Source organism: Chaetodon trifascialis, chromosome 3 (genome assembly GCF_039877785.1).
Source record: "Chaetodon trifascialis isolate fChaTrf1 chromosome 3, fChaTrf1.hap1, whole genome shotgun sequence".
Lineage (NCBI taxonomy): Eukaryota > Metazoa > Chordata > Actinopteri > Chaetodontiformes > Chaetodontidae > Chaetodon > Chaetodon trifascialis.
Genome location: NC_092058.1, coordinates 1,603,075 through 1,660,574, shown reverse-complemented (window position 1 = coordinate 1,660,574; position 57,500 = coordinate 1,603,075). Strand labels below are relative to the sequence as shown.

Here is a 57,500-nt window from a genome sequence, read left to right as displayed (position 1 = left end):
CGTTTGGTGTTAAAAATCCATAAAAACCTTCAAGAAAACCTTAATTTCAGCACGTTCAGAGATAAACTGATGACCAGGACGCAGGCTGCTGCAGCTTTGATTCTTACAGTATGCAAGATATTTCCTCCATGTGCTTTTCCAGTAAAACCAGTTTAATCCATTCAGCCACCTGAAGAACAGCTTTATAGAAACACCTTTAGCAGTTAGTTGTTGTAAATCATACTGAGCCGAGTCGGTCAACAGAAGCTCTGTGACGGCGTGAAAGCAGCAGAGTTGAGTATTATCTGCACGGCCGTCACTCAGGACGCCGCCGCGCTGCGATTGGTTCCTCCCACAGATCGATATGGACAAATTACCACAAGACAAAAGGCAGGAAACTGGCCAGGAAGCTTGAGCTGCTCCGAATAATTAAAACAATAGATATCAGAGGTGACAGGGAGCCGGAGAGGTGGGGTGAAAAACACCACATTAATACACATCAGCCAGCGGGGGGGTGGAGCTGCTGCAGCACTTCACCCCCCCACAAAGACTCCAGACATGGAGGCGGTTTTGTGATTCTGTCAAAGGTTTCAGAGGACACGGTCTTCATGAGGACACCCTCGGTGTGTCTGCTCGGTCTTATAGGCTGTTAGAGGACAGTGAACGCACCACGCAGCTCTGAATACATGTGAGTGGATGAACGTGGTGCTGGAGGAGGAAGTACTCCGGTCCTACTGAAGTAAAAGCAGCAGTACTGCAGTGCAAGTGAAAGGACTGCATTCAAAATATACTTAAAGTACTATAATATTATGATTAATTATATCACCTGATTATAAGTGTCGTATTAATGTGTTCATCACTTTGATGCAGCAGGTAAACTTTACATTCTGCTGGGTAATTTATTAGTTGATTTATTTTGGAATTATTAATCTAAATCTGCAGCAACTTGTTACTCAGTTATTAAATAAATGTCAGAAAAAGGCAGAAAGTAGCATAAAATAGAAGCACTCAAAGTACAAGTACCTCAAAACTGTACTTCAGTGCAGTACTTGGTTACATTCCCCCAAGCTGATGTGTTTAAATGCGTGACAGTGCATCATCATCATCATCATCATCATCATCGTCATCGTCATCGTCGTCGTCGTCGTCGTCGTCGTCGTCGTCGTCGTCGTCGTCGTCATCACTGAGGGTCCAGCAGCTGATCTGAGGTCTGATGTTACTGCAGTAAAACTCCATTTCTTCAGTCTCTCGCCCGCCCACTCGCTCTCTCTCGCTCTCTCTCTCTCTGGTCGACTGCTCATCCTTTCAGTTACATAAATTACAGCAAACATCAGGAGCAAACAAACGCGCCTCCTCCAGCTCCGCTCTCTACCTGTTGCTCCTGGAAACAACATGAAACCTTCAGAAACACTGAAGGTTTCGTCTGCTTCAGTGTCTCAAACCAAAGCGGTCTTCATCTTTTTGTCCGACACATGAAACAAGGCGCCTTTTTCAGGCCACTTCTTCCAAACCGCTGGAGGAGCTCCAGAAATCGTCCAGCATGGATCAGAGGCAGGCAGAGCTGGAGAGCACAGAGCAGCTCCAGCCACAGAAGGACGCTTCAAAGATGGATTCATCAGCAAACATCGTGGAAGCCGCTGGGATCGTCCCGCTAACCTTTCAGAGATCTGCCCTGCATGAAGGAAACAGCTGAAGACGTTCAGCCTGGACGGAAGAGGACAGCTGACTCAGCATTTACACATCCAAGCTTTTAGAGCTGCAGCTAAAGGTCAAAGGTGATAAACTGCTCACTTCCACTGTTTGTTTAGTCCGAAACCGTTTACGTCACACAAGACAAAGAACAACAGCAAATCCTCACAAAAGACCACAGCTGCTGAAACAAATAACTGATTATTAAAAAAAGTTAGAATTAAAGAGTTTATTTGTCAATTGATCGATTCAGCTCTACAAGTTGGTGTCATACATATCAGTTTCCAACGTTTCCAAAGCAGGAATTAAGAGTGACGTAGTTCAGTGCATGAGCTCAGCAGGAGGAGGAGGAGGAGGAGGAGGAGGAGGAGGAGGAGGAGGAGGAGGAGGTGGTGCTGTGGGCTGTTTGTGCTGAATAAAACAGATATTTTAAGCCAAGGAGTTTAACCACAGCGCTGTCACAAAATGAACCTGGACAGTTTGAACGAATCTGTATTTTGCAGAAACGCACATCTGTCCACATCTGTCCAAATCTGTCCAAATCTGTCCCGCTGATTTTGAAATATTCTAATGTTTTAAACAACATTCGTCCTTTAAGAGGCAAAATGTGCAGCGAGGGCTGAAATTCTTCTCGCTCAGTGGAAAAGTTTTGTAGCTGCAGCCATTTTTCTGTCTGCAGTCTGTCCGTTTGCATCTGCGTCCACCTGTCCGTCTGTCCACCTGCCTTGCCGTCTCTGCCCGTCTGTCTCTCTGATGCTTCAACCCGTGTGTCCGCCTGCCGCTGCGTCTCCTCCGTCTGTCTGCTCTGATAAAAATAGACCTCATCTCCTCCTGCTAAACTATTTACCGTCTCTCAGCGTGAGTGCAGCGGGTGCAGCCCGCCGGGCGCGTCCCGCCGGGCGCGTCCCCGTCCAAACGCTGCGCTCGGCCTGATAACTGGGCTGTTTATCTCTGAATGTTTCCTCACATCACTTTGTGAAAACACCTCAAGCTGCTGGTTTCTATTGAGAAGATACAGAAAAAACTGACCCAGAAGCAGAGAACAGTAAAAACTGAGCACAGCACAAACCAGAAATGGATGTTCATCTTACTCATTTCCATAATACTGATATTTGTTGGTTATTTTCTTGATAAATCAGTTCACTTTTTGTCCTATAAGATGTCAAATAACAGTGAAAGATGCCAGTTGAACATTTCCAGAGCTGCAAATGGAAAGTTTGCTTATTTATTTTAATCATGTTTGCTTGAAAAATGTTTGAGATGATTAATCAATGATCAAATTTGATGTTATTTCTGTCGATCGACTACTTTAATTAGCTCATCTTTGAAGAGTAAAAGTACCCATAAAGCACAAAAACGAGTTGTTTCTATAATAAATGATCTCACTGGGTTTTTAGTCACTTGTCAGGTGTAGGGAGCAGCGACCTCTAGTGGTCGCAGTAATTATCACAGGATGAAGTCCAGTGATGTAGAATAAAGAGCAAGAAAGTCCACATGTGGAGGGAGGAGGGCGAGACGTGACGATGAAGATCCGGTACCCCGTCAGTCATTTAGGGATGAGGAGGTGTTGGTGAGGAGTGTTTTACAGTTATACAGTTATACAGTATACTCTATAACACAGTATAATATACTGTGTTATAGAGTATAATATACTGTGTTATAGAGTATATTATACTGCATGTACTGTTGGGTAGTTTATAACAGTGAGTCGTATTTATCTAAATATTTTATATACAAATCTGACACTAAAAGAGTAAGAAAGAATTTGAATTGTAATGAAAGTACAAAGTAACATGAAGTGGAAAGTAGAAATAGTGTCGTATAAAGTCTGAACCTCAGTTCTCGCCTCAGGATAAAAGTCCGATCTGATCCCACAGAAAAGGGAAGTGACTCAATCTCACTCAATAACAAGATTCCACAGAAGATGATAAAACTGTGGAAGCAGAGGCGAAATGCAGCACACTCTTCTTTTCTCTGATGGACTGGACCTCTGATGCTTTATATTCTTTATGACGTCTACACCAAAAACAAACATCTGTATCATTAACCCTGTACTGATTTACATGTTGCTTAAAAATTCAATAAAAATTTAAATGGCAATAAGAAAAAGATTCCACAGAAGAAACCAAAGTGTCTGCTGGGTTTTCCAGCCTGAGTGCGTATGCAGTTATTTCTTTGTGCTCAGAAGTCAAAAGATAAAAAAATCTTTTCAGTCATTTGTATTATTAGAAATGTCCGTGGGTGTCTGAATGAGGTTTTCTTACATCTGGAGCAGAAGCAGGAGGTTTTCTATTGGCTTAACGAGCAGATGAAGCAGTGCAGCAGGTGATCTGTGGGTTTCCTTTCCCTGGCCTTCGTCTGTCAGGCTTCACACAGCTCTACCTTACTGTCAAAGGCAGCTGAACACATCCTCACAGCGTTTTTGACCTGTTTTCCTCCCAGGATGAAGAGCAAAGTCTGCGGTGACCGGAAGCTCAAAGCTCCGTCAACATGCACCTGAACCCACGACCTTCGACCTGAACCGAAGAGCTCAGCCTTCACACACCACATTCTTCATCTTCAGCGACACAACAAGCAGGCCCTCAGCGCCTGGGAAGCATTTGTCACAGATGTTCAGAAAAGCTTCCTCGCGCTCTTCCTCACGCTCTTCCTCGCGCTCACACGCTGCCTCCTCTCATTGTTTCTCAGCTGTCACTTGAATGCGAGTGTTGCGGCTCGGGGGGGGCATCTGAACAGACTGTAAAAGCCCGCCTGGTGGTTTGATTTCTGGCTTCCTGGCATCTCGCTCGGGGCGGCGCGTTGCTTCTGTGAAGCTCTGCAGACATTTTCATTTGATCTGATGGACACAAAAACAGCAAGAACATCTGAAGCGTTTTAAAAACGGCCGTTCATTTTCCACTTAAAACACGGCCTCGTTAGACTTTAGCTGCAGCTGTAATTATCCTCATCAACTTTTCCATTTTTTCCCCGACAGCTGAGCTGAAGACTGCTGATTTGAGACTAAAAGCCGAATGTGAGCAGAGGCTGCAGGAATGCTGACCGTGAACTGTGGTAACAGAGCGCTAACGCACCGAAAGGTGAAGGGTTCAGCTCCCACTGGGCCGATCCAAGCTTCAAATGTATGCAGCCATGTTGCTGTGAGGCACTTTGGATAAAAGCATCTGCCAAATGGCATATTGTTGCCGCGTCTGTCTCGAAAATGTCAAACTTTTCAGAAACCCAAAATAACAGGCCTGTTTTTAACTTGATGACAAAGCAGTTCAGGAGTTTGTCCCGCGGGTTTAAGAGTTTCAGACAGCCTGTGGGTGAGTGTTCACATCCTTCACTTCAGTAAAAGTCCTGCATTCAAAACCCCACAGACAGAATTATCAGCAAAACGTCCTGAAATGATCAGTGAGCTCCTGTTTGAGTAAAGTGTTCCTGTCAGTGTGTTTCATATGGATTCATGCTCCTGCTGCGTTCATGTGTTCATTCATGTTCCTGTGCGTTCATGTGTTCATTCATGTTCCTGTGCATTCATGTGTTCATTCATGTTCCTGTGCATTCATGTGTTCATTCATGTTCCTGTGCATTCATGTGTTCATTCATGTTCCTGCTGCGTTCATGTGTTCATTCATGTTCCCGCTGCATTCATGTGTTCATTCATGTTCCTGCTGCATTCATGTGTTCATTCATGTTCCCGCTGCGTTCATGTGTTCATTCATGTTCCTGTGCATTCATGTGTTCATTCATGTTCCTGTTGTGTTCATGTGTTCATTCATGTTCCCGCTGCATTCATGTGTTCATTCATGTTCCTGCTGCGTTCATGTGTTTATCCATGTGTTCATTCATGTTCCTGCTGCGTTCATGTGTTCATCCATGTGTTCATTCATGTTCCTGCTGCGTTCATGTGTTCATCCATGTGTTCATTCATGTTCCTGCCGCGTTCCTGTGCATTCATGTGTTCATTCATGTTCCCGCTGCGTTCATGTGTTCATTCATGTTCCTGTGCGTTCATGTGTTCATTCATGTTCCTGTGCATTCATGTGTTCATTCATGTTACTGCTGCGTTCATGTGTTCATTCATGTTCCCGCTGCATTCATGTGTTCATTCATGTTCCTGCTGCGTTCATGTGTTCATTCATGTTCCCGCTGCGTTCATGTGTTCATTCATGTTCCTGTGCATTCATGTGTTCATTCATGTTCCCGCTGCGTTCATGTGTTCATTCATGTTCCCGCTGCATTCATGTGTTCATTCATGTTCCTGCTGCGTTCATGTGTTCATCCATGTGTTCATTCATGTTCCTGCTGCGTTCATGTGTTCATCCATGTGTTCATTCATGTTCCTGCTGCGTTCATGTGTTCATCCATGTGTTCATTCATGTTCCTGCCGCGTTCCTGTGCATTCATGTGTTCATTCATGTTCCCGCTGCGTTCACGTGTTCATCCATGTGTTCATTCATGTTCCCGCTGCGTTCATGTGTTCATTCATGTTCCCGCTGCGTTCATTTGTTCATTCATGTGTTCATTCGTGTTCCCGCTGCATTCATGTGTTCATTCATGTTCCTGCTGCGTTCATGTGTTCATTCATGTTCCCGCTGCGTTCATGTGTTCATTCATGTTCCCGCTGCGTTCATGTGTTCATTCATGTTCCCGCTGCGTTCATGTGTTCATTCATGTTCCCGCTGCGTTCATGTGTTCATCCATGTTCCTGCTGCAGATGTTTCAGCTCATTGAACTCCTTCATCTCCTGTTGCTGCTTTAATCTTCATCACTGCTTCAGATTCTAGAAGAGCATCACGTTTGCAGCGCGGCGTCCTGTCAGAACCTCGTATCTCTTCAGCTTTGTGACGAAGCTTTTTCAGCTGATCCAAGAAGCTTTTTAAAGAGTTTATTGAGCTGAAGAAGACATGAAGGAACTCTTTCTCTGTTTGAAATGAGCGTAAATTCAATATCTTTGTTGTGACGGTTGATTGGAAAACGTTTGAAGACGTCACCTCCTGACGGACATTTTCCATATTTTCAGACGTTACAGACGATGTGACTGATCGACTAATCAAGCAGCAGCTGGAGCCTCGGTCGGGTGGAGCAGCACCACGATGCTGGACACAGATGATCTGATCTGTCGAGGATGATGGACGCAGCAGCAGTCATGCAGTCGAAGACGGAGCTGAACAGGAAAACAAAGCTTCTGATTTAACCAGTCCATCTTCGTCCCAACCCTCGTCTTCGGTCACGAGCGTTGGGTTGAAGCTGAAAGGACTCTCCTCTGTCTGGACGCACACTTACGCCACGTTGAATGATAACATGATGCTAATTTTTCACGTGGGGCAAAAACAAAGTCAAAGCAAAGACGTGAACAGACACACGTGTCATTTGGACCAGGCAGTGTGAACTACACACTGCACTACACAACACGGGACACGCTGGACAGACGACTGATGTCCTCTGGTTCAGGGAGGTTTGGGATCCTCCAGGACGAGCTGGAGACAAATGTCTCAGCCTGCAGCCGGATGGATGGATCCTCTCAAATTCTAAAGGACATCAACACACACGCACACACACGCACACACACACACACACGCACACACATTTATGTAACGCGAAACCCTTTTGAAGAATGCTCAGGTGGGACCGATGGGCTCATAGCTATGACCTCATGTCTGTAGTGTCAAATAACACTCCACACATCATTCTGTCTCTCTCACACACACGTACGTATGTACACACACACACACACACACACACACACATGCTGGAAGACACAGCGATCAATGAGTGCCAGGATATAGATGATGTAAGCCTGACAGTTTGATCAGCTGATACTGTCTTTAAACTGATAAACCAACAGACGTAAGAAAGAAAATTGACTCTCATTGACATTTTCGTTCATCGTTCATGAGTAAAAAGCACCAAACCGACCGACAGACCAGACGGTCGATACTGGTTTAATTCCAGTACCAACATCTTTAAAACGCTCGCCCTCTGCAGTGTGTGGACGTGCCTCACGCCTCCTGTGGTTCGGAGTAAATCACAGTTATGGTTCATAAAAAGGCAAATATTTATTGCAGGTCAGTGACGGGAGGTGAACTGTGACGCTCTACAGACCTCCACCCCGACCTTCACACCCTAAAGCTTGATTTATAGTCCCACCCCCACCCCCCCAGCTGTGCTGGCCAGATCATCATGATGGGAGCAGAGGAGGAGGTCAGCTGATGTAGTATAAAAAGCAAGAAAGTCCACATGTGGAGGAAGGTGGACAGAGACAGCTGTCCACGTCCTGTGAGAGCCAGCGTTGGCCTGTTTTACCTCACATCAGTCTGACGGCAGCTGAGAGTGAAGACATACATCCAGCAAAGCCAGAGACAAGTCTGCTGCTGTGTCACAAAGACATGAGAGGACGTGAAGACGGTTACTGGACAACATCATCAAGGCGTGACGCAGCCTGATCACACAGCGATCTGCATCAGGTGACATGGGGGTCAAATCAACCAATGAGATCCAACATGAAGCTATAAATCAAAGCGACGCTGTACGTATTTATGATGGGACGCCTGTTAAGCCCCTGCGCCAAGCGTAAATCTGGTTTTACCTTCTGCCATGTACTCACAGGAGACTCTACTTCCTGCTCTGACACTGAGCGCTGCCATTGGATGTAAATCACGAGGGGCTGAATCGTCCAATCAGGGTGTAACTCTTGGGACAGAGGACTGAAGGAAGAGCATCAGAACGTCTTTTTGTCACAGCAACCAAACATGAAGGGAAACTCAAATTCATAAAAATGTTTATGTGATGTGTTTACGCAAAAAAACAACAAATTCAGGATGTTTTTTACCCCCAAACACTGAAATCTGTGTGAAAACTCAAACACCAGTTTCACTGCAGCTGTACAGGAAAGCACCGGAAACAAGGGAAGACAGTGGTCCAACAACGGGAAAGCTTTACCTTCAGTTCAATAATTCAAACCCCCTCAGGTTCACATGACAGTCTGCAGCGCTCACAACGTGTCGAGTCATTTGATTCAGTTCAAATAAAACTCCTCCTCCACACGGCAGCCTTCACTCGGGGAATTACGATCAATGCGCACAGCGTTTGTCGACAGATGCTGAGCGGTCTTTATGCCGCGTGTCAGCACTGGCCGAGTCATTATGTGCAGCGGCAGCTCGTCTCTGCAGCAGCTCGCCCAAACTACTTTCTCTTCACTTTGTGCTTTTCAGCCAGAAAAGTGTTTTTTCAAGGAGACCGTTCATTCCAGTAAAATTCTTAAAGTCAAATATTTATTCGTTGGCTTATTGATTCTTCACACATTTCGTCCTCCTCTTGCTCGTTGACTAAAATGTGTGGAAAGTGTTGAACTGACCTTTGACTCGCACACATCCTGACAAGGTGTTTTATTCTTAAGCAACTGACTTCTAACTCTTCTTTTTGGTTTTGTTCGTTCATACTTTCATCTCTCTCCGTCACTCGAGCTGCAGATGGAGGGCAGGAAGTGGTTTTCTGCACAGGAAGCACAATAACACACACTCAAAATGCAGATGTTTTGTGTTGTTTACGGTTGCTCAGATCGATCAAACCGAGAAACCACGAGGAGCTTTTACTGAGAACCAAAAGGTGTTGATCGATGTAAGAAACTGACCGAAAAACGCTGCAAAAAAATGTCTGGTGAACCTTCGTCTGCGGTCGGGAGATCTGGCTGACGGTGGAGCTGGTGTAAATTTAACTAGAAATTTAATCTGAACGTAAAAGTACTCTGACTTGTTTTGAGACGATCCACATCTTCAGCGGCGTTTCAGCGGATGTTTGCGAGCCATTAACCGAGCAAACAACCGTAACGTGAACAACAACATTCGGCGCCGCGGGGCTGAACGTTAGCTGTGAAATAACAAAGTACTTTTGTCTGCTTTCATTTGTTTTCTGGAGCAGAACGTCTGAGTGAGCAGCTATTTGTTTTATCTGCCGACTCAACATCAGCAAATCTTTCAGTTCAGCTGAAGAATCGCTCCTCTTCATCACATAAGAGTCACATCCAACATGTGATCTGATGTCCTGTTTGTACCTTTCTCTCATCATTTCATCTAAACCAGCTCAGTAAGAACTTCCCTTCATCTCGTCCTTTGCGGTTTTCATTCCTGCCCTCCGTCTGAATTTAACGTCACCTGACTGCAAACAAGCTGTAATTAACACACGTCACTGCAGAGCTAATGGGCAGAAATCCCCCGACATCACAGCACCACTGCTGGATTGACAGCTGACCTCTGCAGAACGAGCAGAGACATCAGAGCGACGGCGCGGCACCGGAGACGCCGCCGGATCGTCGCAGCATCGCTTCAAAGGGAAACTTCTCAGGATGCAACGAAGGCTCGATTGCAGCGGCTCGGCGTGGAGCGACGGACAGATGGATGAGCAGATTTATCAACAGATCGATGGAGATGTGATGGATGGAGGGAGCAGAGGAGGCCTGGAAGACGGATGGAAGGACGTGGGAAGAGGCTCTATTCTGTCAGTGACTGCTGTCAAATCTCTCTTACCGCTCTTCAGAGTTGGCTCAGGACTCGCTGTTAATGAAAGAGGAGCTGAGAGATTTCAGGCTGACTGCAGCTGAGCTCACCTTCTACAACTCAAACATCTGAAGCTGCTATAATCAATACTTTTATGTTTGCAGTGATGTGAAAGGCGTCGCTCACAGAGACGAACCACAGAGATTCATCACCTCGCTCTGCGGCTCCACTCGGCTTTTCACCATCTTTGAAATGGTTTTGTTTTTCCGACCTGCGGCTCGACGGTTGCAGCGTCGTTTCCAGCAGCTGCTGCGGCTCTGATAAAGCCTGTTCACTGCCTGCTCAGCACCGAACGGCAGACAGACGCAGCCTGAGACGAGCTGCTGGAGAAAGTGGAATATTTAAGCAGCTGCAAGTTTTTCAGGAGTTGTGGAGATCAAAACAGAGCAGAGTGAAAACTGGGCTTCGAGCCACTGGATCGGAACAAACACGACTCCAAATGAGTAATTATGTTGGTCTGAATCTGCAGGCTGTAAGTACACAAGTGTCTGAAAACAAGTTCACTATCTCAGCTTCATGCAGGGAATTATCAGAGCTGTGTTTACGGCTTGTTTCCACGACAGCGTAATAAAGACATAAGGCCGGCATGCGTCGGCCAAGAGGTGAGGCAACCTCACAGACAGGTTCACCCTCACGCCTGCAGGAGCTTTCCACGTCAGTGACCTGCACGTCTTTGACTCCAGAGGAAACCAAAACAGCAGAACAAACTATCAAAGATGAAGGATAAATAAAGAAGTCAGGCAATAATTCTCCCTTTTCCATCATTCTGTGACCAACTGTGATGTGACTGCACGCAGCAGGAGTCTGCAGACGGCAGAGCGCACTGAAACTGAGAGGAGTATCTCTGACAATCTGAGGCTGGTTTTCAGCTCTTCATCAGCTCTTCATCAGCTCTTCAGCAGCGCTTCATCAGCTCTTCAGCAGCTCTTCATCAGCTCTTCATCAGCCCTCTGCAGCTGCTCCATCTTCAGCTTTTATTTCCTGTCATCGTTCAAAGTGACTGGCTGTCACAAAGTGCTGAAGATGACCACTGTCTTGTTTTGTAGATGCATTAGTGATGAACGATAGCGCTCACTGACAAACACAGTGCATTTCCTGTCACTACACAATAAAAGTCAACTGTTGTTTTGACAGTTAAGTGCTTTTAATGTGAAGCTGCAGCAGCAGGAAACAATCAGTTTGCATTAGCAGTAACTTAATAAAGCATTTTTTCTCGTAATGTCGACAGTCAGTTCATAACACGGCAAGTTTCTGATGGGAAGCGTCATGCTAACCGCTGAGCGAGCACGTTTGCCCTTTTGTACGTTTCATGTTTTAATTCGTCACTTTTGAGTTCATTTACAAAAAACCCTCATCATCTATGAGGTTTAAAAAAAGAAAAGCAAAACAACGCAGTGATGAGCATCACGGTGCAGCCTGGGACGATCTGTGCTGGCTGCAGGCACACAGCATAATTAAATTCACATCTCGGTGTGAAATTATTTCCTCTTCCTGTGCCACCACAGTAATCAAACATAATCCACGCTCCGCGGCCTTCTGCTCTGCACCCAGACAGCTTATTGAGGAGCAAGATGCTTTTTCTCCTAACAGGCAGAGTCCTGCCTGATATTCATTTTTAATTGGAAGTGCACTTGCATTTCCGTCCTGCTCAGCGTCTCATGTCAGGAGACGCTGCACTGCTGGACTCTCATCGAGAGCTGCAGCCCACTGCGAGACGAGCTGCACGACGGCACGCCGCCGTGCATCCGATCCCGGCTCATACTAAAAACTGATCAGCAGGGTCCATTAACCATTACATGCTCCATCCTGCACATCAGCCTCTCTTGAGATGACATGACAGAGAGCGCTTTGGCGCTGCATGACTCCTGTTTGCAAGAAAGTCGCAGTTTGTTTCTGATTCTGACACGAACGTAAAGAAAGCACAAAGAGACAAACGGAAAGAAAAGAAAGCTGCAGCTCTAAACGACAGTGAGAGGTTTCTGAAGAAGTTGTGGAAAGCTGTGACGACACCGACTGAACTGACTCATCCTGGATTTCTGCTTCCATGAACTTCAGCTTCATAAACCACGTTAAACACGAAGTGAAGCCACGTTTCAGACAGGGTTTCCTCGCTGTGTCTCACACTGACGTGCAGAAAAACTTCAACGAGCTGCGACTGCAGCTAAAAATACACAATCCTGTTTGTTTATGATAAAGGAAACAAAACCAAACCAGGTTTAGAGTTAAATGGGAAACATGATTAATCTGCTGAGTCTCATGTTGAAGCCTCACGACAGAAAATAAGACAAGAAAGCGACACAGAAAACGTATACGAGGACGTAACTGCATGCGACTTGGTTTAATCCTGTTAGGCCGGGTGTGCAGGGGGGTATGACTCACACCAGAGACGAGAGGACAGACACACCGTCGCAGGGATGGAGGACAGCGTTGGTCTGTCTCTGGTCATGGAAACCTGCTGACGGTGGACACACATCTCCGTCCTGCCGCCCACAGAGTTCAGCTTCATCTCTCTCTTTGGCTTCGTCTCGTCTTCATCTCGAGTCTCTCTACCTTCACCGCCGGGCGTCCTGTCTGTCTCCTGCTGCAGTATTACACAACTCGCCCGCTTTCCTTCTCACCCTTTCCACTTTTTCACAGGGCTTCATGCAGATAAGGCTGATCTTAAAACTACAGTCATTATGGTAAAAACGGGCTGTAATAACAAAGCAGAGAGGATAAATACAGCAGACTGAAAGTCAGCAGTTCTCGCTCTGCTCTGCTCTGCTCTGCTCTGCTCTGCTCTCAGCACGTCAGCCTCATAGAGGCTGTGTGAACAGCTTCAGCTGATCAGGTTCATTCGTCTGCGCTTCACTGCTCACATTCTGGTTTCTTTCTGCTCCGTAAAATAAGACAAGCGGCCGACTGGAGCCTTTCAAAGCTTCCCAATTCATTTCATCTTCACCGCTTGAGCCGAGCTGCTCCGGTTAAGAGAATAAAAGCATGCAGGAGGGAAAGATGCTTCCTAAAAACTCACCCTTTGTTAAGGACTCAGAGGATTTATTAAGAAGTCCAATACAGACGCTTTATGCAGCAGCACTGAGAGCAGCTTTCAGGTTGGCTGGAAATCATCCTGACGTTTAGTGTTTGAGCTCTTCAGACCTTTTGACCTCTGAACTGACAGCCTGTCACATAAATCAACAAAGAGCTCACACATGGTTTTAACACGTTATAACGTCGTGAAGTCTTAATTCATGTATTTGTAGCTATAATCGATGCTGTCAGTCCTCCTGAACTGATGCAACTTTCTGAAACTCTTTTATGTTCATTACCTCTTTATTAATGACTCATTAACATTTACTGCGTTAGGAGGACTTTTTATCATGTGAGACACACGCCATCATTTATTAATGACCCGATTATCAATTATTCATCAGCAAGAGATATTTTTCCCCCAAAGTTTCTCTTATTAATGGCTTGTATATTAATTTAATAAATGATTTATTATCTATTAATAAAGGCATCAGTTGCAACTTAACCCCCCCCACAGAGCCTCATGAGATGTCTTCTGAGAAAGTGGCACTGATGATGATGATGATGATGATGATGATGATGATGATGATGATGATGGCTGACAACAAGAAATGCTGATTTGTCAGCTGTACAGTTCACAGCTTCATCAGACTTCTCCTGTGCTTAGACGCAGTAGCTGGAAGAAACGATGCGTTTAATGACTTTCCATCATAGTAGTTTGGGAAAAAGGTACGTTAACAAAGGCAGGCGGGCAGGCGGCGCTGAGCCAGCCATCCACCACATTCCTTCTAACTACTTCAAACTGCTCTTCACATGTAGTTTGTCCCTGGCTCGCTGCGTACAAACAGTACAATGCCCTCATCAAATGCACAATGACAACTCCTCTTATTTACAGCTGCAGCTTGCACTGAGTGTGCAGTAAAGTGTGTGTGGGTGGGCGAGAAAGACAATAGCCGGAGAGGAGGGAGGTGAAAAAACCGGAGAGAGAAGGAGACAGATGAATAACGAGAGAGAGGGAGGACGGACCGTGAAACAATGATGCTGCCCATCAAAAAGCCAAAATGTTCTGAACGCGCAGCAGGAGGCGGCGGCAGAAATAGACGTGAACATGAAGTCCGGGCGGCGTGCGCACGCTTCGCTCCGAGGATGGCAAACCAGGACAAAGCTTAAAACTCGTAACAGCCGTGAATTCGCACCCGCCTACGAAGTGTACGTACACACACGGCTCGGATAAGCGCAGCACTGCAGGCTCATTTAGCCCATTTCTCGGGTGTAATGTGGTGTTTACAACACCCCGGGGACCAGCCCTCCTCCCTCAGCTCCTCTCCTCATGGGAAAGAAAGACCGAAAGAGGCCCGGAGAGGTTTGGAAACACACTTTCATCTCGTAAAACCATCAACTTGTCCATCATCGTCACGGTAATCTGGAACCTGGACGTCCTGTCAACCGCCATCATCATCACCATCCTTCATATTCATCACCGCTGTTTACTGTCGCTGCCAAGTGTGTCATCGTTCCCGCCTTTGCATCACGCTCATCATCCTCATCGCCACAGTCACCATCATCATCATCATCACCTTCGACAGGCTGGCAGCTACATGCAGCCGTTTGGAGGAGGCCTCGTCTCAGCAGCACAGTGTAAAACTCAGGGAAAGTGAGCTGGAAGAAAAAACACTGGCTTACTGTCAAATCCCCCCGAATCCAGCCGTCTCTCCTGCGTCTCACTTTTCTATTATATCAAATACAGACATAATACTTGGGAGTGTGCCTCAGCGCCTCCACGACGCTCCTTTAAAGCCACACCGACATCAAAAAGTGATTTTCTGCCAAGCAAATTCTCTTTTTTCACGTCTTTAAAGCCGCATTAAAGTGAGACTCCAGCGTGTAACTGCTGATGAGCAGCAGCCGTCGCAGCTTCAGCTGACAGCTGTGGGTTAATGCTACACAGTCCAAGTGGAGAGTCTTTGTTTCAGGGTGTGAAACGAAACCATTTGAATTGGAGTTCATCTCATCATTTCCTCCATGTGTTAACCTTTTATTAGTGCAAACACAGACTTCATATCTGTCTGCATGATGCATCAACGTAAAAGCACATCGTTTGATTAGCATGCACGGCTAACGTGTGACAGGCGGACCGTCGTAAACATTCAGAAATGTGACTTCACTTTATAAAGAAAAGGCAAAGTTAAAAAAATCGGATTCAGGGAAACATTTGAGGCGGCAAACAAACGTTCAGTGGTCCCAAGACGAGGGTGCAATCGACTTTACAACAACAACTGGCGGACTGTGATCCTCTGAAGATGTCAAAGGGAATCAGTGAGCAGCGTCGATGCTGAGCGATGTTTGCTAACGTTATCCACCATAAACCTGCTAGGCTAGCAGAAAATTTAGCATTGTGGCTTTCCATCCTTACAAACACATGAAGAACGTGCTCTTTCCTCTCATCTCACTTTAAAAGATGAATCCTATCACTATGCATCATGTGAGAGGTGCTCACTCTCCGCCTCTGAGTTTCTGCCTCTTTCAGCTCTTTGTTTTTGGTGTCAGAGCCGACAAATGTCATCTGTGGTTCATCTCTGTGCTCTCATCGCCCTCACATCCAGCAGTTATCAGTGCTTAAATTAACCCACTGTGCACAGATTCATTAAGAAAAACCATAAAAATCACAAACAGCCAAAACCTTGACAACAAAAAAATCCTAATTGCATTGTGGACCATCTGTGTGCTGCTTAAGAAGAGCAGAACAAAGCAGCATCAGATCATCTGTAAATCTAAGATGCTTCTCATTAAGAAAAGTTCTTAACGAACCCTCCAGCGCCATCAACACCACTCAGCCTCTGTGATCTATGAGCACGGCCATCATTTAATCAATCCATCATCTAACAGCATCAGAGCAGCAGGTACCATCAGGTGAATCTACCGTTCAACTATCTGCACAAAGAGGCTATTAAACAACATTAAGAGCAGCTACAGCCCACACAACAACTGTCTACACCTGCGAGCCAGAAATATTCTGCCCAAAACACACAAACATTTGCAGGTTTTGACCACAGAAATTTGACCTATTGTGTAAACAGGCCAACAGACAAAGGAGCACGGAGCAGTGAGTCAGACGAAGAAGCGAACGCCTCCTTCTCCCTTCGCTCGTCTGCTAACCAACCATCTGTGTTTTCAGAGCGCCAGCCTCGCTCCTGAGCTGCTTCCTCCCTCTGTGATCACAGGCTGACAGAGCGAACCCGAGCGTTTCTGTGTCACCGCAACAACCTGGAGGTGAGGTGGGTGGTAGACGCGTAGCGTTGCATGACTGAGCGCCGCGCTGATGGCTGACTGACACAATTCCCGCACGGAGCTCGCTAACAAACTAAACACTGATGTCAATCCAGCGTCGGCGAGACAATCCAAACGAAACCTGCTCCTGCTGCTGCATGCTAACACTTTAGCAGATGCCACATGAGGAACGACAGCAGGTGCTTCGGATTAGCTTCAGAGAGGAAAAAAAAGAGAACTCTGAGGCTAAATGCTAATAGCCTGCTCCCTAAGAAGTGATGGTGTATTTACATGACGAGCGAATCTGCTGTCAGCTCCCAGTTCAGTCTTCTGGTCACACACATTAACCTTCCTATTGTGTCGGATTTGACTGAAATTTTGCACTTTTTTATTGGAACATGGCTTTAAAACACTGGTTATAATGTTATTTGACTGTGGGTGACCCTCATCCGAACATCTTTTTCACGATCCCATCATGTGCCATGTAGAGCTGGAGAACAAAGGACCCTGCGGACAGAAGAATTACCCCTTTACATGCACAACAGCATTTTTAAAGCTCAAAATGTCTGCAGGGCAGCTAATCCCACATCCTGAACATGCTAGCTGTCAAGGCTTCAGCAGGTTTGAAACAGAATAGCTTGTATGACATGTAGCTCAAACACATCTGCAGCTAAAGGTGTCCGTCCGTCACTCTGCTGAACACCTGACGTCATGGAAGGAGCTGAAGTTCAATCTGTGTTTTTTCACACCAACACACACCTGAACAGTCGCTGAGTGAATGAATGCAAACGTCGCGCCGCGTTACAGCAGCTGCTATCACATAACGTCTTACTACGTCTTTTTAAACAGCTTCCACAAAGTGTGACTCTTCAAGATCTCAGCACATCTCCGGTTCTATTCTGACAGCGGCTAGCTGAAATATCCTAACGTTTACAACGAGGATTAGCACAAACCTTTGCTAATTAGCAACTGTTTGCATGCTTACACCCTAAATAAGACAGTAAACATGGTAAACATTATACCTGCTAAACATCGGCATGTTACCATTGTCACTGTGCACATGTTAGCATGCTGATGTTAGCATTTAGCTCAATGCACTGCTGTGTGTTAGCGCAACCTAACAGAGCTGCTGATATGGCTGATGTTTAGCATTAGCAATAGGCTGGTGATACCAGGCAGCACAGAAAAACAGCAGCCCATCACTTCTGATGCTCTCGACGGTCCGACCACAGCTGCAGGTTGCTGAAGAAGCTGTTGGGCTGAATTTTTCCTTCGCTGGGCTACACAGCATGTTTTAACACATGTAACCTGACAGGCTGTTTGAAGCGGTCATCACAGTATGTGCAGCTCTGCAGACATCAGAGAGACCTCAAACGCCACGTTCACTCCCACAAGCTACAGAAAACAACTGTGAGCTATACACCTCATTACACCCCAACGTAAAGCTTATTTCAGCTTCAACATGCCCAGAGAAGCAAATAAATACATAAAGGACAGCTGAGACTTGATCACAACGGGTTTCCTTCAGCTCGCCAGGAAACATCAAGGTCTTCTCAGACGTGACCTCCGCTTCCAAAGTCACAAAGTCCAAATCTCCACCGCCGAGTCGTCACAAAGAGATCTCAGCATGTTCACATGAAATTATCGCTTCAGCGAGGAGTGAAAACACACGCAGAGACGTACTGTACAGCATGTCAGCCATCACATGGCGGCCGGACGGACAGAAGAGCCAGAACACAAACACGACTTCACCGTCATGTTTAAAACATCCTTCATCTCTGAAGTCAGTGCGTCTGAGCCTCTTATCGACACAAGGCGAGCAGCCAGCAGACAACCTGGAAACCAAACCTCTTGCAATTAACACCTACGATTAACAAGCGTGCGTTTAATAATGAGTGTAATTAATGGTGCTTCTACAGCAGGAGCCCTCGCCCTCCTTCTCAACACCTTCACGTCTTTGTTGTGACAGCGAACTTCGAGACCGCACGTCATCTCACAAAGCGTCTCGTTGGGGCCACGTGGCTGCACCGTGCACACAAAGAAACCTGGACGCCGTGCCAACCTGAGCCTGAGAGCTTTGTGATTGGCTGGCTGTGACTTCACAGGAGAGGCTTTGTTCAAAACGCCACGTGATGCCGTCTGTTCTAAACAGATGGAAACACTTGACGGGTGACGCAGATATGAACCACCTCTATGCCATTTTAATGTAAAAACATTTATTTGTTGCACTTTGCATCCAGAGCAAAGCTAAAAATATGTAAACACACACTAATCAATTCACAAGCTGATCATGACTTAAACACTGAGTGAAAACACCGAATTTATGATGCCATGTTTACTATATTTCTGTTTATGTGCAGAAGGAGATGTTTTTTTATAAAATGATCACTGCTGTGCAAACAAGGCATTTTGTCAATAAAGCTCCAACTGTGGAAGAATTAGTTAATGCAACATCCTCCGACATGACGACCTGATAGCTGAGTCCATGTCCTACCAAATGTTCTGCTCATGGGTAAATAACAGGAAAGTGTTGGGTCTTGGTTCTCTTCCACAACAACACCAGGTAAGGAAATCTGGCCTGAGGTGAACTGATGTGAGCCACTGAAAATGACCCCGGCTGAGGTGTTTGCACGTCTACAAAGCACATAAACAAACGTGAGACGAGACGGACGGGACTTTTGAACATCTGTTCATGTGGACTCATTGGACTCCGGCTGTCTCTGTCTCTGCTGCACCTTGTCTCTCAGCGATCCAGCAGAAATTAAAACCATAATAATTCATCTTTTCTTTGTCTCATGTGCCTGTGGACTGACTATATTTGGGTTTTTCACTGTTGGTCAGACTAAAAAAATCAATAATGAATCTGATAAATAGCCTTCAGACATTTTCACACCTGAGGAACGATCTGCGAGCTGACTGAGGGATTTTTCACAGGAGATCCTCCTCAGTGTTTTGTAATAAAACCTTGAATGTGGCAGAGACGGCATGGTGCGTTTGTGTGAGGCCACATTAGCATGACATGTACCAACAATAGCTTTGTGAGGATTATGATTTCTCAGGGAAACATCTCATCCTTTGTACAGCAGCCCGGCTGTTAGCAGGCACGCTCAGCACAGCCACAGGCGCTTCCTTTGTCTCAATGAAAGTGTCACTACGCACAAACACCACTGAAGAAACACGCCACCGATCACGTCTGCAGAGGCGAAAGACTTCTGCCAGCGTCGGATTTCATAACACCTGACCCAAATTTCCAAACCAGGTGTCATGCATATTCAGCAAACATGCCAGGAGAGGCTCTGCTTTCACCTGCTGAGGCTGGACACATTACTGGGAGCATCGTTTCACCATCAAACAGTCCCAGTTTCACATCAACAAAGAACTTTCTTTGTGTGACAGCAGCCTGAACGATGGCTGGCCATCACGTGCAGAAGAATCCTAAAAAAACATCTGTCTGCACCTCTTCCCATCTCTTCTCCTCTCCTCTTCTCTCCTCTCGCTCCCATTTCCATAAATTATGGAGGGAGGCTATATTTGGACTCGGTGACGGGAGCGGGGGGTGGGTGGTGGTGGGGGGGTCTGGAGATGCTTTGTTCAGCACACATGAAAGCAGCACACTCATTCAGGTTCACTTCAATGCTCTCTGCATGCTGATGGTCATTTACTGAGCTCATTTCACTCCTGCGTCTTCTGCACGTGCACATTAATACGTCTCAACCCTCCTCGTCCACTGTGGCTTTCCAAATGCGCACAAGAGACGTGGGATTATTAACCCGGATCACCCATGAACAAGCACGATTAGCAGCCTGTAAATCAGCCGTGCAGAATGTGTTCAGGCTGACACGGTCTCCGGCACCTCACCATCTTGGACTCCCTCCGCCGCCAAAAGGCCGACCAGCGGAGGAGAAAATTATCTGTGATTCAAGAGCCCCCACAGCGGAGCTCTGCGGCCTGACAGCAGCCTGTAAGCAAACGGAAACAATCAGACCTGGAGAGCAATTAAGCCACCTTTGTCTGTGTTTGGTCAATTCAGCGCGCGCCTCGTCCGAGCGCCTGAAAACAGAAGACAAAGAGCACCGCGCGGACTCTCACCAGCAGCTCCAGCGCGCCTCTCTTGTTGAGCTGCTTTAATTAATTCAGTTCACCAACTCGTGAATCTTTTATTTCCCCGTCCCTCCTCACGGGGCGGGTGGGTATCACTTTCATGACGGGGGGAAGGCAGGATGAGCGCGAGGAGCGGCGGCTGAAAACATGGAAACGCGCATGAAAGCATCCCGAGGAGCGCTCGACCTGCGCGCGCGAAGACGGAGCGAAACTGAACTGATGGAGTGGGGGGGGGCGGGGGGGGACATCATCCTGCACATCCTGGGAAGAGAAGGATGGAGAGAAAAGCGCACAGCCTACACAGACCTGACATTCCCACTTTCTGCTCAGTAACCGTGTGTGTGTGTGTGTGTGTGTGTGTGTGTGTGTGTGTGTGTGTGTGTGTGTGTGTGTGGCGGCGCGCGCCCGCTCACCGCTGGACTCGCCTACCTCCACAATCAGCGTCTTCTCCTCTCCACACACGGAAACGACCCAGAACAAAATGGGAAAGTAGCAGGTTTTCCAGCACAATCCCGGGAGCCCCGCTTTCCTCCTCCGCCTCACTCCTCCTCCTCCCGTCGCCATGGCTGTGTCCCCGAAATCCCCCCCTCCGCTTTCCGCCGGTGATTTCCAGGCTCCTGCTCCGCTTGTTTACCGGAGGAAACGGTCCGTGTGCTCCTGCTTCATCCCGTCTGCTCTGACCGTCTCTGCGTGTGCGCGTCGCCTCACTCTCTCCCGGTTCGCCAGAGCAGACGCGCTATTGGTCTCCTACAGTTGACGAGCGCCCATTGCGCAGCCTCATTTAGGTGCGGTGGAACAGCTGGGGAAGCCTGGCGACAAGACAGCGCGGATGCAGGTTGGTCGGTCCGCTCGGGTATCATTGAGGAGGAGAAGGGGGAGGGACGGAGAGAGGGATGCAGAGAGAGAGAGAGAGAGAGAGAGAGAGAGAGAGAGAGAGAGAGAGAGAGAGAGAGAGAGAGAGAGAGAGAGGTGTGTGATGGATGTTGTTGCAGTGGCGCTTTGCCAACGCCAGGAGCGCTGCAGAGGCAGAGAGACGCCGCTCAGTGTTTTATTTCTCCCCTAAAGCAAGTTTCTGACAAAAAGCTGTCAATAAGTACAAGAATACCCATCAAGCAAATGTAGATTAAAACCAATAAGATGTGATTTAGTGCACGCATTCATCCAATGGGAGCCAAGCAGAGGACGAAGACGACTTCCTGCAGCAGCTGAAGAAGTTCAGCGATGGTTCACTTCAGCTCCACCATCACTGAATCCATCCTCACCTCCTCCGTCACCTTCTGCTGCCAGGACCTGGACACAACCTGGACCTGGACCTGGACCCTGAGGCGAGCAGGACTGACTGGCTGACTCCTCTCACCCTCGACACAAACCCTTTGAGTGACTTCCCTCAGCAGGAGTAAAATCAGACCAAATTCATTTTGATGGTAACGTGAAGGACAACATCGGTCAGTCGGTTACCTGCTCAGGTGTCAGCTGCACACAGGCTGTTTATGAATGCAAAGCGCTGAATTTTGGCCATGTTACTGGAACGTGTAGCGTCCTGGTCCCCCCGCTCTTAGAGGGTCGTTGTTATTTTCAGGAGATGAACTGTTTGTGGATTTGTTTACAACCAGACTGACGAATCTGAATGAAACGTCCTCGACAACAGCTGCTCTGTGCGTTACTTAACATCAAGTATCGGTTTCACTCGCACACCACCACCGACAGGTTTGACTGACTTGTAACTCACACGGAGCCCATTTACACCTTTATATGTGCTGAGCATGTGTACGCGCTCCGTGTGCATCGACTGCATGCGACAGCGTGAAGCAGAGACATTACTCAAAGAGGCACAACCAGAGATTCATCATTCAGAGACATCACACCGCATGTTGTCCACAATAAGTGCCTTTAACTTAAAATGCACAGCAGCCTCTGAGGCAGCAGATCAATACAATGATCGCCGTCGCACTCAGTCCAAACATAATCAAACCACGGCTTCACAAATGTTCAATCAGAAACTTCTCTGAGGAGCGAGCAGACGCTGTTTTCCTCATTCCGACTCGGTTTTCTTTCACCTTTTTCCACAGGCCTTTAAATTATGAATGAGCGAGCGCTGATTCATAATGCATTTGTCCTCCGGTGCACTCGCAGGTTGTATGTGGAAATATACAGAAAAATCTATTCTGTGGAAGTATTCCATGTCTGCATGACACAGAGGGGAACATAAGCAGGACTCAACAAGAAGCAGCAAGTAAAGGGAGGAAAGGAAAATGCAGCAGGAAGGAGGCGTGTAGGAGGAGAGGAGGAGGAGCGGAGGTGAAGACGAGGAAGGAGACAAAGGGAGAAAAGACAGCAGGAGGAGGATGGAGTGAGCAGAAAGAAGAGCGCAGAGGAGCAGCTGCTTAACTTTCAATTGCCTTGTTGTCCTGAGGTAAACGCTAACATCAGTATGCTAACATGCTGATATTTAGCAGGCTGCAGCGTTCATTACTTCCACCCAGCCAAGCGCTTCATTTTCTGTCTTCAGCTTCAGAACGGACAGGTGTGTGTTACTCCGACAGCGCAGGTGAGCAGGAGTGCTGCAGCATGAACCAAAGCAACAGCTCCTATTGGTACAACTCAAGCTGTTCTTCCACAGGCTGCATGTGATGTTGCTTTTCACTAATGTTCACGTCCACAATCTTAGTTTGGCGTTATAGCATGCTAACACAAAGGGTAGCTGATGGATGACCGTCATCAGTTCTGCAGGAATTTGGGCTGAAACCAAATGTGGACAAACAGACATGAATGTTTGTCAGCTCACTGTGGTGCTAGAAGGACAGTCAGGGGACCACAAGGACATGAGGACTCATTAGGACACATTTTGTTGGAAGTCCATCCAACAGTTATTGAGGGATTTCAGTGAGGAGCACGGCGGAGGACCGACTGACCGGCAGAGCCGCGACGCTAACGAGGCCAAAAAGTCAAGCAGAGGAAAAAGAGGGACGTGAGAGGAGAGGTCGCCATTTTTAAAAGAAAGTTAATGCCGGTAACAGGCAGTAACCCTGAAGATAAATGAAGACAAAGAGAGGAGGAGGAGGCGCAGACTGAGAGACACTTTGGTCTCCAACACCTCCTCCTCTCCCACTCATCTCCCCCTTCTTTCACACTCGAGTGTCTGACTCTTCGTCAATCTATAGCTCCCCTCGTCTTCACTGTGACACACAGCATCAACATCACATGACCTGCACTCGAGCTCAGCGTACAAATGTCACAACTCCAGACCGGATCTATAATAATAATAATAATAATAATAATAATAATAATAATAATAATAATAATAATAATAATAATAATAATAATTAGAATAATAATAACAAACTGGACTTGTAAAGCACCTTTCACACAAGAAATGCAGCTCAAAGTGTTTTAGAAATGACCTGCGTCACATAAAAAATGACAGAATAAAGACAAAAACAGGGACAGAAAATGAATTAATGGAGAATAAAACTCTCTAAACAGTAATAATAATAAAAAAAGATAAAAAATGGATGAAAATCCAACAAAAGTTTCGGGTCTGTATCAGGAAATCAGAGCTGGTTAAAGGCTAAAGAGGAAAACAAGGCGGTTAGCGATGTAGCTCGGTCCGAGTCCGTTCAAGGTTTTGTGGAGGAAATCAGTCCTGAGTGTTACAGGAAGTCAGAGCAGAGCAGCTCAAACTGGACTGATGTGGTCTCTGCTCCTGGTTCTGGTCCACAGTCTCTGGAGTCAGTAAAAAATGCATCACAGTCATCGAGTCGGCTTGAAATAAAGACATGAATCAGTTTTTCAGCATCTCTTTGATTTAGAAACGGTCGTACTTCAGCTGTTTTAGTCACTTTGTCGATGTGGGACTCGAATCTTAGACCGTAACCTCAGATTTAATCCAGGATTCATTTCACAGATTATTGAACAGCTTTTCTTTTTGGTTCATTGTTCTTCCCATTGATTGACACAAATGCTACATTCACGTTTCTACTCACAGCAAACACTGTTAGAAAGAAAGAAGAAAGAAAGAAGAAAGAAAAGAAAGAAAGACCAAAGCTCGTGAGTTGACTGATTCAAACCATTTGGAGAAACGATCACAGCAGGAGGCTCAATAAACGCCGACAGCAGACAAACCAGCGTTTTTAAAATGAACAAACGTTGAAGAAACTCACCGCTGACGTCTCTCATTGATCCAGATCGATAAAACACTCGAGAAACTGTCTGAAAGATCCAGAAGATCCACTGCAGTGAAGACATTTAGTCCAGAACATGAAAATAATCCACAGAAACATGTTTTCTTGTATGTTTTCTCACAACTTTGGGAAACATGTCCAAGCGGACGCCATCTTGTCTCCAGTTACTGTGTCTCAGGTTTAAAAATGAGTGAACCAATCAGGATCCGCCATGTGAAGCCAAGCAAGCAGGGAAGCCAATAACTGTCCGAGTCGAACAGAGGGGCCTCCTTCTCTTCCTCTGTGTGAAGTTTGAGCCAATCGCAAAAGAGTTTGCAGGTGACTGACGCTTTGATTAGCCAATGAAATTCTGCCATTTCAGTGAGTTATTTACAGCTCAGCCACCTTAAATCAGAGCGGATATTACACACAGTTTGAAGTGATCAATGAAGTAAGACAAAATACAGATTTCATGACTATAAATATAGATGTTTATGTAGATTAATATAATAACTTTTTTTTTTTTTTGGAGAATGGCTAAATACGCTATTGGTGAAAACATCTGGAAATATTCAGTTTCTGGTGTTGTTATCAGTTTTTATTGATTTATTGTGTTTCCAGTCCAGTAAGAGTGAGGGCGTCTGATCAGAAAACGCGTCTAAATGTTGATCTAAAGGACAAAAGACATGTTAAGCAGTTTAATTTGGAGGATTTGGGGTTTTGGGACACGGTGAAAAGAGGACGCAGAATCTAAAGAAAAGACGGTGCACATATGCAAACTGGTTCCTCTCAGACCAGCCACTGAGCCACAGTCCTTACCCACAATCCTCCCTGCTCGCTCACAGCGTGTGAATAAACACCATCTGAGGAGAGCAGGGAGCGAACACACATCCAGCTCTGCTCGGACTAACATCCAGCACGAATCTTCTTCCCTCAGCTCTCCGTCTCTGCCCTCTTCATCCCCCTCTTCCTCGCCTCCTCACCTCGGCTAGTCAGCTGTTCACCTTCCCAGCGCCTCCCTCCCACTCTGCAGCCGTCATCATCTGTCAGCTCAGTAAACCAGCCGCCCAGACCGTTTCTCACGCTCTCTTCTCTCTTCATCTTTGTCTCCTCATCGTCTCGTTTTACAGCTGATTTTTTTTAACTCCGTCAAACCTGGACCTCCTCCTCTCCTCACTTTCCTCTCCTCTCATCCAGAACTCCTCGTCACTCCTCTCATCTCTCATCTCTTGTTTGCTTCCAGCCTGTCAGATAGCCAGTTCACACCTCCCTCTCCCTCCTGTTCAGTCATAACAGCTTTAATTTCTGGGTTGTGACCCACTTTTCAGCAGCAGACATGTTCTGTTCTGGTCCTGCGCTGAAACTCCGTCTGTTCTGTGGCCTTTGGTGTCAACAGACACTCAGCAGCACTCAGGATGTGATGTAACCATCCAGTCATCGTACACGAGGATCCAAGAAACATGCACACAAAACTGCACCGAGCAACACGTTCGAAGCGTCTACAATCAACATCTTCATAAAGACGATTTATCAAACGACAGTGAGACGATATGAAGCCTCCAGAGGATCATCAGCTGCAGCTCTCCTCGGCTTTATGCTGACTTTCAGCTCATTGTTTATCAGTTTGGACACAACGTCACTGTTCTGTTACACTCCCAAAGCGTCTTTTTCAGAGTAAAAACTGTAAAAATCCTCCAGAGACGAGCCGGTGGAGACCAAAAACAGAGCTAAAAGAGAGAAAACACTGGGCTGACGTTCATCAGGTGACACAAACACGACTCCACATGAACGATCGTGTTGCTGCTGTAACTGATTGTTAACAAGTTCAGCACATCAACCTAGTGGCAACCTTGGTGGCACGGTGGAACAAGTGGCAACGCCTCACAGCTAGAAGGTCCCGGTTCGAATGTGCTTTTAATGTTTTCACTTCATTTCACTCTTTCAGTGGAAAAATGCAGCCTGTCTCTGTCTCTGTCTCTGTCTCTGTCTCTGTCCTGAACAAGTGCACTGAAATCTGGCTGAATGTCTGCGTTCTCTTCAGAAGTCCAACATTTGTCCCTGTTTGGACAACCGTCCATTGTTACCTGCCAGCTTGTCCCATGTCAGTCCCATCTTGCCCAAACATGCACTTAGTAAACTGTCCCTGCTCTCATCCTAAACTTGGCCTCGTTCTCACCTTAAAGGACCCGTCTGTAGGATCTAATGTCATAAACTGTATTTTATGAGTTTCCATCAATGTGTGACGTCCTGACAGCAGTCAGTGTGTTTTATCTTTGTATATCTTTATATCTACAGATCCACAGGGTCCACCATGTTGCACCGCCATGTTTCTGTGGTCGCCCATAACATTTCATGATTCAGCCGACATGCTTGGAAAGGAAAGGTGAGGCGACACACACGCACAAAAACACACACCTACTGCCTTGATGACTGACTGATGACTGCTGTGTGTGAATGGGTTGCATGAGTGTGTGTGTGTGTGTGTGTGTGTGTGTGTGTGTGTGTGTGTGTGTGTGAACCCTTGGAGGGATAATGGTTGCTATGGCGTCAGCAGTGGGGGCTCTGCTTCTAATAAAAGAAAGTGATTTACTCTCACCCAATCACACGATGGAAGGAATCCTTCACTCACCTGCCTCGTCCAATCACGTGTGAATGCGCAGCTCATTAATGGACGGACATGCTGCTTAATGAGAATGAAGGACTGCTGCTGTCTGTCCTTTTTCCTCCTGGCTTGTTTCTGAGAAAGGTCAGTGTGTGTGTGTGTGTGTGTGTGTGTGTGTGTGTGTGTGTGTGTGTGTGTGTGTGTGTGTGTGTGTGTGTGTGTGAATTTAGAAAAAGGTCTTTTTAATTGTTGCCCCCAAATTTTCTTCATGAGACATTTTCAAAGCACTGGTCTTTTCTTTGTGAGCTGGATGAGAAGATTGATACCAGTTTCAGACTGGTCAGCAACATGTTTAGCCTAGCTTAGCACGCCTAGCTTAGCACACCTAGCTTAGCACAAACATCAGGGAGCAGGGGGAACTATGAAAAACGAAAATATGAATGAATGCATGTTATCAATAACTGGTGTGTGAATAATGGGAACTGGGAGCACCAAGATGAACAGCTGGTGGAGCTAATCCTCCAGTTGGTGCCATCAAACCGTTAACAGAAGAAGAAGATGACATCATCAAACGAGCTCCAGTCAAAGCTGAATTTATGGAAATCGATGCGGAAAAACAAGACGAAAAATCTTGTTTCATGTTTTAATGTGACGATGTTTTCAGCCACATCCACACGTCGTATTTACTCACCAAGTTTTAACACACACACACACACACACACACACACACACACACACACACACACACACACACACACACACACACACAGAAGATGTGTAATTAAGGCAGCTTTGGAGTTTTGGATCTGTGGAGAACATGAAATGAAAGTGGACGTTCTCCTCTGACATCTGGTGAGAACATTGGAAGTTCTTCTTAAATCCACTGATCGTTCAAATTAATGGAATTTGGTGTGTAATATTCACGAAACACAACACAAAGACCACATGATTAACAGAGAGTAATCGATGTGAATACACACACATGTACACATACACACATCCCTCCTGTAAAAGGCAGGACACTGATGGTTCTGCAGCAGAAGCTTCAACAGAGCAAACATGAGACACGTAAATCACCTGTGTGTCCTCATGTGACTCAGCGGTCATGTGATCAACACTTGCTCACATCATCACAGTGAAATAAAGAGCTGACAGTCAGTGTTAAGTGTGTGACTGTGGGTTGTTTATTCACCGGATGTGTGAATTGATCAGACAGTAAAGGTGTGAGAGTGAGATGGAAAGTTCCTGGTCTGACTTCTGTCTTTGGGTCGATGAATCAGACTCTCACCTCTTTAGCAGCTTCTGTCGAGCCGCTTTTAGCCTGAACTCGGCTCGTCGGGTAATTCTCCTGTAATGTGGATGTGCATCGTAAACATACCTGGAAACGAGAGGAAAAACTCTGTCTCTTCCTGTTATGAAATGCTTTGGAGTCTAAAGATAGCAGACATCCACACACACACACACACACACACACACACACACACACACACACACACACACACACACACACACACACACACACACACACACACACACAGACTCCGGCTGTGACTTGGCCTACTGAACTAAATCTGCAGTTTACAGGAAATGTAAGAAAAAGAATCTCTGATGATGATGATGATGATGATGATGATGATGATGATGATGACGATGATGATGATGATGATGCTCCTGAACACCTGAGTGTGTTTGTGTTCGTCACATCCAGAATAAACCTCATACATTCAGATCAACAGACAGTTTGTTCTCTGTTCTCAGACTGAATTAAAAAACACGTTTCAGTCGAGCAGAGATCTCGTCAGGGATTGTCCAATCAGAAAGCGTAACAGCAACTTATTCTTGAATGACAAAAACAAGAATAAACTAGCAGTTAATTTTCACAACAGGCTGAAACCTGCAGAAAGAGAAGTTAAAAGGTTTGTTTTGAGGCCGTTCTGCTGCAGATGCTCTGCTGAGTCCTGTAAGTGCACATTTAGACCACAAGGTGGCAGCACTGACCCATCCTTCACTGAGAGAGAAGCTCAAGAGCTTAAAGAAACTAAAAACACACCAAAAGCACATAAAGATCAGAGGATGAGGGTGATGCTGGAGGCAAAGCTTCTTACCGATACGATGACTCTGACAGACCAGGAAGAACAAACCAACAGATGAAGGATGAGATTTTTTACATCCTTTTACCTCAATGTTATTTTTGTCCATGGCGAATTAAGCCTGTGTGATTAGTGATATTTAAGCTGAATGAGCCAAAGGAATGAAATCAAACTGAAGTGCCAGTGTCAGGCTGTGGTGGCTGTGATGAAGCCTGTTGGCTGATTCGAGCTCTGACTCTGCATCTCTCTGCCTGCTGACCTCTAACTCTGCTCAGCCTCTAAAAAATGACCTCTTTCGGTGAACTCTCTTTTAAAACCGCAGTCTGAGTCCACTAGAGGGCGCTGTGTTGTCACTTTGTCAGTTCATAACTGAACTCTAACTCCAACAAAGCAAACATGAACCATGAACACACACTTTAATACTGAAACAAATAATACTGATTATGTTCCTTTGTGATAATGTGTAAACATTATTATTATTAACAGAGACCTCATGTGGGAAGAGTGTTTTTATGGGATGGCTGACCTCGGATCTGTGATGAATATATTTAATACAAAGTCGTGACCAGACGAATATGTTAATTTATTAATTCATTCCATCTAAATGCTGCTTCCCTGAGCGTGACACCATGAAGGGAGTCAGAGCAGAGAATGACTGACTGGACGACAGACAGGTGACTGACAAAGACAGACACAGAAGAAGGAAGACGAAGCAGAGAGAGGACGGCAGACGGGTGGGATGAGGCCGCTGGGTCACTGTTATTCACAGCTCTGCAGAATTAAATGTTGAGACATACGCTGTCGTGAGTCATGTGTCTCCTATGCATCACACACACAACAGCCACAAAGTGCATGTTTGTGTGCATATCTGATGCATGCAGGCGGTGAACATACCTGAGTGACACGTGCGTCTGCGATCCTGCGGTTTCAGGAATAAAGCAGGAAACACGAGAAGAAGAAGAAGAAGAAGTCTGATGAGTCAGATTAAAGCCGACATCAACGTCTCTCTTCCTCTCTGTGGTTTTTCTCTTTATTTCTACCAATTTGCACTAAATATGTGATGAGTGATGAGACACGAGTGCGCCAGGCCTGTTTGATGTGAATATTTCCATCGAAGGCGTGTTGACTGAGCTGTCTGTGCACAAATTCATCATGTTGTCCTGATGCAGAATTTCCAGCAAGCTGTTGAATTGTTCATTTATTTTATCCACAATACAGAAACATCAAAATCTAAATCTGAAGCGAGGTCAAGACGGTTTTTACTGGAGTAAACACGCAGGATAAACGCACATGATGGATAATTTCCTGATTTGCTCTCAGCTCGCCCTCGGTCTCTGTTTCTTGCCCCACATGACAGATACTCTGTTCGTTCTGTACCTGCCGTGCTAATAAAGTTTCGAACAGACATTGTTTTCATCCCTTGCATTAAATTCCAATACAACCCTCAGCAACAAAAGGCCAACCACCGCCTGCCAAGCCGAACACGCCCAGCGCAGCTTTGAATGTGACAGCGAGCTCTTCTATTTCTATTCCTGTCAACAACCTGAAGACAGACCGTCAGGCTTTTGGAATGAGTCAGCTTAGTGAGCCAAGGTTCACCTGGGTCCATCTGAGAGGGTTACAGCTTAAAACAATGGTGTTGTTTGATTTGAGGGGGAATCCAGGGTTTTTCCACCACACCTCAATGAAAGCAACACTCACTGCGACATCTAACATCTTAATAAGGCAACAAAAGAAAAAGAGAATCAATGACAGACATCAAGAAAAGTTCAACTGTGTGGTCATTGAACGTCTCATTCTGACACCATGGGGGGGTTGAGGTCATGTGCTGCTTTGTGCAGGGCGACATTTTCATGTTAAAAACAGAAAAGGGACAAACACAAACTGTTACCATGAAAGGCACTTAAGCATTAAGTCAAGAATTAAAGCAAGCTGAGAGTGAGAGAAGATCGATGTCTCAAGTCTGGACAACAGACATGAAGCCGCCACCAGCTGGCAGCTAACTTAGCTTAGCTTGACGTTAAAAGGTAAAAGAAATGAGCCCACCAACACCTCTGAAGGTGACTGATTAACAAGCTGTGTCTCATTTGTTTAATCTGTAGAAACTTTCAAGAACAAGCTTCACAGTTCACCATTTTACAAGTTTTACATGCCGGACTGCCGATCATGAAATCAGACTGTTTTTCCCTTTAAGCTGCAGGTTAACGTTCGGCAGGTAACAGACGAGGAGCAAATCTAAAGAGAAGTTTCATTTAAGAGTGTGTATGTAAGTGCGTGTCGTGATTGAAACTCAGCTTCTGCCTGAGGTGATGCATTAAGCTGCTGGTATGAAGGAAATCCCTCTGAGTAAAGAGCAGCGACGCCGGGTCTGAAAAGCTTTGTCACAGATCAGACCTTCAGTCAGAAGAAAGACCTCTGGCTGCAGTGCGTGTGGCAGCTTGTCAAAACCTGCAAAACATCCAGCAGTGAAGCAATTTCACCACATCAAGTCCTAAACACTGCGGTTCAGGCTTGATGGGTGATTGGTGCAGAAATGCAGTTTTTATTCTGAGTATCTTACAGCACTGAGGCGAGAGGCGTTTAAAAGCCGCAGAATGTCCCTGAACACATCAGCAGGGCTTTCAGCATGAACGTTTAAACCAAACAGAACGAGCAGTTTGAATATCTTTTACCCAGAGAGGAATCTGACTGGAGCCTTTGGAAAGTAATGACAAACATGGAGAATTCAGAGTTGGATGTTTGCTAACTAGCTAGCTCATGAATCGTAGCTCTGCTAAAAGCTGAAGAATGACTGACGGGTGGAGGTCATGATATTAGGTTGAAACTGGTTGGTTTAAGTTTCAGAAGCACGTCAGCTTTTGTTTTACAGGAAGAAAAATTATTAAACTTTATCTCCCAAAACTAGAAAATATGACAAGATCAAAACCGGCTCCGCGTCCACACGAGAGACATGATCCTTCGTTTAAATACGACAAAGACAAATAAGCTTTACTGTGAAAATAAACATGAATGACAGCAAAATAAAAAGGTGCGTACGCCCGTTGGAAACAGGAAGTGAACTAATTGTTCATCTTTTACTGACCGGAGGGCCCAGAGGCGACCAGGTGAGCTACAGAAACTCTGTTTTTCTGTTTTCTGTGTACGAAGGAAACTGTGATCAGCTGGCAAACAGACGGAGAGTCTGCAGCTAAATCCAGATTAGAAAGTTTCAACCTGCCCCAGAATGCTGAGAGGACAATAAGCCAGACTTCCTGCAGTACACACACACACACACACACACACACACACACACACACACACACACACACACACACACACACACACACACACACACACACACTCCAGCAGAAAAATAGCATCCACACAGATATTAAAACGTGCACATTCAGGGCCTCAAGGGACAAACGCACTTCAAAACACACACACACACCCCGCCAAGGCCATTTGAAACTGTACACACACACACACACACACACACACACACACACACACCCGAGCACAAACAAACTCAAGGTCTGATATGTATGTACACAATCAGTCGGCTCAGAGAGGCAGGAAGAACGCTGCATCCTGAAGATAACGTCAAGATGCACGACAGTCAGAGCCTCAGCGTGCTGCTGCATCCAAGGACCAATTTTCAGGAATTACATCACCATTAATGACACAGAGAAAACATAAAAAACTAATGGCACAAGTCAGAAAGCCTGCAGACACGTGAGGGAGGACAGCAAACACAACACGACAGAGCAGCCTGGACTCAGAGTTGAGCTGTTTTAGGTGGTTGGTAACTTCCCCTCGTCGCTCTCAGGCCGAAGAATCTCGACTCGTCCTGCTGAACAGGCTGAGATCAGCGTCCGACTGTGAGAAACACAGGAAGAAAGAGAAACTCGTGTTGGGTTACACAGAGAAGGAAACGCTGCAGGTGTCTGCAGACGACCTTCTGCCTGCAGACACCTTTTTAGTCCAAAGCTCGCAGACCAGCTCGTCTGCAGGGAGTCTCAGCTGTGACTCTCCAGCCAGGAAGCAACAGAACGATTGATTTGATTCTGATCCAGACGTTACATGTCGATCAGGGTCAATGCCTTGATGAGTTATCCTTATCTATATACTGCGACATGAAATAACACAGTCACACAGTGAAAAGCTCGAAACGTTACTGACACCACACTGATTCCTAAACTTCATCACCTACGCACTCTAAAACCTTCCTTACGACGCTGTCATCTGCCACGAATGAGACTAACTGTATCTGCACCTTCCAGCACCACAAGCTAACAGTTCAATCATGTTTGTCACAGTTGAAGGTGGTGTGTATGGAGGGCTGTTCCCAGTATTTTGTCCTCGAATTTACAGCCGAGATAGAGGCAGAATATTAGAACCACCTCTGAATACATATGTCAAAAATATTGAATTAACACCTCTTTATGGAAGAACAGTTGGATCAGTGTACCTAATAAAGTGGCCACTGAGTGAACATAACGTGCTCGCGACATAAACAAATATCTGCTCAGCGGGATGATAGAATATCTTTCATTTTCACGGCAGGTGAGGCCTGACGTGACATCACCGCCACAGCTGATGCGTTCACTGTCCTCGTCGAGTGGCGGGTAAAGACTGGTTCCTGTTCAGAGTCAGACACGACCAGTGATGGTGAACAGACGCTCCTCTCTCAGCCGACCGTCAGCAGCAGTGGTCGAGCGTGAAACACGAGCAGGGAGGCTTGTGTTACCTTGTCTGCCCTACAAACCACCTGCAGACACACACACACACACACACACACACACACACACACACACGTTCTTGCTCTGAGTGTATCAATGACGCTCTGACGCCATCAGGTAAAGGAAATGTGAGGAAAATGGCTGTAACGTGTATTTATTGATATTCTGAACGATGTCAGAGATTCTCCTTGTAATATAAATAGAATTAAGCGACAGGTAGACCCTTTGATGGACATCACCTTCGCACTGACCCACAGATGTCTCCAGCCTGCTGTTAAATGAGAAAACCTGTGTTTTTTTACCTGAAACCTGCAGAAACGACATGTTTGTCCACTCAGGGGCAGACAAAAGGTTGTGAAAACGGACTTCCTGCATATCATCCCTTCTTAAATTGATGTTTTGAACCAGCTGCTGTCAGTATTTCCACATGCAGCAGAACAACATGATGATTCATATGTGTCGCCTGATGAATGTCAGTCCAGTTTTCCCTCTCTTTTAGCTCTGCTTTTGGTCTCCTGGCTCTTCAGCTGCTAAATAAAGGCTTTCTACAGCTTTTACGCTGAAAATGAAGCTTTGACAGTGAACTCGAGTGAAGTTTGTGTCCGGGTGAATGAACAACGAGCTGAAAGTCACTTAAAGCTGCAGGTTCAGCTGAAGAATCTCTGGAGCTTCATCACCATCAGACACCTTTCACACTGTCCCATTGTCATTTCAAACAGTACCATTATAAACACATTGACTATAGTAACGTGTCAGAGCGTGAGGAGTGTCAGCTCCTGAACATCATCATCATCTTCATCATCAGTGTGTGTTTATGTGGCTCTGAGTCGAGTTAAATCCGCTGACTGTCGCACCCAGTTTGACAAAATGCCGTCACACATGCAGCAGAGACAGAGGACCAACCAGGAGACGACCTGTGAACCTGTAACCACGACAACCCAACAAAAACATCCCGTCACCAAGGCCGTCAGACAACAGCGTGGCCGGCCAATCAGTAACCAGGAGCTCATGTTTGGTTTAGGGTGTAACTGTTCCTGACGAGCTGGGAAACGTTTAAGAAGAAGAAGCACAAAGGACCACTGACGAGTCCCTCACTCAGTCAGCTGAACACAGACTCACTTCAGACGCCATCAACGGACGTTTAGGTTCACACTTCTGGGACTAAAGCAGAGATTTATGTCTGATAATAATCAAAATACTTGTGCTGGTTTAAACAGTTTCTTTCTGACCTGCTGCCTCTCAGACGCTCTGGGATCAGGTCTGCTTTCTGTCCCAGAGTCTGAACTAAACCTGGAGAGGCAGCGTTCAGTTTTCATGGACCACGTAACGAACTGCAGCTCAGGACAGTTTGTCACTGCGTTTTAGTTCATTACATTTGGGATTTCTCCTTCATATCTTGCTCTGTACTGCTGTGAATTTATTTTCCTTTTTTGTTGTATTTTAGATTATTTTTATCTTCTATTTTACTCTTAAGTCCGATTTTTTTCTGTATATTTCCTCGTTTCTTAAGGCCTTTTATGTCCTAGTCCTTGAATTCTCTTGTTGTTGAAAGAAACTATTAAAATAAATGTTTTCTTTGTATTTAAGTCAAAGGGACATGATGTCAGGATACTGTAGAGACGTCACAGAACGCTGCACTGCTTGCGGAGGGTTCATCGCTCTGGTTGTATAAATCTGAAGCACAATATCTCTTTGGGAATATTTTTGGGCCAGTTTTTACAGGAACTCATGTAGATCGAAGCTGCAAACCTCTTTGATTAGTGCAGGAAATAAAATGGAATGAGCTGAGCAGACATTATCTGAGGGCTTTGGTTGAAAAGTTTGCAGGACCTGGCAACCCTGAACCCAGACACCGTGAAGCTGTTTGATATGTGAGCACAGCAGCGTGCAGACTGACCAGTCCAGAAACGTCCACTGTGTCTCTGCTTCCTGTCTGTCTCGGGGTTTGTGGATGAATGACTGACGTGTTGTTCAGTCCAGTTTTGGGACTCAATCCTTCATTGTTCACGTTTGGTCCTCAGTTTTATTCTGTCACATTGTTCAAGCCGTGGCCTGTGACCCAGACGCTGGTCTGGACTTCCTGACAGGAAAACATACCGTGCAGAGGCTCAGCGGCGACGCTTAAAGCTTTAAGTCCAAACTGAGCCAGCAAATATCCTCAATTCGCCTATGAGAGGCCGCATCATGCTCCTGGTGTCGCTCATTCATATTGAATAAGACAAATAAGGAGTCAGCAGGTTGTTGATGAACTCAAAAAGCTCCACTGAGTCAGAATATTAAATATTAGCCTTGTTTCCATTTGGAGGTGAATTGTTTTTCATTCGAGAAGATGAACTCATGACTTCAGTGAACACTAGAATAAATCAGTCTGACACACTTTAAGCTGTGCGTAAACTTACTCTGATCCTGTCTCAGACAAGACGTCCAGACAGATGTCCACTTCTGGAGATTTAAAAATCAAAAATGTCTGATGTGTCCTCTCACTGAAAAACATGTTCACCATCTTATTTTAGCCTGCTAGCATGCTAACATTTGCTGATTAGCACGCAGCTGAGGCTGATGTGAAGGTCTTCGGTTCTGCAGGTATTTGGTCATAAATCAAAGTCATGAACACATTAAAACTTTGACCTGATGATCAGTCAGGATTCTTCCTCTGGGAACCATCGACCTGCACCTCATTTCATGGCATTCAGTCATTGCAGTCTGGAGCGGTGGCATGGCTCAGTGCAGCAGACACACTCATACTCTGGCCGTTTCTTTATCTTTATGATCAATCATCTTTGTTAAAGGACTCATTCTCTCTGCAGTCAAACACATGGAAACATTTAATCCTTTATAAGCTGCATGAGAGACTCTTTCGTGAGCAAAACGTCCTCAGAAATCAGTTCAGAGATCAGCAGAAAGATGATTTCTGACCCTTAAAAATGTTCCATCTCTATAAAACCAGAGTGTCAGTTTCTAAAGGGACTGAAAGCATGAAGACAAGAATCTGAACTCCAACGTTTTCTTTTATTAAATCCTAAAGTCTTTATCTTACAAATTAAGATCAATTAAACCGAAAGTTCACATTCTCCAGAAAACAACACGATGTAAAAATAAAATAACAAATCAGTTTAAGAAGTTTCTTTCTGTACAACGTGATGTAAATCAGGGACGAGGACTCGACGTCCACGCTGTCCGGCTGAGACGAGCAGTAAACAAAAACACTCACAGAATGAAACAGCTTTAATCAAAATAATTGATCGCCGTCAATCGTTATTGCTTCGGTGATTACAGCAAAAATCATTGAGCCCTGCAGTGAAAAACGACTGTACATCAGCACAATTCATCAGAAAATAGAACCAAGAGAAAACACAGAAATATTACAATTAACTGCCTCTAATGGGTTTTAATTAACAATCTATGTACAAATCTACAGGTCTGAAAAATGCTGTTTATTGTATAAAATGTACATAATGAGGACAGAATCCTGCAGATGAAGAACTTGATGTAATAAATTCATGTCCAGGGTGCAACAGCTAACATGCTCTCAGAACTGTCCTCTTCATCTCCGTCAACACTTTCCACCTGCAGCGCTTCACTTCCTCATTCACACAGAACGTGATGAGACGCAGCTTCAGGAGCGTCGACGCGCCGCTTCCCTGCAGGTCGGCGTGCGCGTCCCTTAACGTGAAGCCGCTGGAGACATTACGTGTGAAAATGTGATCGTAAACCTTAAGGCAGGATGATCAAGGCACATGTTACACACACGATGATGCAGGATGAGCTGAACGAAGCAAAAGGATGACGAGTTTCTTAAAATCGCATTTTTACAGATTCCTAATACAATCTAATTGTGAATTAGTGTCACATAACATTAAAAAAGCTGATTCTTACTAAAATTATTGAAATAAATTTTTCTCTCTCATTCTGAGATATCAGTGAATAAATCTTCAGAGTTTCTTTGGACTTAATTGGTCAAAATTCAAATTAGTAAAAAGAATAAATGTGTGAATAAATGTTGTTTCTGCCCCCTTTTGGTTTTGACTGACAGTATCGCTTCTCGACGTTTGATTGGTGCAGCAGCTGTGTGGGCGGAGCAGAGGCCGTGGGACACGCCCACCCAGAGGCCTGCAGCTGAGACTGTTTCTACAAAAAGTTTAATCCTTTCAATGGAAAATCAGGCACAGTTACAGTAAATATTCCAGTGAATAAAAGGAGAATTAAACGTTTAGTTCAGACTTTAAGATAATGTTTTAAGTGTTTTTAAGTTAAATAAACTGGACTGTCTCTGATATTGGAGTGTGCGTCTCGCCTGAGCTGTCAGTTGAACGTCTTCGGCTGCATGTGACAGATCTTCTGTCCACCACCTTGTCCAACCTTGTGTTTCCTGGTGACGACAGCTGCTGAAAATCGGCTACATGGGTGATTTTCACAGATAAATTTCAACGTGGAATTTCTGCAAACGTACGATTTCTTGGTCATGTGCTTTGTAAACTGCATCCCCACAAAGAGCCACAGCCCCGCTGCGCCCGTGGAGGCTCGTCACATGATGGAAGAGGCAAAGTGGTTTCAAGAGTCTCAGAGGAAAACCTGGACGTGTGGTGAAAGAGCCAACACGGCTGCAATGGCTTGATTTCCACCAGGCATCACTGAGGAGTGGAAGAAGATGAAGGACAGACCGTCAGAGAACCACACAGACTTTCTGTAATGATGTAATAAGAGACAGAGGAAGAACGGAGTCTGGAAGAAGACGGCGGTCTGATGGAGCCGTCTGAGCTCTAGTTGGAGGTCTTGAGCTCGAAGCGGCTGTACACCTGCTTGGATTTCATCTTGTTGTACTGGTTCACCAGGTCCAGCTTGCTGTGGCCCAGCGTCATTCGTTTCTGGTCTTGCCGGTTCATCACTGTGGCCGGAGACGGGGGTGGCGGCGGGCTCTGCTCGCTCTCCGGCTCACCTTGAGAGAGGTCTGGCCCCCCCCAGGATGTGTTGCCGTGAGGGGACGGAGACCTCCTGAAGTTGTAGGTGTCTTTGTCTTTGCCGGGGGGCAGGAAGAAGTCTGTGAACTTGTTGAGGAACTGGTTGGAAGTCCTCTGCTTGGGGGCCAGTTTGCTGTCGTTAAGTGGGGAGGGGCTCTGGGACTTGGGGTTTAGGTTTGAGTTGGGGGCACCAGGGACGAGCCCAGCGCTGTGGAACATGCCCGGTTTGTGGTCGTACAACCCCAGCGCCTGGAACTTGGAGGAGGTGCCTCCGATGTTGGACCGCATGACGTCCGCCGGGCTCGGCTTGCTCCACTCGATGCCCATCGGCTGACCGTAAGCCGGCGGCGGTCGCTCCATAGCTGGGCTGTGATTGGTTCCTCCGTTGGCGGAGACTCGTGGTCCCGGTGTGACATGGATCTGGGGTGTCGGGGTCTGGCCTCCCGCTCGGTCTCCCCCTCTCCTCTCCGGGCTGAGGTGGGAGTTGTTGTTGGGCTCCTTCTTGTCGTGACTTTGAGTGACCTTGTAGACGATGTTGGAGGTCATCCCAGGCGCTGCCTTCACGCTGGACACGCTGTTACTCGATTGGCTGCTGGAGTTTTCGGAGCACACCCTGTCCCTCTGCCTGCTGGAGGAGGGAGGCCAAGTGAAGATCAGTGGAGAGACTAAATGTCATTTAATAAGAAATGCTTAAAGCACTTTGCAATGTTTTTCTAAAGTTATTATATTATCGCTGTACAAACAAAATAAGCCCTCCGGCTTCGTACCTGTCCGACAGTAAATCGAGGCCCATGACCGGGCCGAGCCCCATGCCCAAGCCGGGGGCCATCATGGGCTGGTACGCCGGGTAGTAGGGCATCCCCTCCTCCTCCGAGTTGAAGAAGTAGTCGATGATCTGCGAGTCGGCGTACAGGCAGCGGAACTCCCGGTCGAAGCTGTCGGTGATGCGGCCTGAGAAATGCATCACCATGTTGCTGTGCACCTGAGCCGACAGCCAGGTGAAACTGGAGAGGAGACGACAAGGGGGAGTTAAGAGCAGGAGACGAAGGTACGGAGACAGCGTGTACTTTTACTCTCACTGCGTCAGAAAACAGCTTCAGAAACGTCTGCAAGTCATTTGATGTGTGTGTGTGTGTGTGAGCCGCTCTGCTGCCATGTTCTGTTTTATCGCTTTGGTGTGAAACAACTGAAGAGGAAACAGGAAATGACATCACCTGCTAATCAGGAAAGTGGCCCTCCTGCAGAGCGCTGCATACCAGAGTGTTTATCGTGTGTGGCGTGTTTTGAAGACGTGCAGCTGAGAGCCACATCACGTCATCACGTGCAGGAAAACAAGAAATAACAAAACGCCCGTCAGCCTCCGCCTCTGAGGATGATGTCCCTCCACCTCCACCTCCAGCTCCAGCTGAGGAATCTGCAGATCAGCCTCAACGACTACCTGGACCATCAGCTGATGAGTCATTGCAGTGACTGATCTGACAGCAGGCGCACGAAGACCGAGGACGTCTGGCTGAGGCGCAAGAACAACGAACAGAACACAGACTCAGAGGAATACGATCTACAAATATCTGAGCTTCAGTGAACGCAACGTACAAGTTCCCCAGCCGGCATGAGACACAGGAAAGGAAGAAGACAATGGACGTATTCAGAACACCTGCTGCACCATGAACACAATATGCAGTATGTACCGCATACTGTGTGTACTACAGTATGTACCGCATACTGTGTGTACTACAGTATGAAGTACATACTGCGTCTGTTTGTCGCAGCAGTGCACAGTATGAAGCTGTTAAATGGATTTAGTCCAGGTAAACAATAACACGGCTGAGGCCAAACACTGCGACTGAGCAGCTTCCCCTGAAGCTCTAAATGGTAATAAATGATCAAATACACCAGAAATACAACCTGACGAGGGAATAACTGCAGTATGAAGATGAAAACTCTTTCAGTGGTGGGCCAGGCTGTCCTCTGTCGTCGTAGCTCCACTGGTCTGAACTCGAGTACAATTTTGGCAATTAAGTGACCAATTAAAGAAAACTAGTATTTCCTATGAGGACGAGGGAACGGCGAGCAGACTGTGTGCCGTGATGATGACCGGAGTCTTTTTACGTGAAATATGGCGTTCACATAACAAAGTCATCTCACAGTAATGTGCACTTGCATGCATTTGATTGGCCAACGCAGCTGCATGCCAGATGACGTCAGGTCGTCACGTTAAAGCTGAGCCCGATTCGTCCGCCGTGCTGGAGCAGCGTTGGACCGCCTCCATTCAGGCGAGGACGCAGCGTCTCTGCAGCCGGCCTTCGAGCAGCCTGCAGGAGCACGTTTCAGTCTTTGCTCTGCAGATTAAGAAGTTCCACCTCTAAACAACAACAAGCTGAATGAAAAGAGGGACAACATTTGATTTGAATTGTGTGGCTGAATTTGTTTTTCTGAGGTTTTTTGTCCCAACACATCAGAATCAAAGAGGCAAGTCTCACTGCAGTGACTGAGGTCGGAAAACATCGCTCACTACCTTCAGCTTTCAGTGTTCAGAGATCGAACTTCATTAAGGAGGGCTTGTCTTGAACATGAGTCACACACAGCAGCTACAGCTCCTCATCTCAGGCCAGTTTGCAGCTTCAGTGTGTTCAGTCAACATCCCGTCCATCACAGCTGATCCACTTTGTCATAAAAGCTATTTTCAACGACATCACGATGACAGCGAAATGTGAGAGCGTCTTCAGTAAACTCTGCAGACGATGTCACACGCAGCTCAAAGCCACGGACAGCTGAGAAAGACACAGTCTTCTGAACTGAAGCCATTTGGACGAGCTGAGCCGAGAAGCTGCCGCTGAGGAGAACCTGCAGGACGACCTTCCTCAGCGATAAATCACTCAGATATGTTGGATGCAATTCAGCCGCAGTCAGATTCCAGGCACGTCCTGAAGAGGAAGCGATCAGAGCGCGTCTCCGCTGCAGAGGCCGTCAATCAGCCCGTCCTCTCGTGGAGACGAGGGCGTCGCCTCACAGGCCTGCAGGAAGGTCGTGTCTGACGCTCGCATCCATTATCGCCTCATAAATCAAAGAAAATTACACGTTCCACGCTCCGCGTCAATCACGTCAGGATGAGCTCGATGGAGCGTCATCTGCTGCTTCCTGTCAAAGGAAACAAGAAATCTACCAAACATCGATGGATCGAAGGTTCCTTCAGCTCTGATTTAACTCAAAAACACAATCAAACGTCTGAGAAGACACGAAGACTGTCAGCAGACAGGCCACAGTTTCAGTGTTTGTTTTTTTTAACTAGGATTTGAAAAATGATCCATAAATAAAGATTATTATTATTATGATTATTATTATGATTCTTGGTCCTGCAATCGGCTGGCGACCGGTTCAGGGTGTACCCCGCCTCTCGCCCATTGTAGCTGGGATAGGCTCCAGCCCCCCGCAACCCCGAAAGGGATAGGCGGTATAGATAATGGATGGATGGATATTATGATTCTTAGCCTGATGTATGGATGCTCACAGAACATTATTGTGTGTTTTAAACCATTCGTTGTTCTAATGTGAAGTATTATCTCTGTAAAACTGTTAAAACAAATGCTCCACGTTCTTTTGCTCTGACAGACAAAGCTGACATCATCTGCTGAATATCAGTGAGTCAGCGTTCATTATTTGCTCTTCAAACAAACGAATGGCTCTTAATGGTTCAGGAGCGGCCTCTCGTCGAGGGTTCGGCGTTACGAGGATGTTTGCAGAGAGTGTGGGCGGGGCGGAGGTGGAGCTGCGGTCGGATGATAAGACAACATTTGCCCTCCTGAGGCGCTTGGCACCTCTCTGGGCCTCGCCCTTCATTCCTCCGTCTGCTGCCTGTCGGCCCGCATGCCTGAGCCGAGCCACCGCCACGCACACGAAGCCTCGCCGTCCAGGAGGAGAATCAGCGGTGGGCAGAAAACAATGAGGAAGCAACGTGAGAAGACAACGTGGTAAAAGAAGGACGAGGACAAACGATGTGGAACTCAAACAGACTGAATGAAGCTGGAGAATCCAAAGACACAAGGAAGGTGAAGAAATGTCAGATTTCAGTCCGGCCATCATGAAAGCGACTGAATGAATGAGCTGCTGCTCTACAGTGACCTCTGACCTCTGACCTAGGACAGAAAACCCTCCGTCAAGATCAGGAAGTCAGTTGATCTGTTCTGCACATTTACTTCCTGTCCTGTTGATCTGTTTGGTAAGTTTACTTCCTGTCCTGTTGATCTGTTTGGTACGTTTACTTCCTGTCCTGTTGATCTGTTTGGTACGTTTACTTCCTGTCCCTTTGATCTGTTCAGTATGTTTACTTCCTGTCCTGTTGATCTGTTTGGTACGTTTACTTCCTGTCATGTTGATCTGTTTGGTACGTTTACTTCCTGTCATGTTGATCTGTTTGGTACGTTTACTTCCTGTCCTGTTGATCTGTTTGGTACGTTTACTTCCTGTCCTGTTGATCTGTTTGGTACGTTTACTTCCTGTCCTGTTGATCTGTTTGGTACGTTTACTTCCTGTCCTGTTGATCTGTTTGGTACGTTTACTTCCTGTCCTGGATGAAGGCTTCCTCCTCTGCTGCTCTTCCTCAGGCTCCTTCCAGTTTTCCCTGTTTAAGCTTGCTGGGGACTCCAAAGCTCTGAAGCTTGAGGCTGTTGTGACCTGAACAGACTGGAAATGTTGAAGCTCATCACTGATATCAGGTTATACAAATAAAACTGCCATAAACTGAAGGAAGTGGGTCACTGCCTGCTCTCTGCACTGATCTGACTCCTTCATGTAAACTAGAAACCTGGTTTCTGTACAAGCCTGATTTCCACAGCTGGTTTTCTCCTGCACAAAGATGATTTCTTGGGTGCATGAAGCTGCTTTAATTGGCTTTAATTGGGCCAAGCGACACTGTTAAATCCCTTTTTTCTTATTCGCCTTGAAGAGCAGTGAGACCCTCTGCAGCTGGTCTTTAGAAATGTTGTATTTCACTTGATTTTATGCATCCTATGAACTCTATTTTGAACTTTATTGTATTCCTAGTATTCAGTGGTTTTATTTTCCATCTTATGACATGCATTCTTTTTATTTTTACTGTCATTATTAAGTTTTACATCAATGTTCAATCCCTGTTTTTATGTTCATTGTGTATTTTCTATGTGAAGCGCCGCCTGCATGTAATTTATTGGCATCATTATTATTCCATGTCTGCATGTGCAGGACAAAGACTTCAGACAGGGACGGTGTACTGACTGAATGAGACGAGACGGCGATGCATCCAAATCCTGCATAAAACTGAGACACAGACGAGCCTCCGAGTGTCAGAGCTCTGAATGTTTCTCTGAAATCACTCAGGACATCGTTCATTACTCGCCGGTCAGCAGCAGTGACCACAGATGGGCTCCACAAATCTCCACCAGAAGTTCACACATGAGAGAAGAGCTGACCCGAAAGCGTCAGCTGGTAAATGTGGTGTGTGAGGAGCTTTGAGGAAGTTAAAAAAAGCCTCCAGCTAAAGAGAATTTAAGGTTTGTTCAGAGACGCTGCTGCTCTGTGACACTAAGATGTGAAATCCCACAGTACTATGAGTCTCACAGCCTCACGGTACATTACGTTCACGCTGACACCCACACACACACACACGCACGCACGCACGCGCGCGCGCGCACGCACGCGCGCGCGCGCGCGCGCACACACACACACACACACACACTTCTCTCTGAGGGAATAAAGAGGATGAATAACCAACAGTTAACAGCAGAACACCATGTTTCCTCACATCTTTATCTCACGACAGGATTGAAGCCGCAGCAGTCGCCTGATCAGCTGATCGACAAACTATTCGGATAATCAATGGATCATTTCAGTCAATCACTACTTTCGCACGTTTCTGACACCAGGAGCAGATTATTGATGATAGAAGTAATCAGTACTTGCAGCTCTAGACCAGATCTGATGCAGATCCACGTTAGTCCAGAATCAGAGACACAACGTGAGGACAAAGACAAACCTCGAGGACACAATGAATGGATGAATGAAATGAAGTCATGTTGGAGTCCCTTTGGTTCAGGGACATCAGTCTCAGTCTCGTGTGTGTGGCTGTAATTGCAGGTATTACTCAGGTAGTTTCCTGCAGTCAGAAGCAGCAGCTGAGTCACGTCGCTGCACATCACGAGCGCCGTCAGCTTCTCCTGTGACCACTGACATTCCCGCTTATCAGGGCGGATGCAAAGCACAGAGGCTGCTGTCCTGAGACGCCTGTCCTCACGCTCGTACGTGTTCACTTCAGCAGGCTGAGCGTCTCACTCTGACGAGTCCGCCTGAACTTCTTCCTCCAGCTAATAACATCAAGATTACTGCAGCAGCATGCAAATTACCGAGGCCACGACACGCCGGGACACAGCGCCAGTGTGCCCTTTAAAGGGGCAGTCCACAGATTCAGTGGACGTCCATAAAGCTGTGGGAGACAGACTGTGTGGACGGATCAAAGTCTGATCATATAAAGTGTCACTTCAGAGGGCCACTGTGCCAAAATCCCACAACCCAGCGCTGTCCCTGAAGGCCTCACGCAGCGTCCGGAGGGTTAGCGACAGACTAATGTCTGTGCACCGTCCATAACATGCAAATATCTCTTATAACATTACATCTTCTTTACTCTGTTATATATTTTTGTGACTGTGTCACAGTACCAAACACTGGATTTATTATCTGTGTGTGTGTTTGTGTGTGTGTGCGTGCATGTGCGTGTGTGTGTGTGTTCCTGACCTGTACGACCCGGCGATGACCTCCTCACAGTCGATGATCATGAACTTCTCGAGGACCTGACCGGTGAACTTCTTGCCGCTCTTGGTGCAGTACGTGTCCCCGCACACACTGCGAATACGCATGTTCTGCACACAAACACACACATGTTAGAAACACAAACACACACATGCAGGCTCACACAACAGACACAGTGTTTCAGCTGTGACGTTACGACCACACGAAGATGCAAAGTTCACTTTTATTTCGGCTCGTTTCAGTCTCGTATTTAACTCTAAATTCTGAACTCCTCAGTCGAAGCCGCCTGCAGACTGTGTGCAGGTCAGGTCAGCATCTACCTCCAAACAGGGCGCTCAGAGTTTTGAGAAATGAATTTCTAAATGTTATTTTAAAATGCAGATGAGCTCCATGCATAACGAGTTCCACATGATTATTCAACATGGAAGCGGCAGCAGAAACAGTAAAATATGGAGGTGGGAGGTGAGAGTGAAGGTCAGCTCAGCAGATGGATTTTAACTGTTTTCTGCTCACTTAAAATGCTAAAATGCTCATTTTGAGCAAAGCTCTCTCTTATGCAACCACGCTGCTCGTTTCCTTCCTTTCAGCTCATTTCGCCGCACGACTAAAACCAACTTCAGACCTGCATGTGACGGATGATTCAGCCCCCACAGACACTCCAGAAAATGAATTTCTTGGTGGTGTTTCTCCACAGAGCAGCTCTCATCTCTTACGCCTCACAGCTCGTGTTTGTTCTTCACCACAGTGCAACAAACTAAAAGTAAAGGCTGAAATGAAACCAGCCAAAGTCAGCGACGGAGAGGACGCCCACCTCTGACACACCACCCTCTGCAGCGTGTGACAGCCTCAAACTCCTCCAACGACTGAGCAGAGACTGACACACTGCTGCTATGCACACACACGCACGCACGCACGCACGCACGCACGCACGCACGCACGCACACACGCACACACACACTTACGCAGAGTTTAACCTCTGTTTACTTAAGCTAACAGGCTATCATGAGCTGAAGTGGGCAATAAAGTAGGTAGATTCTGCACCATGACAGCAGCTCTGTGAGCAGCGCTTTGTGCTAAACGCTAACATTAGCATGCTAACATGCTAATGTTTATGAGGTACCATGTTCATCCTCTTAGTTTGCTGTTTTAGGACGCTCACAACTGAATTTAGACTCAAACTGAAGTGTTTTAAATTAAAGAGGATGCAGAAAACTTTGTTAACAACCTGATGAAGAACAATTTTCTGCTTTGAACGATAATTTGTGTCTGTGATTGTGACATCTACTTCAGCTCCATCACTTAAAATACCAGAATCTGTGATTGTGATTGTCTTTTTTCGGTTGGACACCAGATGAGCGTCCGTCCATCCGTCCGTCCGTCTGTGCGATACTTACACTCAGGTGTGAGTTCTGAATGTCGAGCGCTGAGCACATTTCGGTGAAGTAGTCGAGGTTTTTCTCGTCCAGCAGGATGTAGACGGGGATCCGCCGCTTGTTGGACGCCTCCATCAGGTCGCACAGCAGGTCCACGTCCGTGAACACGTCCATCACCAGCGCGATCACCTGGAGCCGCGGGGACACATCAGAGACGTTAGCAGGCAGCGTGTGATGAAGACGTCTCAGCTGAGACTTCACCCTCTGTCCTTCAGGGACTCATCAACAGTTTTTAGTCATTTTCAGTCAAAAGTGGAACATTTTCTGGATTTGCTGCTTTTCTCTGATCAACATCTGCTGATTTCATTCAATAATGTTTCAATCAAAGTGTCTTTAACATCAGACCAGCGTTCACGTAACAGACGGGTTTTAATTACACTCTATGAAAATTATATACGAAGGTTTTACGACTCAATAATTCACAAACAGAAGATAATTACAGCTTCAACACAGCACGGCCGGATCAACCTGTTCTGGGGTTCGGGGGGGAAACTTTCTACTGACATGGTAACGCCTCCAAGATCCAATAAAGTATAACACACACGACACGCCAGAGATGGCTTTCACATCACACACGGCATGAAAACATCTGCTGGATTCCAGATGTGAGCGTGCAGGTGATGCTTTCCTTTATGGCACGTCCATCTATCAGAAACACTGAACAACACCCTCACATGAAGAACACCCTCACATGAAGCACACACACACACACACACACACACACACACACACACACACACACACACACACACACACACACACACACACACACACACACACACACACACACACACACACACACACACACACACACACACACACACGTTCATGTTCAGACACGAACAGACAACACACACTTAAAGTGAGTGAAGGCACTTCAGACACAGATTTCTGCCCTCAGTTCTCTTCAAACTGTAGAAAAGCAGCAGAAAACAAACATTAATCAGCAGCTGATCAGCTGATCACTGCAGGAAGTCGTTTTCACTGAACGACGGCAGATTAATCAGAAAGGAAATCAATTAAAAGGCACCTGGAGGCCACAGCTGAGGCATCATCACCGGATCGACACAGCAGCTAAATGCTAAGTCATATGCTCAACCGGCAGCTGAAGCCCCCACCACACCACAGCCCCCGCCTCGCCGGAGGACAGATGAAGCCAGCTGATGACTCCAGGAGCACCTCTGCAGACGTGTCCTGAGGCTGAAATGTGCTTTCACAGGCAACTGGTGCTGAACATGAGCATGAAATACACATTTGTTCATTGAGTCAGTGGAGTCCTGCACCATGTGAGCTGCAGGATGAAGGTTTCTCCTCTTCAGCACAGTTCAGCTGACTGTGCGTCTCCTCTGCTGTCTAAGACACCGTGAAGTGAATCTCAGATCGGTGGAATCAACCGATGTAAAACTCTTACATCTGATCCGAACCTGCTGACTCTGCACAAACCTGAGAGAAAAGGTCGACGTCGCTGCCGTGCAGACAGAAAACAGCCTCACGATCTGCTGCTTTTCTGGGTTTTTCAGATGATTTCATGCAGGGACTGAACAGGTTCGGATTTCTCTCGCTGTCTGAATCCTTTTTGTTCGCAGCAGACTGATCCTGCATATAAAACACGTCTATTTACACACAGAGGAGAAGGAAGTGTCTGAGGAGAGGTGACTCATGCAGCGTGTGCTGGACTGTCTGCCAACGAGCCGACCGGGCTTCATTTTTAGCTGTTATGTGGTCGGTTCAGTGATGATCAGACGACGAGGAAACATTCAGACTTTAAAGTCACAAATCAGGAACCAGCAGCTGCAAGAAGGAGCCGAAAACTGGCAAATAACTCGAAATTTAAAAAAAAAATGATGCTTTCATTTTATTTTTACAGCATCTGAAGAGTCTGTCGTGCCCTTTGACGGGTGGCTGAGTGGACCTGAGGGGTCCCGACCCTGAGGGGTCCGGGCAGGGGGTCCCTGCTGGATCACAGCTTCTGTTTAAAGTATCTGCTGACATTTAGAGCAGAACTGTCAATCAAACAACAACAGAGACACAAACAACCAAAAAGACACAGAAGGACAGACTCTGAAGCCTGATTCGCTCTCCGTGTCTCCGTGTTGAGGCCTGTGTTGTAAACTGGTTACATGAATGCCGTCCATCATTTAAGGACCACAAAGACACAAAACAACTCACAGATGCAAAATGACCACAAAGGTCAAAAAGAACCACACAGAGAGACACAACACACTGTCTCAATGTGCGTCCACGGCCCCGTCGAGCTTCCGGCTGGAGATTAGAGAGCAAAACGTTTCCGATCTGAACTGAGGTCAGCTGTTCAATGAGTGACAGAGCAGCCTCGCGCCCAGAGGGAGATAAGAGCTGATCAAACATGACGGACGACCGGAGGACAGTCCAGGCCTGCTGAGAGGGGACGTCTGCAGGGACAAATGAACGCACGGAGGCTGTTTTTACTCATGTCAGGCTCAAACTGTCCTGCTGTTTGTGTTTGTCTTATCATCAGATCGTCGCTCGTGTGTGAAACGCTTTGAAACGCACAGAGTGAAACAGAAACACTGTGCTCCATCGACGGACTGATCACACTCCTCTGAGGAATACTGGGTCACGATTGGCTCGTCGGGATGTCACAGAATCATCTGTGCGAACATCAGCTGAACTGAGCTCAGAGGAACTTTCCTCCTTCAGCAGACGTGAACACCAAACGTCAGCATGACACGAATAACTTGTTTTTAAAGTTCGGGGGCTTCAGCTGTGAGACCGCTGATCAATACTGTCACTGTGATTGATAAATATTGGTGAACGGTTCATTAAGTTTGGCTTAAAAACATTTTCTCAGCACATTTCAAAAACAAATACAGGTTTGGGCAAAGTCGCTCACAGGTGGAGGTGAGACAGAAGGTCCAGCAGACACATCAGCTGATGGCGTTGACTTCAGATCACTGTGTCAATGTCTATTCATTTTAGAGACATGAGTCAACATGCGTAACCTATTTTCTACCACTGACTGATTGATTGATCATCAGTGTGGGACAGGTGTCACCGATGTGTCTCACCTTAAGCAGGTGAGCCTCTAACAGTCACTCTCCGGCTAACGTTGGCCCACCTGAGATAGCGTTAGCTTCAGCTCCTCGTCCTCAAAGCTGTTTCTCAATGAAGCATTTAAGCTGAGCAGCTACATGCTGTGCTGTTTTTACTTACTGATTTTACCTGTTAGCATTAGCCACAGTCACGATACCACGCATGCAGCCATAGATTTAGATGCTTTCACAGGTTTCTTGTTTTAAAACGACTCCTGACGCTAACATTAGGTCATATTTTAGCAATAGTTTTCGTTTCCGGTGATAAAATCTGAGGGTGCAGCTGGAAATGAGAAGCTGCTTCTGTTTGTTGTCTGAAACCAAAGACCCTCCGTGTGGAAAAGCTGTCAATCAACAGACCCTGAAATCAGTTATTAGAAGTTTCTGGGACCTCGTGAAGACAAAGACTCGCATGAACCAGCACACAGTGTCCTCTTACCTTTTTGGCTTTGTTGATCAGGGACCGGATGAGGTCTTTCACGTTGTGAGACTTGTCCCTCTGGAAGTAGATCTGCGTCTCCGACGGTCCGTATCTCGACGGGGAGTCCGGCCAGCCGAGCTCCAGCATCGGCGGCTCCTCGTCGGACATCATCGGGAAGTAAGTCCCGGAGGTGAGCTCGGACACGTCGTCCGCGTCCCCGAAGTCGCTGGTCCCGGTGCCGTTGCTCTCGGGGCTGCACGCCTTGGCCGCATGCTGGGTGATGTAGCGGACCTCCAGCGGGGACAGAAAGTTGAGCTCGCGCTCCTCCACCAGGACCCTGCGGTACTCCTTCTCTCCGTGCTCCAGCAGCGCGTCCGTCGCCAGCCGGGCCGCCTCGTTGTGGCTCAGCTCCAGCGTGGAGACCTGCCGCCACGGGTTCTTCACCTCCTCCAGCCGGGAGGCGAGCTTGCCCAGCGGCTTCCTGCCGGACGTGGCCGGCCGCAGGCCCTCCGAGCTGATCATGGTGCTGGCGTCGTCAGCAGTCCCGGGATTAATCTGGCAAATCCCCGGTTTGATAAACCCCTCCGTCAAAATAATCCCCACAGTCCTCTGCAGCAACTGTTTCCTTCTGTTCTGTTTTATAGACACATTTTCGCAAAGAAGGAGAATTTTATAGCAACACAAAGTGTGTTTGATCAGAGATCAATACCGTCCAATCAGGTCAAAGCTCCGCTGTAAAAACACCTCATGCAGGGACACCGAGGGACACCGAGGGACACTTTCAAACCTGAAGACAATGTTTCAAAGCTCCGCAGTCTCATGAACTCACCGCCGCGGGTCTCACACACTCCCTGAAGTCCTCCTCAGACCGAGATCCGAGCCGTGTCTCGGTCCTCCGGGTCTCTGATCGCGATAATAATCCAAATGTCCAGGAGCCGCTTCCCCTCCGAGGCGGTGAAATGGTCTTCGCTTCTCTAATTCCCCGTCATGTCAGACAGGATGTGAGTCCCTGGAGCCGCCACCTCTTCTCTGCTGTCTGTGTGTGTGTGCGTGCGTGCGTGTGTGTGAGGTGTGTGTTCTCCGCTCACCTGTTGCTACCTGTCCTGTCATTGGTCTCCAACGTCGACAAGCTCCTCCCTCCTCCTCTTCCTCGTCTTGTTTCTCCGTCGTCAAGCCAACCAGTTCACAACAGATGCGCTACTTCTGGTTGGAAATTTCAAAATAAAGTCCGATGAGACAGTAGTGGTGTTTCAGGATCATTTCCAGCCATTTTATTTGGAAGGTTCATGTAAATTTGTACTGATTATAACAATATAAAAAAAAATCCCATAATACTAATTATGTATGGAAATTCTTACCAAGTAGAAGTTAGTTGTTCTTGTATTTGGTTCAATGATCCAAAGAAACAAGAAATCAGAAAATCCAGACAAGGTCAAAGTTGAAGTGACAAAAAGGATAAGAAAATATATTTCATGTAAAGGAGAGAGAGTACCAGCTTAATACAAATAAATACAGAGATCTCAGCAGCCATTGAAAACAATATAATAAATAAATGATCAATTAATTATTGCTCATCCACTTCAAATGTCACATGTAGAAACGGGCTTTTGGGTGTTTTATGATCAATGACATTAGATGCAGGTAATGTGTGTCATCAATCAATTTTAACAGTCAGTGAAATATTTTTGCTTGTTTGCTGCCATGCTTGCGCTTCTTTTGTGCTTTTATTTTGAAAGCAGAACTGCCTTGCTGTCGTCTCTGGCTTCAGCAGGTTTGTCTTTTCTCTCTCTAAAAGCATAAACTCATCAGTTTGACTCAGGCTGGTTTGACTTTAGTGAAACTTACTGAGACTAAATGAATCTGGGAAGCTAAATGAGCAGAGATGGAGCAGAAATAAATCCTTTTTTCCTTCCTTTTTTCCTTCCTTCCTTCCTTCCTTCCTTCCTTCTTTCCTTCCCTCCTCTCTTATAAACTCAAGCTTCACTGGCATCAGGTGTTTCACCAAAGGCATCAACATGCAGAGTAAAACGAGAGGATAAGATCTACACGTCAGCTCTTCTGCAGGAAGGTTTTCCAGCAGTCTGTCTCTTCCTCTCTGCTCACACCATGCGTGAAATGGAAAACTCTCCGTCTCCTCCCCCGAGACGCTCCGTCTCTGTGGTACCGAGTTACATGTAGGCTACAACCCCAATTCACCTAAAAGCTCGCTGTTGTCCCAGAGCGTTCCCTCCTTCCTCAGGCATGACAAAGATCACGTACAATAACGTGAAGGATGGTCAGAAGTCTTTGATTAAAAGCACTTCAAAGTACAACACAAGCAGGTTAATTTATTACAGATAAAAGGGTAACGTCAGTGAGATAAGGAGCCATTACAAAAGCTTTATGAATGACGTCCAATCAAAAGTGTGGGATGGAGCTTTATGTGATAAATCTTATGAAACATTAATTATTTATGTTACAGGCAAATATTCCATGTTGTTGCCAAGTTTTCATCTGGAAACTGATCTGTACAGGATTTGTTGTCTGGACTGACAGACTGACGTTGTTATGCACAGACGCACTGTTAGCATGATGTTAGCATGGCTAACTGCCAGCCACATGGAGCTGACTGGTGTTTCTGAGGTGAGCTGACAGATTCAGCAGGAAACCCTCGAAGACTTCCAGAGCTTTGTTTGACATCCCGGTCCAACGATACAGTTTGAGACGAGGGTCACGGAGGTCAGAGCAGAGGATCTGAGCCCACAGCGACGGTGGGAGACGACATGTGATGTACCGTCAGCAGGATGCACTAAACGCTGATGTCATGTTAAGGTTTTTTCCTCATGCTGATAACATCAAGAGCCACCTGATGAGGGCGATCAGAGGTGTGTGTGCTGACAGATAAAACTGCTGCGCAGATAAAAGCAGGAGTCGACTGTGTTTAAAGACTTTTAATCTACAACCAGTAATCATTAATTCATTATCCTCTTCAAAAACAGGGTGGAACTGCTGCGGTAAGCGGTTGGTAAACAGCATGTCAACGCTCACGTATTTCAGATTATGGCTTTGTGAGACAAAGCAGGAAGTGAAGTGGCCTGTTTCATTATTAATTCATCTGTGAGGGATTGACCTCTGGCAGTGAGAATCCGCTGAACGAGCTCACAACCTGAAACACTGTCCAGCAGATGAAGACCACAGAAAAATGTCCAGTTCACACCTTTGACATCCGCTGAGCAGCATGTCACTGCTGTGAGGATGCTATCAGGGTTCAGGCTAACGTTAGCTGCTTCGCTCTCAGGAAGTTTACACTCTCCAGCTAACGTTGGCCCACCTGAGATAGCGTTAGCTTCAGCTCCTCGTCCTCAAAGCTGTTTCTCAATGAAGCATTTAAGCTGAGCAGCTACATGCTGTGCTGTTTTTACTTACTGATTTTACCTGTTAGCTTTAGCCACAGTCACGATACCACGCATGCAGCCATAGATTTAGATGCTTTCACAGGTTTCTTGTTTTAAAACGACTCCTGACGCTAACATTAGGTCATATTTTAGCAATAGTTTTCGTTTCCGGTGATAAAATCTGAGGGTGCAGCTGGAAATGAGAAGCTGCTTCTGTTTGTTGTCTGAAACCAAAGACCCTCCGTGTGGAAAAGCTGTCTTCACTGTACGAGTGCTGTCCGGACAACTGAGGCTGTCTCCAGCTTCACCATCATGTCAACCAGAGACAGCGTTCTTCTGGAGGGCTGTTGGGAGAGTCTGGGGCCAGTTTGATGAAGCGTTAGCGTCTTATGTGCACGTTGAATTTCCTGTATCGCAGAGAAACAGAGAGCATTTGAAGGAGACAGAGACGGATTCATCATCTCTGCCTCTGCTCCCCTGGGCGACGGGACAAATTAATAGATGAACGGAGGACGTTTCTGATCTCGTCTGTCCTAAATGGTTTTCTGTGTTAATGGGGAGGGCCAGGGTCAAAGAGTCACAACATCTGACTCAACTTTTCCACAACAGAAACATTCTGGCTAATAAACAGGCTTTCTGCAGGCACTTCTCAAGAAGTGGAAGAAGAAGTTTCATGATGTCTGTTATCGCCTGTAAACATCCGCGAGGAGTTAATGCGAATGTGTGACTTCATATTTACGCAGCAGGGTGAGGTGTAGCTGCCGCGGCCGAGCGCCTGTGATGGAGCAGCTTCTGTTTGACATCATCGCTCTGCGGTATTTGAATAAGTAAATAGTGCACGCCGCTTTGTGCAGAGCAACACTCGCACTTATTGTAATGGGATTTCATTTACATGCAGTCTATGCAGGTCGTGAGATCTGTGGAAGAGCAAAGCAGTCGCACTGGACGGGCAGGTTAGCATGCGCTCCATGAAGCATTACGATGAGGCAGTGCTAGTAAGCTGTAGCCAAACCTTTCGTTGGCATCCTGCCTGCAAATATAGGCCACTGTTAGATTTAAGTGTCACATAACGAGATCGTACGAAACACCGTCAGCTCTGACGCGCTCCTGCAAACATTGTGTTAAGCAATGTGTGTGTGCGACTATATTTGAATGTTTTCTTAACATTTTCAGTGCAAACAAAAGGTTGCTGTCGTCTGAGCTCCACACTAATCCGAAGCCTGCGTGCTTCTGTGTGTCGATGTCTCTTCTTCGCTGTGTTTTTGTCATTGGGAAAGATCATTTTCAGGTTTTAGGAGGCGGTTTCTAAAAACTTCATGATCTGCTAAAATCATGGACAACATATGTCCTGAATGTCTTCCAGAAAACTTCTTCCAGAGACTAAAAAAGTGTTGTATGAAAATCCAAAACATCTCTCAGCCTTCATCCCTTTGTGAATGGGGGCTTTTGAGGGGGACTGGTGATTTACACAAAGAGAGGACGCTCACTTGGACGTAGTCACGATGACGTCTCCAAAGGTTTCTGAAGAGCCATAGTGAAGCTCAGTAAAAATCGAAAAAGGCCAAAGAGGGCTGAATGACGCCTGGTTAATGAAGCCTCGCTGTCACTCATAATGATGCTTACCTTCAAGCCTTAATAGAGTTTAAATGAGCGAGCACCAGGCTGTAAACATGTTTATTTCTGCTGTGAAGTTGGACATTTTAATATGGGGGTCTATGGGGACTGACTCACTTTTGGAGGCATCCATTGGAGGAAGTGCAGATTTTCACACCTCTGAACGTTGTGGGAGAAGCTTGATTTCTTCTGTTTATGATTTCTGCTGCCTGAATGTCTCCAGAGGACGAATTAGAAGCAGGGAAGGATCTGACACGCACAGCAGTCATCTATAAATACCCGACTAATACTATACGCACACATGGCGTTTAACACGAGCGGCATTACACAGGTTTGACAGCAGAACAACAGAAACGTGACCCGAGTGTAACAGATGTAAAGGAAACTGTGTCATTGTATTCAGGAACGCAGTTAAGCAGCAGATTCTTGGAATGAAGTCAAACATGTTCTGAGCAGAATCACCTCTGCAGAGACACATGTTGAACTTGAATCCTTCAAAGTGAAGATTAACGAAGAACGAATACACACTCACAAAGAAAACCGGCTCATCGCTCTGCGTTGACAGAGAACAAATATTAAAGAATGGATGAATGAGCAGCGCCGTGTGTTGAAGAAGATAACTCACTTCTGGAGAAACAGATCATTGTTTGTCCTTTATACAGTTCAAAGGAAACTAAAGCATCGTCTGCTCTGGTCACTCTGAAGTGTGTGTGTGTGTGTGTGTGTGTGTGTGTGTGTGTGTGTGTGTGTTACAGTCAGCTGTTTGTTCAGAAGCACAACACAAACTCAGTTATGAACCCAAAGCTAACAGAAAGACAACAAGACGAGCGAGTGTCCTTATTAGGCACGACTTCCTGTTTGCATCCTGCTGTGACGAAGTAAGTAATCATCATGTGACCAACTTTTAGGATAATATGGTGGGTGAAACCAGTGAGTCATGGCTGTGGAGTACCGCTGGGAGAGGTATTCAGATCCTTTACTGAACTAAAAGTACAAATACATTAACATAAATGTACTGCATTACAAGCCCTCCATTCAACATCCCTCCTCAGTAAAAGTACAGATGTATTTTCACTGCTGTTCAGTCAAAATATCAAAGTAAAAGTACTTATTCTGCAGTGAACTACTTTAGTTAGCTAGTCCAGGGGTTCCCAACCTGGGGGTCAGGGCCTTCCCAAAGGTTTTTTGTTTTATGCAAAGTCTTAATTTGAAAAGTAATGTGTACAAAAAGTACAATATTTTCCTCTGAATTGTTGTGGAGTAGAAGTACAAAGCTGCATAAAACAGACATAATCAAAACATTCAAATGGAAAATACCTCAAACTTAGACAAAGTACAGTACAGTTGGAATTTCCCCTCGTGGGACTAATAAAGGAATATTGTATGAAGTACATTTACTTGAGTAATTATATACTTTTTTTTTGACTTTGCACCAGTGGAGAACGAGCACACAGGACGTTCCACCATGCTGGAAAACAGGCAGAAATGTGAGGGAGAGATATTGGGAACACAGAGTGAGAAATAGAAAACTCCTGAGGCAGAAAAAATCCAAAAATACTGCGACGCAGGTGACGAACGAGTACAATGAAAGCGAGTGAGAGCAGGTTTATGCTGAAGGCAGTAATAAAAGCAGCGGCAGAGGAGTGGAAGGACTCGTTTCGCGCTCACGGCCTGAAGGGAGGCTTGTGTTCTGCCTC

The 57,500-nt window shown here is 46.3% G+C and overlaps 2 protein-coding genes across 2 annotated transcripts in view; both read right to left on the bottom strand.

Annotated features, from left to right (window-relative positions):
• mmp24 (matrix metallopeptidase 24) overlaps positions 1 to 21,574 on the bottom strand; it is a 55,149-nt gene extending 33,575 nt beyond the window's left edge. The window contains exon 1 of the mRNA XM_070959943.1: positions 21,012 to 21,574. Within this exon, the coding sequence (XP_070816044.1) occupies positions 21,012 to 21,146 (135 nt within the window). The 5' untranslated portion in view covers positions 21,147 to 21,574. The remainder of the gene's footprint in view (positions 1 to 21,011) is intronic.
• A 16,593-nt stretch (positions 21,575 to 38,167) lies between these two features.
• fam83c (family with sequence similarity 83 member C) lies at positions 38,168 to 51,949 on the bottom strand. Its single transcript, XM_070959942.1, has 5 exons — positions 50,834 to 51,949; positions 47,285 to 47,452; positions 45,876 to 46,000; positions 39,881 to 40,117; positions 38,168 to 39,741 (listed from the first exon to the last, which is right to left on the bottom strand). The coding sequence occupies exons 1-5, from the start codon at positions 51,335 to 51,337 to the stop codon at positions 38,916 to 38,918; spliced, it is 1,860 nt and encodes a 619-aa protein (XP_070816043.1). The 5' UTR covers positions 51,338 to 51,949; the 3' UTR covers positions 38,168 to 38,915.
• Between the last annotated feature and the right edge of the window lie 5,551 nt (positions 51,950 to 57,500).

Coding starts and splice junctions, on each gene's coding strand:
- fam83c (XM_070959942.1), bottom strand. CDS start 51,337: ATGATCAGCTCGGAGGGCCTGCGGCCGGCCACGTCCGGCAGGAAGCCG. Junction 47,453..50,833: donor TGATCAACAAAGCCAAAAAG/GTAAGAGGACAC, acceptor CCGCGGCTCCAG/GTGATCGCGCTGGTGATGGA. Junction 46,001..47,284: donor TTCAGAACTCACACCTGAGT/GTAAGTATCGCA, acceptor GTTTGTGTGCAG/AACATGCGTATTCGCAGTGT.